Source organism: Bubalus kerabau, chromosome 16, assembly GCF_029407905.1.
Source record: "Bubalus kerabau isolate K-KA32 ecotype Philippines breed swamp buffalo chromosome 16, PCC_UOA_SB_1v2, whole genome shotgun sequence".
Taxonomy (NCBI): Eukaryota; Metazoa; Chordata; class Mammalia; order Artiodactyla; family Bovidae; genus Bubalus; species Bubalus kerabau.
The window spans coordinates 74,785,017-74,855,255 of record NC_073639.1 but is presented as its reverse complement, the minus strand read 5'-3'; the positions used below and the strand labels follow the sequence as shown (position 1 = coordinate 74,855,255).

Sequence of the window (70,239 nt, the reverse complement as noted above, 5' to 3'; positions counted from 1 at the left end):
ACATGTGGAGCATTGTTGCATACCTCCGGGCTTCCTTTAAGACCCTGGTATGTTCAGCATCAGATAAAGTTTGACTAAATATGACCATGATGTCTTTCCACGTCAAGTCAAAGGCCAAGGTAATCTGTTGGAATGTATCTATATATTTCCCTGGGTCATCTGTATAGCTTCCCAGGTCTTGTTTGGTCTGCCTTAGTTCTAAGAGGGAGAAGAGCTTATGGACCCGGGTTGGTCCGAATTCTCCTCCAGTTTCAACTAAGGGACATACTCGAGCTGGCTTTTGTGGAGGAGGTGCTCCTGGATATAGGGGCACGTTTGGGAATGAGGAAGGAGCACCAGGCAACTCGGGATCTGTGGGAGGTGAGCCTTCACGAGGGGGTTCCTTTTCTTGGTTGCCTGTGCCTAACACCATTTTCCTAGTGGGCTCACTTTTAGGGCATACTACAATCCCATACTTAAGACAGAGTTCCTTCATATCTCTTAGTCGGAAGAAAATTTGGACATAGGAGATCTCTGTCCATTTCCCTTGTCTTTTGCAGAATAATTCTAATTGCAGGATGGTATTATAATTTAAAGTTCCATCCTCAGGCCAGTGTTCCTCGTCCCCCAGTGGATACTGTGGCCACGCAGTGGCACAAAAGAGTTTCAAATGACTTCTCCTTAGAGCTAGAGGGTCGAACAGCTTCCACTTATCAAGGATGCATCTCAAGGGCGTCTGCCGGGAAGTGGATGGGTTATTTCCCATCTGAAAGACAGTACCTCTTTCGATTTTTACGGGTGGACTTCCTTAGGGGTGAGTCTTTCTGAAGCTTATCCTACCCAGAACTGTTGCAACCTGAGAGCCAGGCGTCCCCGGGTCAGGGTGAAGATCCCCAGGCAGGCTGAGGCGTGACAGCCTCCTAGAGATCGAATCCCCCGGCAGGTCGAGGCGTGACGGCCTCCTGAGAATTGGGTCCCTGGGCAGGTCGAGGCATGACGACCTCCTGGGACCCCTGGGACTAGAGGATCCCCGAGCAGGTTGAGGCGTGACAAACTTTCAAAGACCGATCCCTAGGCAGGTCAAGGTGTGATGACCTCCTGGAACCCCCCAGTCTGGAGTTTGGGCGCCCCCAAGATCTCCAGTGTGACCAGTGCTGGGTAGGATTAGGGGGTTGGATATTATAGAGTATTTCCCTACCAAGGCCAGCTATGTTCTGGTTGTCTCTCCAGAAGATTGTAGAGGCAACCTTGTGGGTCTGGATGGGGCTCAGGAAAAGAGGATGAAACGGGAGGGAAGCGGGCAGAGCACAACCTTTGAAAGAATGACATAGCACAAGGGTATAATGTAAACCAATTAAAATCAATTGGGTCCAAGATGACAAGTCAAATTCAGATCAGATCAGTCGCTCAGTCGTGTCCGACTCTTTGCGACCCCATGAATCATAGCATGCCAGGCCTCCCTGTCCATCACCAACTCCCAGAGTTCACTGAGACTCACATCCATCCAGTCAGTGATGCCATTCAAGTAAACCTTAATCCCCAATCTACAAGCCAAGACACACCCAGAGGTGGCAGGACAGCTCCAAGGCACAAGGTCACAGGTTCCCCAATGGCTGGGATGATCCTCTCACTTATTAGCATACGAATTCCATCCCTTCACAAAACCTAGCCAGGCCTAATACCTTGGCCCCAGCCCCTTGCCCTCGGCAATGGTTCACACCCTGAAGAGTGGTTTCTCTCTGGATCCTAACAAATCCACCTCTTATCACTTTGTCTTTCAATGAATTTTTGCAATGAGACATCAGAGCCTGAGTTTCATTAGTTTTGGCCGGGCTTGAGTCCTAGGAGAGAGCTGAAGGACAGGAGGAAAAAGCTGTGGGGAAAACGTGCCAAGGAATCCGCTCCATAGCCCGCCGGAAATTTTGCTAAATATCAGACCGGTGCTCACAGTTTCATTGGTCTGATCCTTGGCACAGAGAAGAGAAAGGACAGAAGAACCCCCACCGGCTTGTGTAACAGCTACTGGGGCTCAGCAGATAGAGCCTTTGGGACATGCTGAGGAGTAGCCTCTCCAGAGTCCCTCAATTGTGCCCCCTGCTGCCCGCCTGTTATCGGGAGGTTGAGGAAACAAGAAATGAGAGATTGTAAAGGTCCCTCCAGGCATAGCAGCGAGAACCTCTTACCTTAACTGGAGGTCTTCTGGAACCTGAGACTGGGCCATGTGAGCTTTCTGCTGAGTTCGTTTTTCGCTGTCCCGGTTTCCAACACGATGGGCCTTCCCCTGCGCTGGGTTTCTTCGCCTTCTGCTTCTATCGCGGGAGCTTCCCTGAGTTGGGCTCCTGCTGTGCTTGGCCTCTTCCACGCGAAGGTTGTTTCAACCAGGTTAAACCCGAGTCACGGAACCTTAGATGTCACGCGAGTGTATGTCCCTCGGTTCTTTGTCTCGTCACAACAAAGATTTGGAGCGAAAGACATTAAAGCCCTCAGCACATCACAGCTCTCAGGTCTTGGGCAAATCGTGTTATAGCTCCTAGGCAAATCAGTGTTACACCTCTATTTTATTTAGAAGATAGCAGGAGAGAGAAAGTGAGAGAAAGAGCGTGCGCGCGCACACACGCACGCAGGAGAGAGTCCGTGAGAAAGCGCTTTGGCTCCTCCTTTTATGTTTTTCCTCCACCTGGGCCTGCCCTATGCAAATTGGGCTTAGCCAGGAGTGCTGTTTGTTCTTCCTGGAGTCTTAACTCTGGTCCTTGGACCTTCTTTTGACCTTCCTTGTCTTTTCAGTTCAGTTCAGTCGCTCAGTCTGTCCGACTCTTCGTGACCCCATGAATCACAGCACGCCAGGCCTCCCTGTCCATCACCAACTCCTGGAGTTCACTCAGACTCACGTCCATCGAGTCAGTGATGCCATCCAGCCATCTCATCCTCTGTCATCCCCTTCAGTGCATTAATGAACTTCTCCTTGTCTTTTAGCCACCACCATTTTGGACTCCTTTTCCCTATTCTACCTACCTAACACTTTCATGCAAAGGATCCCGTGCATCACACTGACCCTCCTGGGTGCTGGGCCGGGTCTCTATGCCTGAGGGCGGCCAGAGGGTTGCCAGAGGTGGGTTCTGTAGGTCTCAGGAGTGGGAAGTCACAGCTTGGAGCCCAGAGCAGAGGCAACCAGGCCTTGTCAGGGAGATCTTTCGGGGGGCCCAGCTTTGCCTCCCACTACCCACCTTCGGGAATGGACCCTGAGCACCCCCCGCCCCTTGTCCAGGCCCAGACACACATCCTGTGACCTGGAGAGCAGAGCCCTCAAGGACAGATCTCGCCCCCTGCTCTGTGTGCTGTCCCCTCTTTAGCACCAGGCCAGATGCTCCTTCTGTGTCCCCCTGAGCTCAGGGCCATCATGCTGCTTCTGCTAAGTCGCTTCAGTCATGTCTGACTCTCTGCGACCCCATAGATGGCAGCCCATCAGGCTCCACCGTCCCTGGGATTCTCCAGACAAGAACACCGGAGCAGGTTGCCATTTCCGACTCCAATGCATGAAAGTGAAAAGTGAAAGTGAAGTCTCTCAGTCATGTCCGACTCCCAGCGACCCCATGGACTGCAGCCTACCAGGCTCCTCCATCCATGGGATTTTCCAGGCAAGAGTACTGCAGTGGGTTGTCATTTCCTTCTGCAGGGGATCTTCCCGACCCAGGGATTGAACCCGGGTCTCCCGCATTCCAGGCAGATGCTTTAACCGCTGAACCACCAGGGAAGCCCGAACTGAACTCAAGGTAGTAAGAAAAACTTTATTCAAGGTAAGAGTACTACAGTGGGGTCTTATAATCGGGGAGAGAGATTGAGCTTAAGTCTGACTCCAGCAGGGACACAGCTGGGATTTACAGCTAAGGACAGGGTGGGTTCATGGGGTTGCAAAGAGAGGCTGGGAGACTGAAAAGCAATGAACAGCAACAGGGTTGGTGTCAGTGGGTGGAAACTTACTCAGAGGACCATAAGGGTGAGGGTGGGTTCTGGCTCAGCTGAGAGGATCATTGCTGAGGCTAGGCAAGGCTAAGATAGTGAGGTGAGTGACAAGGAATTTGAGCTGATACTGAGGGTGGTCGGATCAAGGGTGGAGTATTTTTTCTAAACTGACTTAGCAGATTCTGGCTAAAATTGGACCAAATGGACAGGCGCCCCTGGATAAAGACATCACCCAAAGTTGGCAGTGCATTAATGAACTACTGCTGCATAACAAATTACCCTAAACAAACAGCTTAAAATCTCAAAATTTTTGAGATCTTTATGTCATGCAAGTGTATGTCCCTCAGTTCTTTGTCTCGTCACAACAAAGATTTGGAGCGACGGACATTAAAGCCCTCGGCACGTCACAGCTCTCGGGTCTTAGACAAACCGTGTTGTAGCTCTTAGGCAAATCAGTGTTACAGCTGTATTTTATTTAGAAGATAGCAGGAGACTCCATCCTTGAAGTGTGAGGGCATGCCAACCCAAAGACTCCAAGAGAAGAGAGTGGAGGAGCGCGGGGGAGGGAGAAAGAGAGAAAGAGCGCATGCACGTGGGAGACAAAGAGAGAGGGAAAGCGCTTTGGCTCCTGCTTTTATATGTTTTTTCCTCCACCTGGGCCTGCCCTATGCAAATTGAGCTTAGCCAGGAGTGCTATTTCTTCTACCTGAAGTCTTCACTCTGGTTCTAGGACCTTCCTTTATCCTATTTTCACGGGCTTTTCCGTTTCTTGCCTTTTAGCCACCGCCATTTTGGACTCCTTTTCCCTATTCTACGTACCTAACAGTATTAATATAAAGTATCTTAACACACCCAAGACCAGGACTGATAAGAACTAATAACTTTCAAAATTTGCTTTATTATTATTATCTATAATTATTGTCTCTATGTTTAGGACCCCATTGTACTTGACCCAGAGTTGCCTACCTGAACCCCATCTGAGCAGTCCAAGGTTACCAGACATAGACCCTTCTCTCAGACAGGACATCCCTGGGGCTTAGAGAATGCTTCCCAGGACCAAAATGAAAGGTCAGCCTCGTGTCCAGTGATGTGAATGATTCTTCACACTGTGGTTAAGTGTATGCCAATGATTCCCAGGTGCAGAGGGTGTGAGCCTGGGGAGCAGTCTCTCACCTCATGATTCTCAGGGGATCCATGGAGCTGACACAGAGTGGACGTGAGACCAGCATGGAAGCGGCCCTCAGACAGATCCCAGAACGGGATGTGCTGAGACCCCAGCTCCAGACCCTCCAATGGGGGGAGGAAGAAATAACAGAGAACCCAGTCCTCCCACTGCTGTTGGACACACGTCAACCACAAAGAGCCATCAGGCAGTGAGAGTTTTTTGTCGCTCTTCCCCACATCCCTGGGCACCGCGGGAGCACTGAGGCTGTGGGCCCATGATGGACAGTATTAGTTAGCCTCGTCCTCAGCCTGCAGCCCAGAGATGCTCAGCGAGGCGGTGGAGCCAGAACGGGAGCCCGAGAGCCGGGCCCGGAGGCCTGAGGACCGAGAACTTCCCCACATCACGGTTCTGGGGACATCACCTGGGCGGTGTTGAAACCAGCCTGCACCATAGAATCCAACGTTGTTGCTGCTCCCAGTGCAGGTGAGGGTGACCGACTGACCCAGTGACCGTGACACGGAGGCCTCCTGCGTCAGCCCGGATTGTGCCCAGGCCCCTGCAGAAAGGAAAGAAAGACACTGGGATGGTGGCTCTGAGTCCCACAGCACTGCCTGGGCCCCATGGTAAAGAACAGAGCCCTGGGTTCCACTGGGGCTATGTCCCCAAACCCCGAGGATCCAGTGACCTGTGCAGTGGGTGAGGAGGCTGAGGAGGACAGGGGTCCAGGCCATGGTGGGGGCGCTCCCTGAGCCCCTCCTTCTAGTCTCTCAGCAGACACAGCCCCTCTGGGCTCCTTTATCCCTCCCATAGCCTGGGGAGGCAAGGTCGCCATGCAAATCGTTCCCTCCCATAACTGACCCTCCTGCATTGTCCTCTGAGTCTTCCACCTGCTGGGTGTCGGGCTGTTGTGGGTGGGGCTGGTCTGGCCTGGTAAGGGACTCCTCAAGAACCCCAGAGAGCCTGGGGCACAGGGCACCTGCCAGGGGCCCAGAGGGTGTGGTTCTCCAGCTGGAAGCACAGCCTCAGCTCCTCCAGAGAGGGCCTCCAACGGCCTCTGCTCTCCCATGACGGGCTGCTCCACTGGGAGGGGAGATGCCAGGACCCCAGAGGGAGCCAGGCTCCTCCCACCTGGGCTGCAGGCCCCGCCCCCAGGAACCCGGATCAGGCCCCAGCCTCCAGGCTCAGCCTTGGTGCTTAGCGCCCCCGTCAGGGTAAGGAGAAGAGGAGACCACCCTAGGAGGACTAGAAGTGAGGGAACATCACTCAGGGCAGAAGTGAAGGGACATGCCCACACTCTGAGGTAGGCAGTAAGCTAACCCAGGAAGCTCCAGGCAGCATGGACACTGAGTTCCTGTGTTCAGATTCTCAGGAGCAGAACGTCAGTTCAGTTCAGTTCAGTCGCTCAGTCGTGTCTGACTCTTTGTGACCCCATGAATCTCAGCACGCCAGACTTCCCTGTCCATCACCAACTCCCGGAGTTCACTCAAACTCACATCCATCGAGTCGGTGATGCCATCCAGCCATTTCATCCTCTGTCGTCCCCTTCTCCTCCTGCCCCCAATCCCTCCCAGCATCAGGGTCTTTTCCAATGAGTCAACTCTTTGCATGAAGTGGCCAAATTACTGGAGTTTCAGCTTTAGCATCATTCCTTCCAAAGAACACCCAGGACTGATTTCCTTTAGAATGGACTGGTTGGATCTCCTTGCAGTCCTAGGGACTCTCAAGAGTCTTCTTCTACACCACAGTGCAAAAGCATCAATTCTTTGGCACTCAGCTTTCTTCCAGAGAAGGCAATAACACCCTACTCCAGTACTCTTGCCTGGAAAATTCCATGGACGGAGGAGACTGGTAGGCTGCAGTCCAAGGGATCGCTAAGAGTTGGACACGACTGAGCGACTTCACTTTCACTCTTCACTTTCATGCATTGGAGAGGGCAATGGCAACCCACTCCAGTGTTCTTGCCTTGAGAATCCCAGGGACGAGGGAGCCTGATGGGCTGCTGTCTATGGGGTTGCACAGAGTCAGACACGACTGAAGCGACTTAGCAGCAGCAGTAGCAGCAGCTTTCTTCACAGTCTAACTCTCACATCCATACATGACCACTGGAAAAACCATAGCCTTAACTAGACAGACCTTTGTTGGCAAAGTAATGTCTCTGTTTTTGAATATGCTATCTAGGTTGGTCTTTCCTTTCCAAGGAGTAAGCGTCTTTTAATTTTATGGCTGCAATCACCCTCTGCAGTGATTTGGGAGTCCCCCAAAATATAGTCTGACACTGTTTCCACTGTTTTCCCATCTATTGCCCATGAATGATGGGACCAGATGCCATGATCTTCCTTTTGTGAATATTGAGCTTAAAGCCAACTTTTTCACTCTCCTCTTTCACTTTCATCAAGAGGCTTTTGAGTTCCTCTTCACTTTCTGCCATAAGGGTGGTGTCATCTGCATATCTGAGGTTATTGATATTTCTCCCAGCAATCTTGATTCCAGCTTGTGCTTCTTCCAGCCCAGCGTTTCTCATGATGTACTCTGCATATAAGTTCAATAAGCAGGGTGACAATTTACAGCCTTGACGTACTCCTTTTCCTATTTGGAACCAGTCTGTTGTTCCATGTCCAGTTCTAACTGTTGCTTCCTGACCTGCATAGAGGCTCTCAAGGGGGGCGGCGGTGAGGAGATGCCCCTCGTCCAAGGTAAGAGAAACCCAAGTAAGACGGTAAATGTTGCAAGAGGGCATCAGAGGGTAAACGCACTGAAACCATAATCACAGAAAACTAGTCAATCTAATCACATGGACCACAGCCTAGTCTAACTCAATGAAACTAAACCGTGCCCTGTGGGGCCACCCAAGATGGGCGGGTCATGGTGGAGAGGTCTGACAGAATGTGCTCCACTGGAGAAGGGAATGGCAAACCACTTCAGTATTCTTGCCTTGAGAACCCCAGGAACAGTATGAAAAGGCAAAATGATAGGATACTGAAAGAGGAACTCCCCAGGTCGGTAGGTGCCCAATATGCTACTGGAGATCAGTGGAGAAATAACTCCAGAAAGAATGAAGGGATGGAGCCAAAGCAAAAACAAAACCCAGCTGTGAATGTGACTGGTGATAGAAGCAAGGTCCGATGCTGTAAAGAGCAATATTGCATAGGAACCTGGAATGTTAGGTCCAAGAACCAAGGCAAATTGGAAGTGGTCAAACAGGGGATGGCAAGAGTGAACGTCGACATTCTAGGAATCAGCGAACTAAAATGGACTGGAATGGGTGAATTTAACTCAGATGACCATTATATCTACTACTGCAGGCAGGAATCCCTTAGAAGAAATGGAGTAGCCATCATGGTCAACAGGAGTCCTAAATGCAATACTTGGATGTAATCTCAAAAATGACAGAATGATCTCTGTTCATTTCCAAGGCAAACCATTCAATATGACAGTAATCCAAGTCTATGCCCCAACCAGTAACTCTGAAGGACCTGATGTTGAACGGTTCTATGAAGACCTACAAGACCTTTCAGAACTAACACCCAAAAAAGAAGCAGTGGCTGCGTGGGCACAAGAGGCCCGAGAGGAGCCACTCCACGTTCAGGAGCAGAAAACCAGGCCCCATTAAAAAGATGTTCGTGGTCACTGGGCAGAGATGAAGACTCAGGCTGAGAAGCTCTGAGGGCGGGTCCTGGGACCTCGCGGCCCCCCTCCCACCCCATCTTTGTCACCACTTCTGCGGCACCGTTTCCTGGGGGAGAAGGAGAAGAAACTGCTCAATTGAGCCCAGGTCTTTCGCCCTCACCGAGGTTGAAGCCCACCCAGGGCTCCCTCGGGGTGGACCCATGCCCCCGCCCCCACCCTCCCGCGGCTCCCCAGCCTCCTCCACAGGCGGCTCCTCGCAGAGTCTGGTTCCTGGTTGCCTTCCACAGCAGCTGCAAACTCCGCGACTGGGTGTCTGTAACTCATGAGTCTGATGCCAGAACATGAAGTGTGACCTCACACACACAGCAGAGGGGCCTTTACAAAACTCTGTGTCTTGGGTTACACTGCTTTACTTTCTGCATCCTGGTGCCTCCTGGTGAAAATGAGGACGTGGGTGTCAGAGAAGGATGGAGCCTCCAGCCAGTGTTGTCAACACGGCTGGGTTACCCCTGAGGAACTGGTTTCATCTCTCAGGTCACCGTGTCCAGTTCAGGGAAATGGGGGAAATGATAATAATTCAGACGAGGCTGACAGTGAGGGTGGGTGGTAGAGGGTGTGTCCACAGCGAGTGGCCAGCGATGCCCACAGCAAGCCCTCAGGGAGGCCTGCTCAGCTGCCGGAGGATCAGGGAGCAAGAATTTACAACAAATCCAAAGGATATATTTAGGGGTCAACTGTGGGCCAGTTCTTTCTGAGCCTCTGAGGCACTAGGGAAACACAGAGGAAGCCTTGCCTGCGGCCCCCAGATTGTTCCTTCTCCCCAAAGGAAAGGCTGTGATCCTGACACTCCTCCAGCCCTTCCTGCTCCACACCCACCTCCATCACACACACACACACACACACACACTGCGCTATCACACACACACACATCCCGCTATCACACACACACATACACACACACATCCCGCTAACACACACACACACAAACACACCCCTCCCTCACACACACACTCACCCCTCCATCACACACACACACACACACACCCCTCCATTACACACACGCACACATACACACACACTCCGCTATGACACACACACGCACATACACACCGCTATCACACATACACAACACCCCCTGCTATCACACACACACACACCTGCATCACACATACACACACACACACACCTCCATTACACAAACTTACACACACTGCTATCACACACACACACACACGCACACACCTACATCACACACATACACACCGCTATCACACACACACACACACACACCCCTCCATCTCACACACACAGACACATACACACACCCCTCCATCACACACACTCAGGACCAGGCACCAGGGCACTGAGGACGGACACTGGGGGACGCGATGACACTTCCCTCTTTCTCAAGAGGTGGGATCTCGCAAAAAGCTCTTCTCCCCGGAGAGGGGCCCTGGAGACGGTGGGCCCTGGGGAAGTGGCATCACAGGCTGTGCCACCGCCACACTCTGCGCCTCCCTCATTCACTGGGGCGCCCTCAAAGCTCCCCCACTGCATCCAGGGCCTCCCTGCCCTTCCTCATAGGGGCCCCTGTGCCCACAGCCTCCCCTTCACCCACCCTGGCTGAGCTGATCTCAGAGTCAGGATAGCTCACGGCTGGAGTGCTGGCCACTCAGCCCTTCCTGCTGCTGTTCTGAGCCCAGATCTGCACTCAGGGCTCCAGCCTCCCCATCCTGGGTCTCCTCCGCCAGGGCGAGGACACACGTCCTTCCATCCCCCGAGTGGGGCCAAACCCACGTAGAGCAGCTCAGAGCAGGCCCGGGGATGGCCACTCATTCAAGAGCCAAGGTTTCAGTCCTGTTGTGGTGTTGTGGTTGCTGGTTACCCAAATCACAGACACAAAGTCTTTCAAGTCCCCTCTTTGATGGGTGAGTTTAGCGATTCGGGGTGAGGCAGGGAGACTCAGAGTTTCCGTCCCAGGAGGGACCAGGAGGAAGCATCTCCCAGAATCCACAGTGACCTGTGAGCAGGCACCCAGCCCAGGCCAGAGAGGACACCCTGCTGAGTGCCCATCACACACAGAGACCCATTCAGCCAGACCTAGTAGTTGGTGGGGGCGGGGCTGACACAGCAGGGGCTGCCCACAGTGCAGAACCTGGGGAGACCCACAGCGCCCCTTATAATCCCCACAGACTCCATCTTTTGGTGGAAGTGGTGCTGGGCCGGGGCCGATGCCGGCTCACTGTCAGCCCAGGAACATACACAGCCATGCCCTGTACTATGAGCACAGGTAGTGATAGACACCGACTGTCCAGCTTTTCAGGGAGCAACACTTTCCAAAATTAAATATACATACATATGTACATACATATATATATACATGTATATGTACATTTAAAAACCTACCAATATGGTCATCAATAAAATTCATAGACATTTAATATGGCATTTTAAAATATTAAAACTATGTCAGGTTGATTAATTGAAGAAAAAATAAAAAAAGCCTAGAAGTCTGGGAAAAGACTTTCAGAGAGCAGGAGCTGTCTGGGACAGTATCAGACTTGCAGGCTTTCAAAGCTTCTTTTCCATGATTAGCTTCAGTGTGATGACTGGGAGCACGTGGCGTATAAATAGATCAGCACGTGTTCTGTGGATCAGACTATTGTACACATGTACAGAAGTGTTTAGGTATTACTTCATTCTGCATCATCAAGTTAATGAAATTGAGTATGTCTCTTAAAACTCTTAGACCAAGAAGGGTCGTGCTGGCTGTGCTGGGGTCTCTGAGTCTCAATGTTGTTTACAAAATGGGCACCTGAGCCCCCCATTATGGGCTGAGGGGTCCTCTTGGAGACCTGGACACACCCGGGGAGAGACTGCAAGAGGCACGGGGCCGTGTACCACGGGACAGGAGATGGATCTGGAGCCTCCTTCCCCACAGGGGTGCTGACCACTTCCACGGTCTCCTGCATCTCCCGCCTCTAAAGGCTGACCCTCCGAGCACATGGGCAGGTTTTAGTAGCGCTTCCCCATGGGCTCCCCTCACTGTGCAGCTGTAACTACCACTGCCCTGGTACAGCAAGCAGAGATAGTCAGCCTCGTCCTCGGGCTGGGCCCCCGTGATGGTGAGGGTGGCTTTGTTCCCAGAGATGGAGGCAGAGAAGCGATCAGGGACCCCAGAGGCGCGGGTGTTTGTGTTGTAGATAACATTTCTGGGAGCCTGGCCTGGGGTCTGCTGGTACCAGCTGGGTTCGTTGTAAGTAGTGACTGACCCAGAGCTCAGTCCACAGGTGAGGGTGACCGTCCCTCCTGGAGACACCGACAGTGACGGTTCCTGGATCACAGTCTGAGCTTCTACCCCTAAGAGAGACAGAAGAGAGAAAGCGGTTGTTATGGAGATGAAGTGCCCTGAGACTCTGCTTGGAGGTGCCCCAAGGGTGCAGAGTCCCGGCCCCTGACCTGAGCCATAAGCGAGCAGCCCGAGCAGAAGCAGCATCCAGGCCATGGTAGGGACCCTCGCAGGATGCAACCTCCTGAGCCTCCTTGGCCGGAGGTGGGGTTCTGGGCCTTTTGATGCCTCCACCCCGTCAGGAGGAGGAGGCGCCTCATGCAAATCACTTCCTCCTCTCCCTGCCCAAGTCACCAGAGATCTCTGGGGTGGGGGGACTTGAAGGAGGCAGATGCTGGACCTCACACAGAGTGGGGACAGCATGGGGAGGAGCCACTGAGAGATGGGGTGACAACTTTCAGCAAATGTGCCCCCGTGACCTGGTGACCTCGGTCCTCTATCTCCTTCCCGGAGTGTCTGAGGCTGAAGGAGGAGTTTGCAAGTCTGTCTCTCTTGCCGCAATAATCCAGCCTTTCCCGCACCTGAGCCTGTCTTTAGAATGCTCTCTGTCTCCTCAGGGAGCCCTGAGTCCCGTCTGTGTGGTGCTGTCCGTCCTCCTCTCCAGCCCTGAGCCGAGCAGGAAATCCCGGTGCCTGTGTCTGCTGTGAAGGGTGAGCGGTCGCCCTGGAACACAATCTTGTAAAGTGTCTCTAGTCCCGGTGGTGGGGGGACCAGGGCAGGGGTGGTGACATGCAGAGCCCCACGGCCAAGCTTGGGGTGACGGCCTCCTGTGCTGTAAAAAGATATGACAGTGTGGACTACCTTCAGTAGAACTGTAGATTTTAGGGGTAAAAACGTCACCATCTTGTCATGCAATGATGATAGCTGGCAAGTTCAGTTCCAACAAAGTTGGCATACATGTCTCATCATCAGTAATAGAAAAACCCTGTGTGTGAAGAGGTAGGTGTGGTGAGCATCGTGGACCTTGTAAAACTCCCTTCCCTGTGGTTCTGGGTGGAGCCAATGGACCCGGGACGGAGGAGGGGTGTGTGGGCAACGAGGAGGAGAAGAGGCTCAGACACCTCAAGTTAACGTGTGTGGAAGAGACGGGAAAGTCTTGTTCACCTCTTGTTTCTTTGACATAAAAATGTAAATGCTCTCTTCTTACTTTGTATTCATGTTAAATTTGCTGATAAAGTAGCTGTTTAATAAAATCCACATGATTTTTGTCAGAGGTGCTTGAGAACCTCAACTCATAGAGGTGAAAAATATGTGTTCCTACTGAATTCTTTTCTTATTATAGGAACATATTGATGACAGTTTGGCGGAGCTTGTAATTCCATATATTTCATGTCACAAGTGTTAATATAAATATTAATATAACGGGAAGGAACGAGTAAGGGAGCCACAAAAACTGACACAATGTCAGTTTCCATAGTTCAATTCAAAATGTTGAAATTGCCAAATAACACACCAGGGAACGTTTTTAAATGACACAGATGGTGACAGCGGGTCCTTGCCTGCACCCCTCTTCTATTGGGGAACACCCGGGCGTTCTGTGGGCAATGGGGCCGCCTCTGCAGGGGTCTCTCATTCCCTGTCCAGGTATCCCTGAAGGTCGAGGTTCCTGAAGGAAGTTCATTTTTTTTTGTATGACCGTCCCTCTGTCTTTGGTTGGATGTCGGGTCTGGGCACTGACCCCACGACAGAGCAGCAGGAACTGAGAGGCAAGCCTGTGGCTCTGAGCTGAGAGCTGCCGTGTCCCCTGGGGGCCCAGGTGCAGGCCGTCACCCTCCAGTGAGGACCCTGCTGCCCACGTGGGCAAGAGGCAACAGAGGAGGTGCCAGCCGGCCTGGCCAGGACCCTGGGCTCTCAGGACCAGGCCCACAGCGCCCCCTGCTGGACTCAGACCTCCTCCTCCCCCACTTCACACCGCAGCCTCCTGGAAGGGCTTTCTCACACTTGCAGCTGGGTCTTCCTGATGTCACCGCCCAGGGCAGTAGAATGAGTCGCCTTCGTCTAGTCTGGGCCTGGTCATTGATTTTTCCAGGCACCTCATGACCTCAGACCCCTGAATGGTATGCTGATAAATTAATGAATTTCAGGATTCCCTGATGTCTGAGTTTGCTCCGCCTAGCTCGTGGGTTCACTGTCAGAACACAACCACCCAAACTTGATCTTCCAGGGTTCAAACTCCAGCATGCCCGTGGGTGGTGCCTGGTCAGGATTCTGAGTTTCCTTCCCAGCTTGATAGGTAGTCAAGGTTGAATTTGCCGGGCCTCCCAGGATCTTCCCAGCTGAACTGCATGGCTCTGTTCCTATTTCTCTCTTGGTAAAGACAATAGGAGGCTCTCAGGTACAACAAATCTTCTTGATCACTTCCAGGGGTTCTCATTCACCCTTGATCATGGTGCACAGTACTTCTCTTTGACTCATGTATTTAAAGATGTTTTTAGTCTAATTTTGTAATCTTTCCATATTACATGTTTGGTAGAAAAGATTATGCCTATAAATGGGAATCTCATCCTTGTCTGGGCTCCTGTTTCATCTCTGGTTGAGAAACCCTTATGACTGTTACCTGATCTTCATTGGACATGGTGAAGTCTAACCTAACCTTCGATTCTTAGAATCTAGATTTAATGCAGGTGGGTTTATAAGGTCTGTGTCCAAAATAGTGACATTTATCCAATATCATCTCAAACAAGGCAGCACAGAGCGAAAAGAGGGAGAGATCATGAGGCAAAAGATGAGGATATGGGCAAGTGAGGAGTCTGACAGCCGCATCCTAATGGGGAGGGTCTCCCAGCACCTGGAGAAGACAGCTCTTTGGGCAGCAATCCACAGAGAAAGCGAGGACCCAGCTTCCCTAAGTGTCAAGGTTCAGGGCAGAGCACAAAGGCTGGAGCAGGAGAGGGACGTGTGAGGGGTAAGAGAGGCCCCCTGGGGCTCCAGGGCACAGATGCTGGACTTCTGCTTCCTCGACATCCTGCTCAGTACCTGTGAGGGACCATGTGTATATGGGCACATGGGCATTCTTCTTGTATTTGGAGACCAGAGCAAAAAGAAGACAGTGTCGTGGACCCCATAATGATGGACCTGGATGAGGAGGTGAGACTGCCTGGATGTAATAGCACAAGTGACAGCAGAGACCTGAACCAGCACTGGGGACGTCACAGTCAGGGTCAGGGCAGTGATGGGTCGACACGGGAGCAGAGGGCAAGCTTTCATCAGACATCCCCATCACATGGGGATTCCCTGTGGCTGTGGTTAGTGATGAGCTGTGTGACGCTGATGACCAGCCTCCTCACCAGGCTGGGGTCCAGAGTGATCAAGGACTGTGGACTTGATCCTGGGCTTGTGGACCCACCAGGAGCCAGAAAACAGGGCTGAACCCCTGACTATGCCTCACCTCTGTCCTGAATCACAAAGGCAGGGACTTTGCCTGGAATCTCTTGTCATCACTGCCATGGTGATCTCCGCTTCCCCGCTGACCCTTCTACAGGACATGGGGCCCTTGGATCTGGACTCATCACAGGAGTCACAGGCAGAGGGACACGGGCACATCCTGGGGAGCCCCTGCTCCTGACAGTCCAGAGACCAACCCAGCCCTGAAGTAGGAAATGCTCCAATGGGGAGGAGATGAGAGGAGGGGAAGGCAGGACAGAGCCAGCACCTGTGGGTCAGGAGAACCACTCCCGGGCTTCCCTGCCTCCTGCGATGTATCACCGGTGCCCCTCACTCCTCACGCTCTCTGCTCTGCCCCTTCAGGAGCAGGGTTCACACCCTGGGGGATGATCTGCCTGCTGGGATGGTCCACGGACTCTGCTGAAGGTGCATCTGGGAAAGACTCCTGCTCCTGATCTCAAGTGAGGGAGCTCAGCTCCAAGGCTCCCTTGATCACAAAGATGACCAGGGTGCACTTCAGTGGTATCAGAAATTGTTTACATTTTCTAAGACTACAGCAAATCTGACTGTACAACTGGGAGTAGACATACTTTGGACCAGAACATACCTCAGGAATTAATGGATTCTGGGGTATTATTTAACATTTGATGGTGCTCTAAGAACAAGCCCCTGACAGGCTGAGGCTCTCGTCCCAGTTTCCCATCTACCTGTGTCGCTGTGAGGAGCCCTGTTGCACCAGTCTGCACAGTCGGAGTCAGCCTCATCCTCAGGCTGCAGCCCAGAGACGAGCAGGAACCCCGCGTTGGCCAAGGCATCTTTGGATCCAGAAAACCCGTGGGGACCCCGGAGCCTGGCTCTTACTGGAGTCTGAGAGGTAGGACCGGAGGACCGAAGAGGGCTATCAGGCTTCTGCCGGTTCCAGTAACAGCAGAGTGGCCAACATTGATGTCGCTGCTCAGGGTGCAGGGAGCCACAGATCAGCTGTGGTCTGTGAGGGGACAGGGGTCTCCCCACACACAGGCCCTGAAACCATTGCCAGTCATAAGAGTCCAGGGCCTCAGGGCTGCGGTGTGGTCACTCACAGCAGCACCAGCTCTAGGGGCTAAGCTAGCCTCTCCTCAGAGAAACCATTAATAAACTGGGGTGGCCCCATCTACCTGCAACTTTTTAGAAGAAAGTTGTCAATACAACCATTAAATTAAGATTCTCCCAAAACACCAAATGAAAATATTAGAAAAACACGTGAGTTATGATCAGAACTTAAAATGATCACATGTCTGTACAAGTCAGTGGGAACGTTGTGGAGTATTCTGGATTCACTTTCCCCTTATGCTCTTACATGGAGCAGAAGAACAGGAAGAGCAGGTGAGGGGCTTCAGGGGGAAATTTGTGCAGTAAGTTGTGAAGTGTGGCCCCTACCTTCTTCTTCTCACCACGTGAAACGAAATTCGACTTTATGTCCATTTCTGAGCTGCTGCTACAGAATCCGCTTCCCACAATGAGCGGTAATTGTGTTCCTTTCTCAGTAGCTGTGTCTGAGGCCCGATTCCACCAGCCAAAGATCCGCACTGCTTGACTTGGGTCTATTAAGCAAAGTTCCTCTGATACAGTGGAAAATATGTCATTTTGTGTGCATGAAAATTGAGGCTAGGGCAAATTTAAGGTTTAAGGGAAAAGGGAGAATTAGAAGAAATAATCCCACTTATTCCAAAATATATCTCTGTTAACTGTGGCCCCACAGCCCAGGCAGCCAATGTGCAGACCCCGCACGTGAGTGTGAAAGGGCAGTGACAGGGAGCAGGACACAGGCGTGTGACCTGTGCTCCGTGATCCCACGTGTGGGTGAGGCCGGAAGCTCAGGTTTGGGGTCACTTCCCCCTGGGTGAGGCCTCCTGTGAGCAGCAGGGCTGAGTCCCAGCTGAGCAGGAACAATCAGCCTCGTTCTCGGGCCGGGCCCAGAGATGGTCAGGCGGCCCCACCCCACCCGGAGCCCGCCAGCCTCGCTGAGGCCCTGCGGGCGGGTTGTGACTCCTGTGCTCAGAGCTTGGGACTCAGCACGACTGACACGGCAGCCAAGTCGCCCCCTTGGTGCCAACAGTGCTGCTGTTCCCAGGCAGGTGAGTGTGGCTCAGCGTCCATAGAGTGACCGACCCTGGCTGAGTCCCCACTGCCTCAGCCCTGAACACCACGAGGGGACAGAGGAGGCTGAGAGCAGGACCTGCTCCCTGTGCAGGAGAGAGGCCTGAGGGCTTGGGGGCCTCCCAGGGCTGAGATGCGCTGACGGACCCCCACCTCAGGCACCGAGATAGAGAACAAAAGACCCTGTGTCCCCAGGGATAGGAGACTGATTTTCTGTGTCCTTTGAGACCCTCTCCTGGGAATGGGCTGCTGGAGGGACTTTGAGGACAGAGGGGAGAAGAGGAGCCTCCATGCTCGTGCAGACTCCCTGATGATTGCACCCAGGGTGGGGCAACAGCAGCAGAAGGTCCAGCAGAGCCTGAGCAGGAAGCCCCTGGGCTGCCCCACCTCCCCCAGTGAGAAGGAGTCCTGGGCTAGTCCCCGCAGACATGGAGCTCTGGGGGAGCCTGCGAGGTGGTCACAGGAAAGGCAGGAGCAGCAGCCTGGGCCTCAGCTCAGCCCAGGAACTGAAGTGTCCTGAATCAGACACAGGTGGACGCTCTCTCTCTGGTTCTGTCTTGATTGTCATTGAGTCTATCCTCCAGGGCCAGCCTCTGGCATTCAGGGCATCTGCTCAATTTCAGATATTCATATAAAATGTGGTTGCCAAAAACAAAGCCTTAGTGAGGGCGCAGAATGAAGAAGAACTGAAAGGACTTCCTAGACCAAATTCCTGTTGTGGGGCTCAGACGCCCGTTTTAAATCAAACAAACAGAAGTGTCTGCACTGGCAGAAGATGTTTCAGCCCCGGGAGGCCCATGACTTGAGGGAGGGCAGGTTTTTGTCTCACTTCCCCCTGGCCTGGAGCACTGTGCAGTGTTACCACTCTGATAAGATGCACAGAAATAATCTGCCTCGTCCTCAGCCTGGAGCGAGCTGATGGTCAGGGTGGCTGTGTTCCCAGACCTGGAGCCGGAGAATCGGTCGGGGACCCCCGAGGCTCGACTGGTCGCACCATAGATGAGCGTTCTGGGGGCCGATCCTTCGATCTGTTGGTACCAGCTCACATAATTGCCACTCCCAACGTTGCTGCTGCTTCCAGAGCAGGTGATGGAGACCCTCTGGCCCAGGGACCCGGACACAGAGGACGGCTGAGTCAGCACAGCCTGGGCCCAGGATCCTGGAAGGGAGAGAGACAGAGATGGTGACTCGGGGGTCCAGGCACGATAGCGGGGAACACAGCATGTGTGTCTTCCCAAGACCCCTCCCCTGTCCCCGCATCCAGTCACCTGTGCAGAGAGAGACCAGGGTGAGGAGCAGAGGGGACCAGGCCATGGTGGACATGTCACGGCGTCCTGCCTTCTGTGGCCCCACAGCTGAGCAGAGCGTCCCCACACCGCTCCTTCCCCTCTTCATACCCGGAGAGGGGGAGGGGCCTTTCATGCAAATGACCGTCCTCTGCTCCAACCCCCACAAAGCTCTGATCACCTCTGGGACCTGGGTCAGCTTCCTGTGCCTAAGGGAGACCGGTGCGTGATCAGAGGAAGGGTTGTGTGGGGCTTGCGGGTGGGAGGTCATAGCTGGGAACCCTGAGCAGAAAGCACCTGGAAGCACCAAGGTACTCAGCTCAGATCTCATAGCTGCAGACCCACAGGAATGGCTTGGAGCGCCCCCTGGTGTCCTGGCCAGGACATACATCATGTGACCTAGTGATCAGAGCTCTTAGAGTCAACTTTCCCAAAACTGGCTTTGAAGTTACCCAGTTCAGGAAGAGTTGTGTTGGAAAGAAAGATCCAGGTATAATTTACCCTGTAGTGCATGTGAGTGTTACACAGTGGATGTGTGACTTTGAGATTTTAAATGAACCAAAATGTGATCATGGAGTAGTAAAAAATCTAAGGTCATCACTTAAAATAGATGCCTAAACTTAACTGAAGAAAGTGTTGTGGTTCAGTCACTAAGTTGTGTCTGACTCTGGCTCTGTTTTAATTTTGCATTGCCAAGGTACTATTTCTAAAACATAATTTTCCTTGTAGATTCTGTTCTTTAAATAAGATCATTTTAAAGACTTTCTGACATGTATGGCATCTCCTTTGAAGGATTTTCATGTGTTAGCAGGACGCTCTATCTGTGAAACAGGGCAGGCTGAGTTATCAGAGCCATGGGTCGGTCTCAGATCTGAGATGAGGGACAGGACATGACAAGGCAGATCAGCTGTTCTCAGGAATCTCAGACGTGATCATGGGGATCAAACCTGACTTAGGCATGGTCCAGACAGAGCAGCAGTCACGGCCCTGGGGGCAGAGCGCCAGGACAGGGTCTGCTTTCCCAGCCCAGGGGCCCAGCAGCTTCTCCCCAGGCTCACTGTGCATAAAGTCAGTCCCACAGCAGCTGAGCACAGACACTCCTCAGCCAGGAATCATTTCCCAGGTCTCAGGACCAGGGTTTCTCTCCCCTCCTGACTCCTGACTCGATGGGTACACGGGACAGAGTGTGAACATTCACGGGATAAATCAGCTGCTGGAGGGGCATCACTGGATCCCCTGGGAAATGAGGGGGAACCAGGGGTGGAACAGGGAGGGCTCGAGCTGGGGTCACACCTAAGAGCCGGAAACCTGAGGCTTCTCGGGAAGGAAGGGGTTAGAGAGGTTCAAGGAGGGGGATAAGGAAGTGAATGTTTCAGAAAGATCTGGAAATTCGTTCATGACTTTCGAAGAGCATGATCTTGGTCATCACTGTGGAGGTCAACAGTGTATGTTTGTAGAAAGAGCGAGGCCCAGAATTGGGAGGAAAGTCATGAATGAGGGGAGCGGGAGGGCAGGCTCTGAGCAAAGAGATGAGGAGGAGCGGGCGCAGGCTGAGGAGAGCTGGAGGGGTGCACGGGGTGGGCTCTGGGGGCTCCTCCCCTCCTTTGTTTCTGGGAAGAGGGTGGGGACTGATGACCACCTGACCCCTTCACCCTCCAATTCTGGGTGCTCGGCCCCGGGTGCAGCTTCACTCCCAGGACGAGGCCTGGGGGTCGCGGCTCTGAATCTGTCCCCTGAGAGGAACCACCTGCTGTCACATCCAACTCAGTCCGCTGAGCCCGGATGCAGGGTCAACTCAAGGGACCATGGGGGTGTGTTGAGGGGCTGCCCGTTCTGAGCAGGTGCACAGCGCCCCCTGGTGAGGCTCCCGGGAAACGTTCACGGCGGTGAGAGGGAGCAAGGTGCCGCTCAGTCACTTGGTTCTCAATCCTGTCTGACTCTTTGGCGACTCCGTGGACTCTAGCCCACCAGGCTCGTCTGTCCATGGGATTCTCCAGGCAAGAACACTGGAGTGGGTTGCCGTTTCTTGCTCCAGAGGATCTTCCCACCCCAGGGACAGAACCCACATCTCTTATGTCCCTTGCATTGGCAGGCGGGTTCTTTACCTCTAGCAACACCTGGGATGCCTTACGAGAGGAAGCAGGGGCGCTCTTTTTTCCTGTCACCAAACACTCTTTCAATAAACAAATGAATGAATTGAATAGCAATAAGTATGACATGTCTTTGATAGTGTACAGATACTTGTTTTTTATTTCTCCTATTGTATTTTCAGGTGATTCTGACACTTTTTCTCCTTTTCCTACATTTATCTCCTTTTCCTTAGGACCCAAGAGTGTTTGTATTTGCTCATCAAGTAGATTTGATGATTTGTCCCTAAAAACATCTGTCACCTGATTTCATCATCTCAGGCATCTCACCAGTGATGTCTATGCTGTCTCACTTCCCTTCATTATTTAGTTTCCTGGTTCTTGATAGAAGCGACATTTTTTTACTGGATCCTGGACTGTGTGGAAATTGCTTGTAGAAACTCTGGGTTCCATTTCCTTTTCCTTTAACAGGAGATGCTTCTGTGGCGGAAGCTCAGGGATGTGCATTCGCTGCCCAGTGACCCAGAAAGGGCGGCACTGATCCCCCTGTTCTGTGCTGCTGACTCCAACCTGGGAACCGGGGGCAACTGCTGTGAGCAGCTCCTTCATCCAGGGGCGTGTGACCACCCCTTGTGCGCCGCTGGCCTAGGGAGGGGAGTCGAGCTGAGGGGGCAGCTGAGCTGAAGTCAGGGGACACCCAGACAGCTGGGTTCCGTGGTCTCATGGACTCCAGGAAGGGAGGGGCAGACACCTTGCCCTGGGAGCCCCATGGCAGTGCGGGAAGCAGGTTTTTGTCTCCTTCTCTCTGGCCTGAAGCACTGTGCAAACTTTCAAGCCGTCAGCCCATGAGAAAGAGTAATAATCAGTGTCGTCCTCAGCATGAACTGAGGTGGTCAGAGAGGCTGACTTGGAGCCAGAGAATCAACCTGGGAGTCCTGAGGGTCATTTGCTATTTCCATAGATCAGATGTGTGGAGGCCTTTCCTGGGAGCTGTTGGTACCAGCTCACATAAAGACCCCCAGTGTTGCTGCTGCTTCCAGTGCAGGAGAGGGTGACCCTCTGACCCAAAGTCCCGGACACGGAGGGCAGCTGAGTCAGCACAGCCTGGGCCCAGGATCCTGGAAGGGGGAGAGACAGAGATAGTGATTGTGGGCTTCAGGAAGAAGAGGAGGGAGAAGGGATGTGTCTTCCCCGGGCCCTTCCCCTGTCCCCACATCCAGTCACCTGTGCAGAGAGTGACCAGCGTGAGGCGCAGAGGGGACCAAGCCATGGTGGACACGGTCAGGGCATCCTGCCTTCTGTGGCCCCAGAGCTGAGCAGAGCATCCCCACCTCTCCGTCCCCTCTTCATACTGAGAGAGGGAGTGTTCATTCATGCAAATAACCCCACCATTGCACCCATACTCCACCCCACAGCTCTCTGACCCTCCCTGGGCTCTGGATCAGGTCCCTGTGTCTGAGGGTGCCCAGGGGGTGGCAGGGGCACAGCTGTGGGTGGCCCAGGGGTGGGAGGTCACAGCTGGGAACCCTGAGCTGAAGCCACCATACAGTGCCAGGAGACTGGGCCCAGCTCTCACCCACCAACCCTCAAGAACTGCCCCCGAGCCCCCTGGTGTCCAGGCCCAGATATGCATCCTATGACCTGCTGATCAGAGCCCCTCAGGGACAGATCCTGCTCCCTGCTCTGGGAACTGTCCCCTCCTTAGGGCCAAAATCCACTTTTGTGTCCCCCATGACCTCAGGGCTGACCGTGGCTTCCTCTCAAGCCCTTCAGCACGAGTCTGTCCCATGGCGTCCTGGCTGCTTAAGGGGTCAGGACTGAGAGGGCGTCTGGAGGCCATCTCACGTGGAGGGTTGTATAATAAAGAGGAGCCCGGGATTGGGTAGGAAAGTCATGAAGCATAAGAGGAGGAGAGGGGCCCGGAGGAAAGGGCTGAAGAGGAGCCAGAGGAGGCAGGGGGGAGCTGAGGGTTAGGCTCGGCTCTGGGGGCTCCTGATTTCTCTGCTCCTGGGGATGCGGGTAGAGTCTGAAGACCTTGACAGGACGCCCTCTAATTCTGGGTCCTCAGTCCTGTTTGAAGCTTCACTCCCAAAACTTGAGGGGCCAGGGCTCTAAGTCTGTCTCCTGAGAGGAAGCACCTGCTGAGACCTCCAACTCAGTCCACTGAGCCCAGGGACAAGCCCGGGTCAGGGGGCCATCTGGTGTGCTCGGTTCCGCCAGTTCCGAGAGGGTGCACAGCGCCCCCTGGTGACGCGCTCGGGGTATGTCCAGGGTGGGAAAATGTGAGGAAGGAAAGCGCTGCGTTTTCCAACTAAGAGCCCATCAGTGATGGGAGTGTATCCTCTGCCCACTGACCCAGCAACCGAGTGCTCTGACCCCACTGCTCTGTGTCTGACGCTGACCCGGGCACCTGGGGCAACTCCTGTCAGCAGCTCCTTCCACCCAGGGGTTTGAGACCACTCCTTGTTGGGCTGCTGCCCTTGGGGAGGGGAGCCAGGCTGAGGGGGTTGCGGTGCTGCCGAGCGTGAGGCTCAGCTCCCTGGACTCTGAGGACTTGGGACACCAGGGAGGGAGGGGTGATCGCAGGGCCAACCACCGGCCCCCACCTCACATTCAGCACTGATGACCCAGGTGGGGTCAGGCCCAGGTCTTCCTGGCCCCACAGTCACCAGCAGGGGGACGGGGGTGCACACGAGCCTGCTTTCCCCTCGCTCGGTCTCCCCTTGTTGCTGCTCCATCTCCCCACACAAGGCCTGGTCCACGTGCTGAGGAGCCCAGCCATGACCTGGCATCCCGGCCCCCAGGCAGTCGGCCGAGAGTGAGCGGATTTTTGGAGCCAGTTCTGAGTAAGGTTCTTCCAGGAGCATAAGTCCTCCCATAAGCCTCGAGGTGTGTCCGTAGACAGCACAGGTTTGCGGAAATTCCTCCCAACTTCCAGTCTTATGCTTAAATAAAGACACAGTTTTCCCCATGGCCTCGGATGTGAATTGTGTTTCTGGGGTTTTGGATTTATCACAATCCAAAAACTGGGAGTGAATGTGTTATGGGGAATTAACATGCCTGGACTGAATTGTAAGACAATTCTCAGGGGTTATTTCCCAATAACAGACAAAGACATACATCTGGAATTTTGATGTTCCTAAATATTTCGGGAGAGGGGGTAGTTTCTTGTTCACCACAGATTCCTGCCACCAACAAAAGGCTGTGATTCAGGAGCTCCAGTTGGGAAACTGCACTCTAGAAAATTCCACTGGTGGTGCCCCTTCAGGTAAATGGAATATTAATTTGTCTCCAAGATCAAGTTCATGATGCTGTACATCTCTTAGTGTGATTTGAATGACAAGAGTCCTAAGGGCAGTGGCGGGGGTCTGAGTCTCCCTGTGGAGCCAAGCCTCATTGCCAACAACAGGGGCAGAGAGGGGTCCCTTGGAGGGATGGACACACCCGGGGAGAGCTGGGAGGACACATGTGGCCATGAACCACTGGACAGGAGACGGGCCCAGAGTCTGCTTCCCCATGGGGACCCTGACCTGTCCCACCCTCTCCCCGCCTCTCCTGCCACTAAGCGCTGAGCCCTCTGAGCACAAGGGCAGGTTTTGGTAGCACTTCCCCCATGGGCTTACATCACTGCGGCATTGTAACTACCAGTTCCCAGACCACAGTGATAATCGGCTTTGTCCTCAGACTGGGCCCCCGAGAGGGTGAGGGTGGATTTGTTTCCAGAGATGGAGCCAGAGAAGTGAGCAGGGACCCCAGAATATCGGCTGCTTGTGCTGTAGATAAGCAGTCGGGGAGCCTGGCCTGGGGTCTGCTGGTACCAGCTGGGTAGTTACTGGTAGTGACTGACCCAGGGCTCAGTCCACAGGTGAGGGTGACCGTCCCCCCTGGACACACTGACAGTGCTGGCTCCTGGACCACAGTCTGAGCATCCACCCCTAAAAGGAACAAGAGAGAGACAGGGGTTGTTATGTAGACAAGGGCCCTCAGACCCTGCTTGGAGGTGCCCCAAGGATACAGAGTCCTGGCCCCTGACCTGAGCCGGAAGTGAGGAGCCCAAGCAGAAGCAGCGTCCAGGCCATGGTGGGGACCCTCCCAGGATGCGGCCTCCTCAGCCTCCTGGGCTGCAGGTGGAGTCCTGGGCCTTTTCATGCCTCCAGCCTGTCAGGAGGAGGAGGGGCCTCATGCAAATCACTTCCTCGTCTTCCTGCTCAGATCACCTGATGTCCCCTCAGGTGGGGGTTCTAGCAGGAGGCAGATGCTGGACCTCACCCAGAGCGGGACAGCACGGGGAGGAGCCCCTGAGTGATGGGGTGACTTCTTTCAGCAAATGTGCTCCTGTGACCTTGGTGACCTCGATCCTCTATCTCCTCCCTGGAGTGTCTGAGGGTGAAGGAGGAGTTTGCAAGTCTTCCTCTGCTTCTGCTAAGTCGCTTCAGTTGTGCCCGGCTCTGTGTGACCCCATGGACAGGCTCCTCTGTCCATGGGATTCTCTAGGCAAGAATACTGGGGTGGGTTGCCATTTCCTTTTCCTAAGTCTTCCTCGCTTGTCCCAATAATCCAGCCTTTCCCGCACCTGAGCCCGTCTTTAGAATACGCTCTGTCTCCTCAGGGAACCCTGGGTCCCGTCTGTGTGGTGCTGTCCGTCCTCCTCTCCAGCCCTGAGCCGAGCAGGAAATCCCGGAGCCTGTGTCTGCTGTGAAGGGTAAGGGGTGGCCCTTGAAGCACTCTTTTAAACTGTCTCTAGTCCCAGAGGTGGGGAGACCAGGATGGGAGGTGGGGAGTGGCATGCAGAGCCGCATGGGCAGGCTTAGGGTGACAGCGTCCTGTGCTGTAAACAGCCATGACCACGTGGAGTACCTTCAATAGAACTGTGGATTTCATGGGGAAAGGTCACCATCTCATCATGCAATTATGACAGCTGGCAAGTTCAATCACAACAAAGTTGGGACACATGTCTCATCATCAGAAATAGAAAAACACGGTGTGTGAACAGGTAGGTGTGGTGAGCATCGTGGACCTTGTAAGACTCCCTTCCCTGTGGTTCTGGGTGGAATCGATGGACCCGGGACGGAGGAGGTGTGTGGGGGCAACGAGGAGGAGAAGGAGCTCAGACATCTCAAGTTAACATGTGTGGAAGAGACGGGAAAGTCTTGTTCATTCTTGTTTCTTTGACATAAAAATGTAAACACTATTCTTATTTGTATTCATGTTGGGTTTGCTGCTAAAGTAGCTGTTTAATAAAATTCACATGATTTTTGTCAGAGGTGTTTGAGAACCTCAGCTCATAGAGGTGAAAAAAACATCATATTCCTACTGAATTCTTTTCTTATTATACGAACATGTTGATGACAGTGTGGCTGAACTTCTGATTTCATATATTTCATGTTACAAGTGTAAACATAAACTATTAATAAAACGGGAAGGAACGAGTAAGGGAGCCACAAAAACTGACACAATGTCAGTTTCCATAGTTCAATTCAAAATGTTGAAATTGCCAAATAACACACCAGGGAACATTTTTAAATGACAGAGATGGTGACAGAGGGTCCTTGCCTGCATCCCTCTTCCACGGGGAACACCCGGGAGTTCTGTGGGCAATGGGGCCTCCTCTGCAGGGGTCTCTCATCCCCTGTCCAGGTACCCCTGGAGGTCGAGGTTCCTGAAGGAAGTTCATTTTTGTTGTATGACCATCCCTCTGTCCTTGGTTGGATGTCAGGTCTGGGCACTGACCCCACGACAGAGCAGCAGGAATTGAGAGGTACGCGTGTGGCTCTGAGCTGAGAGCTGCCGTGTCCCCTGGGGGCCCAGGTGCAGGACGTCACCCTCCAGTGAGGACCCTGCTGCCCACGTGGGCAAGAGCCAACAGAGGAGGTGCCAGCCGGCCTGGTCAGGACCCTGAGCTCTCAGGACCAGACCCACAGCGCCCCCTGCTGGACTCAGACCTCCTCCTCCCCCACTTCACACCACAGCCTCCTGGAAGGGCTTTCTCACACTTGCAGCTGGGTCTCCCTGATGTCACCGCCCAGGGCAGTAGTATGAATCCCCTTCGCCTAGTTTGGACCTGCCTTTGACTTTTCCAGGTACCTAATGACCTCAGACCCCTGAATGGTATGTTGATACACTAATGAATTTCAGGATTCCCTGATGTCTGAGTTTGCTCCGTCTAGCTCGTGGGTTCCCTGCCAGAACACAACCACCTGAACCTGAGTTTCCAGGGTTCAAACTCCCAGCATGCCCGTGGGTGGTGCCTGGTCATGATTCTGTCTGAGTTTCCTTCCCAGCTTGATAAGTAGCCAAGGTTGAATCTGCTTCGAAGCCCGGACTGCATGGCTCTGTTCTTATTTCTCTCTTTGCAAAGAGGAGGCTCTCAGGAACAACAAATCTCTTCTTGATAAATTCCAGGGGGTCTCATATACCCTTGATCATGGTCCTCACAGTACATCTTTTTGACTCAGATATTTAAAGATGTTTTGAGTCTACTTTTATAATCTTTCTATAGTAAATGTTTGACATAAAAGATTATGACTATAACTGGAAATCTCATCCTTCTCTGGGCTCCTGTTTCATCTCTGGTTGAGAAACCCTTAACCATTACCTGATCTTCACTGGACATGGTGAAGTCTAAGGTTCTAACCTTTGATTGTTAGAATCCATTGATTTAATGGAGGTGGGTTTATAGGGTTTAAAATAGTGACATTTACCCAATATCATCTCAAGCAAGGAACCAGGGAGGGAAAAGGGGGAGAGACCATAGGCAAAAGACGAGGGTATGGGCAAGTGAGGAGTCTGAGAGCCGCATCCTAATGGGGAGGGTCTCCCAGTACCTGGAGAGGAGGGCTCTTCAGGCAGCAATCCCCGGGAAAAGGGAGGACCCAGCTTCCCTAAGTGTTTGGGTTCAGGGCAGAACCCAAAGCCTGGATCAGGAGAGGGACATGCAGGGGGTGGGAGAGGCCCCCTGGGACTCCAGGGCACAGATCCTGGGCTTCTGCTTCCTCGACATCCTGCTCAGTACCCTTGAGGGACTCTGTGTATCTGGGCACATGGTCATTCTGCTTGTATTTGGAGACCAGGCAGAGAAAGAGACAATTTTCTGAGCCTCATAATGATGGACCTGGATGAGGAGGTGAGACGGCCTGGATTTAATAGCACAAGTGACAGCAGAGACGTGAACCAGCACTGGGGACGTCACAGTCAGGGTCAGGGCAGTGATGGGTCCACAAGGGAGTAGAGGGCAAGCTTTCATCAGACATCCCCATCACACGGGGATTCCCTGTGGCTGTGGTTAGTGATGAGCTCTGTGACACTGATGTCCAACCTCCTCATCAGGCTGGGGTCCAGAGGGATCCAGGAGGGGTGTGGACCCACCAGGAGCCAGAGAACAAGGCAGAAGCCCTCAGTGTCCCTCATCTCTGTCCTGGGTCACAAAGGCAGGGACTTTGCCTGGAATCTCTAGTCATCATTGCCGTGGTGATCCCCGCTTCCCAGCTCTGTTCCTTCTACAGGACATGGAGCCCTCGGATCTGGACTCATCGGGGGCATCACAAGCAGAAGGACATGGGCACATCTTGAGGAGCCCCTGTTCCTGACTGTCCACAGACCAACCCAGCCCTGAAGTAGGAAATGCTCCAATGGGGTGGAGACAAGAGGAGGGGAGGGCAGGACAGCGCCAGCACCTGTGGGTCAGGAGAACCACTCCCGGGCTTCCCTGCCTCCTGCGATTTATCACCGGTGCCCCTCACTCCTCACGCTCTCTGCTCTGCCCCTTCGGAAGCAGAGTTCACACCCTGGGGGACGATCTGCCTGCTGGGATGGTCCACGGTCTCTGCTGAAGGCGCATCTTGGGAAGCCTCCTGCTCCTGATCTCAAGTGAGGCAGCTCAGCTCCACAGCTCCCTTGATCACACAGATGACAAGCGTGCAGTTCAGTGGTATCATAAATTGTTTACATTTTCTTTGACTTCAGCAAAATTGACTGTAAAACTGGGAGTAGATATACTGTGAACCAGAACATACCTCAGGAATAAATGGATTCTGGGGTATTCTTTAACATTTGACGGTTCTCTAAGAACAAGCCCCTGACAGGCTGAGCCTCTCTCTCATCCCAGTTTCCCATCTACCTGTATCGCTGTGAGAAGCCCTGTTGCACCAGCCTGCATGGTGAGAGTCAGCCTCTTCCTCAGGCTGCAGCCCAGAGACGAGCAGGAGCCCCACGTTGGCCGAGGCATCTTTGGATCCAGAGAACCCACAGGGACCCCGGAGCCTGGTTCTTACTGGAGTCTGAGAGGTAGGACCAGAGGACCGAAGAGGGGCTCCCTGGCTGCTGCTGGTTCCAGTAACAGCAGAGCAGCTGACACTGATGTCACTGCTCAGGGTGCAGGGAGCCACAGAGTCAGCTGTGGTCTGTGAAGGGACATGGGTCTGCCCACACACAGGCCCTGATTGCAGGTCACAAGAGTACAAGGTTCAGGGCTGCTGATCCAATGCTGACACCCACAGCAGCACCAGGGGATCAGCTGTTTGTGGTGAGAGAAACCATCAATACACGGGGGTGGACTCAATATACTTACAACTTAGGTTACCAATAGTGAAAGTCATTCAGTCGTGTCCGAGTCTTCTGACCCCATTGACTGTAGCCCGCAAGTTTCCTCTGTCCATGGGATTCTCCACACAAGAATACTGGAGTGGGTAGCCATTAATACAACTATGAAATTAAGATTCTCCAAAATACCAAATGAAAATGACAGAAAGACTCATGACTCTTGAGCGGATCTGAAAGTGAGCACGTGTCTGACAAGATGGTGTGATTGTCATGGAGGTATTCTAAACTCCCTTCTCCTAAATGACCTCACGAGGAGCGGAAGGACTGAGAAGAGCAGCTGAGGAGGTTTGGGGTGAAAACCTCTGCAGTAAGTTGTGAAGTGTGGCCACACCATTCTTATTCTCACTGTGTGAAACGAAGCACGACTTTATGTCCATTTCTGAGCTGCTGCCACAGTGTCCGCTTCCCACAACGTGCGGTAATTGTGTTCCTTGCTCAGTAGCTGTGTCTGAAGCCTGATTCCACCAGCCAAAGATCCGCACGTCATGAGGAAGGAGGTTCGGCATACGCAAAGGCGGGATCGAGCCTCAGGAGTCCCCCTGGAAATTCTCGAGCATCTACCCCCAAAACCAGAGTCTGCCTACTTTCTGCTTTGTGCTCTCACCTACACCTCTGACTTGACGGGGGTTGGGGGGGCTGTCCCCCACTACCTCTCTCTGAAAAAAGAGTGAACTTATAGCTCCAGTTAATAAAGTTCCTGGGTGTGATAGTGTTTCAACCTACAAACTCCTTTGGAAGTCCTCTAGCCTGCCTGAATAGGTTTTTCTGGCCACATGTGATTGCTCAGAGCCTCCCAACTGTGAGAGGCATGAGATGTTCTAAACTGTCTAAATACAGAGTCCTTTGAGCAGTTAAAAGATTGATTAGAAATTGTATTGGTGAAGGGTTTTTCACTTGTTGGGCCAATGTTTGCTGCTAAGTCTCCATATCCCTTACCTGCTGTGTCCCTGGCAGTGTATTGATTAATATAATTGGTGTAAGTAGTAGCTTTAGTGTTTGTAACCTTGGACCCTTGAGTTAATTCTTTTTTGTTGTAGCCCACCACACCTTTGCCCTATAGGAATACAACTTTAATGCTTTTGGAGGGTGGCGCCTGCCTAATCACCTTTAGAGAAAAATAAGTTTTCTGAAGAAAGGGTCTTAAAATGTTAACAGGCCTCTGGGCCAGAAGATGATGCAAATCACCTAGACTTTTGCATATGATAAGTTTTCAGGAAGAAAGCCTGGCTTACTGCATGGCTCTACCCCTTCCCCCATTATCCTCTATGCATAACTTAAGGTACAAAAACTACTTTGGAAAATAAAGTGCGGGTCTTGTTCACCGAAACTTTTTCTCCCCATGTTCTTTCTCTCACCTTCTGGCTGAATTATTTCAGCCTCTTTTCTCCACTGAATTTCTTCACTGAGCTATCCTCATTCTATTACTCTTTATATCTTTGATGAATATTTAAATAAATAGGTCGCCGATGCCGTCTCTCCTTCGAATACCCTGGATCAGCTGGGGCTGGGCCCCGGCAGGAGGAGAAGGGGACGACAGAGGATGAGATGGCTGGATGGCATCACTGACTCGACGGACGTGAGTCTGAGTGAACTCCGGGAGTTGGTGATGGACAGGGAGGCCTGGCGTGCTGCGATTCACGGGGTCGCAAAGAGTCGGACACAACTGAGTGACTGAACTCAACTGAACTGAACTGAACCCCACATCTCCCAAAATACATCACTGTTAACAGTGGCCCCACAGCCCAGGCAGCCAATGTGCAGACCCCACACGTGAGTGTGAAAGGGCAGTGACAGGGAGCAGGACACAGGCGTGTGACCTGTGCTCCGTGACCCCACGTGCGGGTGAGGCCGGGAGCTCAGGGTTGGGGTCACTTCCTCCTGGGTGAGGCCTCCTATGAGCAGCAGGGTTGAGTCCCAGCTGAGCAGGAACAATCAGCCTCGTCCTCGGGCAGGGCCCAGAGATTGTCAGGGGGCCCCACCTGACCTGGAGCCCGCCAGCCTCGCTGAGACCTGCGGGCGGGTTGTGACTCCTGTGCTCAGAGCTTGGGACTCAGCACGACTGAGACGGCAGCCAAGTCGCCCCCTTGGTGCCAACAGTGCTGCTGTTCCCAGCCAGGTGAGTGTGGCTGAGCGTCCATGGAGTCAGCGACCCTGGCTGAGTCCACCCTGCCTGAGCCCTGAACACCATGAGAGGACAGAGGAGGCTGAGAGCAGAACCTGCTCCCTGTGCAGGAGAGACGCCTGAGGGCTTGGGGGCCTCCCAGGGCTGAGATGCGCTGACGGACCCCCACCTCGGACACTAAGATAGAGAACTAACAGATCCTGTGTCCACAGTGATGGGAGACTGATTTTCTGTGTCCTTGGAGACCCTCTCCTGGGAATGTGCTGCTGGGGGGACTTTGAGGACAGAGGGGAGAGGAGGACCCTCCATGCTCGGGCAGACCCGCCCCGCCCGATGACCTGGAATCAGGGTGGGGCAGCAGCAGCAGAAGGCCCAGCAGAGCCTGAGCAGGAAGCCCCTGGGCTGCCCCACCTCCCCCAGTGAGACGGAGTCCTCGTCTAGTCCCCGCAGGCCTGGAGCTCTGGGGGAGCCTGAGAGGCGGTCACAGGAAAGGCAGGAGCAGCAGCATGGGCCTAAGCTCAGCCCAGGGATGACCAAGGAGCTGAAGTGTCCTGAAGCAGACACAGCTGGACACTGTCTGGTTCTGACCTGACTGTCATGGACTTTGTCCGCCAGGACCTGCCTCTGGCATTCAGGGCCTTCTGCTCAACTTCAGATATTCATATAGTATGTGGTTGCCAAAGAAAAGCATTGGTGAGGGGGCAGAATGAAGAAGATGTGAAAATATTTCCTGGACCAAATCCCTCGTGTCGGGCTCAGACCGCAGTTTTAAATAAATCAGACAACAGAAGTGGCTATGGCAGAGGCCCATATCTGAGGAGAGCAGGTTTTTGTCTCACTTCCCCCTGGTCTGGAGCACTGTGCTATGCCACCACTCTGATAAGATGAAGAGAAATAATCCGCCTCGTCCTCAGCCTGGAGCGAGCTGATGGTCAGAGTCGCTGTATTCCCAGACCTGGAGCTGGAGAATCGGTCGGGGACCCCCGAGGCTCGACTGGTCGCACCATAGATGAGCATTCTGGGGGCCGATCCTGGGATCTGTTGGTACCAGCCCACATAACCACGTCCAACGTTGCTGCTGCTTCCAGTGCAGGTGATGGTGACCCTCTGGCCCAGGGACCCGGACACGGAGCATGGCTGAGTCAGCACAGCCTGGGCCCAGGATCCTGGAAGGCAGAGACAGAGACGGTGACTCGGGGGTCCAGACACGATAAAGGGGAGCAAGGCCTGTGAGTCTTCCCAGGGCCCTTCCCCTGTCCTCCCTTCCAGTCACCTGTGCAGAGAGTGACCAGGGTGAGAAGCAGAGGGGACCAGGCCATGGTGGACATGTCAGGGCGTCCTGCTTTCTGTCGCCCCACAGCTGAGCAGAGCGTCCCCACAACGCTCCTTCCCCTCTTCATACCCTGAGAGGGGGCGGGGCCTTTCATGCAAATGACCCCCCCAACCCCACAATGCCCTGATCACCTCTGGGACCTGGCTCAGCTTCCTGTTCCCTAGGGAGGCCAGTGTATGATCAGGGACGGGGTTTCCTGGGGCTTCAGTGTGGGATGTAAAAGTTGGAAATCCAGATCTTAAGGCACCAGAAAGTACCAGGGGGCTGGTCTCTGCTCTCACCGCCACCCCCACCCCCACCCCTCAGGAAAGGCCTGAGAGCGCCCCCTGGTGTCCTGGCCCAAGCACACATCCTGACCTGGTGCTAGAGCTCTTGAGTCAACTTTCCCCAAAGTGGTTTTGTAATTATACCTTCAGGATGTGTTTGGATAGAAAACAGCAGCCAACTGTAGCTTACCCTGTGGTACATGTGAGTGTTACACAGGGGATGTGTGATTTTGACATTTTCAATGAACCAAAATGTGTTCATAGATCAGTAAAAATCTAAGGTCATCACTTAAAATAGATGCCTAAATCTAACTGAAGAAAATATTGTGGTTCAGTCACTAAGTTGTGTCCGACTCTGGCTCTAATTTTGCATTGACATTGTAGTATTTCTAAAACATAATTTTCCTTGTCGCCTCTGTTTTTTAAATAAGATAATATTAAAGACTTTCTGGCACGTATGGCATCTCCACTGGGGGATTTACTGTCGCAGCAGGACGTTCTCTCTGTGAAACAGGGCAGGCTGAGTTATCAGAGCCATGGGTCAGCCTCAGATCTGAGATGAGACACAGGACATGACAAGGCAGATCAGCTGTTCTCAGGAATCTCAGACGGGACCATAGACATGGTCAGACAGAGCAGCAGTCATGGCTCCGGGGGCACAGCCCCGGGACAGGTTCTGCTTTCCCAGCCCAGGGCCCCAGCGCCTTCTCCTGTGCTCACCGTGCATAAAATCAGTCCCACAGCAGCTGAGCACAGACACTCCTCAGCCAGGAATCATTGCCCAGGTCTCAGGACCAGGGTTTCTCTCCTCTCCTGACTCCTCACTCGATGGGCACATGGGACGGAATGTGAGTGTTCAGGGGATAAATCAGCTGCTGGAGGGCTTCCCTGGATCCTCTGGGAAATGAGGGAGAATCAGGGGTGGAACAGGGAGGGGACGACCTGGGGTCACACCTGAGAGCCGAAAACCTGAGTCTTCTCCGGAAGGAAAGGTTAGAGGGGTTCATGGAGGGGCACGAAGTGAGTGTCCAGTTCAGGAAGTTCTGGAAACATGTCCATGACTTTCTGTCACAGTGACCCTGGTCATGACGGAGGAGGTCAGGGGTGGAGTGTTGTAGAAACAGGGAGCCCAGGATAGGGAAGAAGTCATGAATCAGAGGGGGCTGGAGGAGGGGAGAGGCTCTTAGGAAAGAGCTGAGGAGGAGCAGGAGGTGGCTGAGGGAGTTGGAGGGGTGCAGGGTGTGGACTCTTGGGTCTTCTCCCCTCCTCTGCTCTGGGGAAGAGGGTGGGGCCCTGGTGACTATGAACAGGACATCCTTGGCCCATTTGCAGCTTCACTCCCAGAAAGAACTTGAGGACTCGGGCTCTATGTCTTTCTCCTGTGAGAAACCTCCTGCTGAGACCTCCAACTCAGTCCAGGGAGCCCAGGGACAGGGCCAGGTCAGGGGAACAATTAGGGTGTGTTCAGGTTCTGCCATGTGAGCAGGTGCACAGCACCTCCTGGTGTCGTGTATGGGGAATGTTCGTGGTGGGGAAAATGAGGAAGGAAGGGCTGCCCTGTATCTTCCACCTGAAAGTCCATCAATCATGAGTGTGTGTTCACTGCCCACCGACCCCACTGCTCTCTGTCTGACTCCGCCCAGGGCCCCTGGGCAACTCCTGTCAGCTGCTCCTTCCACCCAGGGGGTGAGAGCAGGCCCTGCTGAGCTGCGGCCCTCAGGGAGGGGAGCCGGGCTGAGGGGCCTGCTGTGCTACAGAGATCATGGATGCTCAGCTCCCCGGGCTCTGACGTCTCGGGAACACCAGGGAGGGAGGGGGTGACCACAGTGCCAGCCACCTGCACCCACCTCACATTCAGCACTGATGGCCCAGCTGGGGTCAAGGCTCAGGTCTTCTGGCCCCACAGTCAACAGCAGAGGGGACGGGGTGCACACGAGCCTGCTTTTCCCCTCGCTCCGTCTCCCCTTGTTTCTGCTCCATCTCCCAGCCCATTGCTGCATCCAGGGGCGGGACCCTAGGGGCTATCCACGAGTTGAGGAGCCGGCCATGACCTGGCATCCAGGCACCCGGGAGTCAGTGGGGAGTGTGGGGATTTGGGGAGCCAGTTCTGAATAAGGTTCTTCCAGGAACATAAATCGTCCCATGAGCTTGAGGTCTGTGCTTAGACAACAAAGATTTGTGGAAATTCCACCCAATTTCTGTCTTATTTTGAAATTAAGTTGTTAATAGTATTTGGGGGGTTTTGTATTTTTATTGTGAATTGGGAGTCAATGTGTCATGGGATCGCAAAGATTCAGACACGACCGAGCGACTGAACTGAACTGTGTCATGGGAAGTTAATGTGACTAGGCCCAATTTAAGACAATTCTCAGGGGTTATTTCACAATAATACACAAAGCATATTTCTGGAATTTTGATGTTCTTATATATTTTGGGGAGGTTCTTGTTAACCACAGATTTTTGCCACCAACAAATGGCTGTGATTCAGGAGCTCTAGATGGGAAATTGCATTTCTAGAAAATTCCACTACTTGTGTCCCTCCCATCAAGTGAAATATTAATTTGTCTGCAAGATCAAGTTCATGATACATCTCTTAGTGTGATTTGAATGACAAGAGTCCTAATGGCAGTGGTGGGGGTCTGAGTCTCCCTGAGGAGCCAAGCCTCCTTCCCAACAACATGGGCAGAGAGGGGTCCCCTTAGAGAGATGGACACACCGGGGAGAGCTGGGAGGAGACACGTGGCCATGAACCACGGGACAGGAGACGGGCCCAGAGCCTCCCTCCCCATGGGGACCTTGACCTGTCCCACCCCCTCCCTACCTCTCCTGCCACTAAGCGCTGAGCCCTCTGAGCACAAGGGCAGGTTTTGGTAGCACTTCCCCAAGGGCTTACATCACTGTGGCGTTGTAACTACCAGTTCCCAGACCACAGTGATAATCGGCTTCGTCCTTGGGCTGGGCCCCCGTGATGGTGAGGGCGGCTTTGTTCCAGAGATGGAACAAGAGAAGCAATTACAGACCCCAGACAGGCGACTGTTTGTGCTATAGAAAAGCAGTCCGGGAGCCTGGCCTGGGGTCTGCTGGAACCAGCTAGGGTAGTTACTGGTAGTGACTGACCCAGAGCTCAGTCCACAGGTGAGAGTGACCATCCCTTCCGGAGACACTGGCAGTGATGGCTTCTGGACCACAGTCTAAGCATCTACCACTAAAAGCAACAGGAGACAGACAGGGATTGTTATGGAGACAAGGACCCTGAGACTCTGCTTGGAGATGCCCCAGAGGATGCAGAGTCCCAGGCCCTGACCTGGATCGTAAGTGAGGAGCCAGAGCAGAAGCACCATCCAGGCCATGGTGAGGACCCTCCCAGGACATGGCCTCCTTGTCTTCCTGGGCTGGAGGTGGGGTCCTGGACCTTTGCATGCCTCACGCCCCATGAGGAGGAGGAGGGGCCTCATGCAAATTGCTTCCTTCTCTCCCTGCCCAGGTCATCTGAGGTCCCTGGGGGGTCTTGAAGGAGGCAGACTCTAGACCACACAGACCCAGGACAGGACAGGGTGGAGATCTGAGTGATGGGAAACTATCTTTTACCAAGTGTTCCCCATGACCCTGGCAACCTGGGTCCTCCAGCTCCTCCCTGGAGAGTCTGAGGCTGAAGGAGGAGATGGGGTGTCCTCACCTCCTGCTCGCAGTCTAGTCCATCCCAAATCTCCCCCCATCCCTGGGACATTTCTTCTTTCCTCAGTGAAACCCCTGCTTGTGTTCTCGGCAGGGCCTTAGCAGAAACTCTTCCTGAAGCAGAGAGTCCCCAGGGACATCACAGCCCATGTGGGGTGTGAGGGGACAGGCGTCTCCCCTGACTCAGCTCTGGTCCCTGTCCCAGGAGCAGCAGTCGGGGGAGCAGGCCTGAGGGAATCTCACATGTCGAGTTGCAGGGCCAGGCTTGGGGCGACAGACTCCTTTGTTTTAAGAGGCATCTATCATAAGGAATTAATTTTACTTCAGGTTTTGAGGGGACAGTTCACAGTGTCACTATGAAATTGTGACATCCTGGGCAATATCAGATCTAACAGTTCAGGAAAACATGTGTCTCATGATGGAAAATAAAAGTAACAGTGTGTGAACACTTCAGTGCGAACGTGAAACATTTAAAATTTCCTTTCAATTGACTTTCTGCTGTGGAGGGTGTAAGAAGATTAAGCAGGAGCATAGACTCTCCGAAATAATTGGGGAAGAGGAGGAACAAAATTTGTGCTTCTCTCAGTGTGAGATAAAGCTTTTATTTGGTATTCATGTTTTCAGTTCAGTTTAGTCGCTCAGTTGTGTCCAACTCTTTGTGACCCCATGAATCGCAGCACGCCAGGCCTCCCTGTCCATCACCAGCTCCCGGAGTTCACTCAAACTCATGTCCATCGGGTCGGTGATGTCATCCAGCCATCTCATCCTCTGTCGTCCCCTTCTCCTCCTGCCCTCAATCCCTCCCAGCATCAGAGTCTTTTCCAGTGAGTCAACTCTTCACATGAAGTGGCCAAAGTACTGGAGTTTCAGCTTCAGCATCATTCCCTCCAAAGAAATCTCAGGGCTGATCTCCTTCAGAATGGACTGGTTGGATCTCCTTGCAGTCCAAGGGATTCTCAAGAGTCTTCTCCAACACAATGCAAAAGCATCAATTCTTCGCTGCTCAACTTTCTTCACAGTCCAACTCTCACATCCATACATGACCACTGGAAAAACCGTAGCCTTGACTAGACGGACTTTTGTTGGCAAAGTAATGTCTCTGCTTTTGAATATGCTATCTAGGTTGGTCATAACTTTTCTTCCAAGGAGTAAGCGTCTTTTTATTCATGTTTTATTCCCTGGTAAATGAGCTATTTATTAAAATTCACATGATTATTTTATTTTCTCTATACATGCTGGAGAGAGTCAACTCATATCAGAGAAATATTTGTCTTGAATCTGTTTCCTATTATGAAAATATTTGCTGATACAGTTGGATTAAAGGGGGATTTTATATCTATTAAACTCTTTAATTGAAGAGAAATATTTAAAAACATGGAAAAGAAGTTAATAGGGAGGTAAAAACAAAATATCAGTTTCCATATATGTCACTAGACAACATTGAAAAATGAGAAACTGCAGCAAAATAAGAAAGAAATAATTGAAACAATGCAAAGTTTATTGAAGCAAGTTCATTTCTGTTGTGTGATGGTCACTGCTCTTCGCTTAGACATCAGATCACCTCCAGGACGAGACAGAGGAGCAGGAACTGAGAGGCAAGCATGTACTCTGAGCTGAGAGCTGTCATGTCCCCTGGGGGCCCAGGTGCAGGACGTCACCCTCCAATGAGGACCCTGCTGCCCACATGGACAAAGCCAACTGAGGAGGTGCCAGCCTGCCTGGCCAGGACCCTGCGCTCTCAGGACCAGGCCCACAGCGCCCCCTGCTGGACTCAGGCCTCCTCCTCCCCCACTTCACACCACAGCCTCCTGCAAGGGCTTTCTCACACTTGCAGCTGGGTCTCCCTGATGTCACCGCCCAGGGCAGAAGAATGAGTCCCCTCCGTGTAGTTTGTGGTTGGTCAGCGATCTCTCCAGGTCACTAATGACCTGCAGACTCAGGGAATGCTGATGTAATTTCGGATTCTCTGTTGTCTCAGTTTGCACTGCCTGGCTCCTGCGGTCACTACCAGAGCACAACAACCACGAAACAAGTTCAAGGCTTCAAAGTCCCAGAGTGTCCATGGGTTATACCTGATCGTGACTCTGTCGTGATTCTCCCAGGTTGAAACGTGGTTGATGTGTCTGCAGGGTCTCCCGGAGTTGTCCCAGCCCTAATTGCACAGCTCTCTTCTTATTTCTGTCTTTGCAGAGAGAATATGACATTCTGGGGGGAAACATGTCGTTTTCCTGATTACTTCCAAGATCCTGACAGCATTTATTTCTGACTCCAATGTATATATATAAGGTGTTTTCAGTTTGGTTTCATAGCCTTTCTGTATAAAAGGCTTGATGTAAGAGACTGTGGCTATAAATGGGAATCTCATCCTTTCTAGGGTTTCCTCCTCCATTGCTGGACTTAGAAACCCTTATGACCTGTTACCTGGCCCTCAGTGGATACAGTGCAAGTTCACGTGTAAGACTCCGTAGATTTAATAGTAGTGGTTTTACATTGTCTGTGTTGAAAAGAGTGATATTTATCCAATATCATCTCAAATAAAGAACCAGGGAGCAAAAGTGGTAGAGGCCATGAAGGAAAAGAGGAGAAAATGAGCAAGTGATGAATCTGAGAGCCACGTGTTAATGGGGAGGGTCTTCTAGTACCTGGAGATGAGGGGCTTCTCAGGGAACACTCCCCAGAGAAAGGGAGGCACCCAGCTTCCCTAAGTGTCCGGGTCCAGGGCAGAGTACAAAGCCTGGAGCAGGAGCAGGACATGCAGGGGGCGGGAGAGGCCTCCCCCCTTCAGGTCTCCAGGCACAGATGTTGGGCTTCTGCTTCTTCATCATCCTGCCAAGTACCTGTGATGGGCCCTGTGTATCTGGGTGCAGCAGGATTCTGTTTGTATTTGGAGACCAGAGAGAAAAGGAGTTATAATCAATGACCCCATAAAGATGGACCAGGATGAGTCTCAAGTTAGGTTCTGGTTGATCACACACGGATGATCAGGAAGCATTTCAGCAGTATCAGGAACTATTTTTGTTTAGTTTTGCTTTCCCCTGAGATTTCATATAAACTGAATGGATAGTTGGAAGTAGATTCATCATGAAACAGAAGGTTTTCAAGTGTAGTAGGTACCTATGCAAGGTGTGTTGCCGGGGTCCAGCCCCAGCAGGATGCAAGGGTTCCCTCAGGATGACGGCGTCAGCGAATAGGGAAAGTAAAGAGGGGAGAGAAAGAGGCTTGATCTTCCTTGGTTTACACAGAAAGCCAATAAAGTTCCTGACACGGAACTTGCTCTGTTCACGGAGGCGGCAGGTGCCCTCTCGGTGGGGTGAGGACGCAGGACGCCCTCTCCCCAGCAAAGACGCAGGGCACCTTCCCAATCGGATCTTAGAAGCCCAGGCAAAAAAGTGAACAGAGAGCCCCTGTGCTTCAAGTAGTCATCCTGAAAGAAGAACAGAGAGAAAAAAGAAGAGAAAAGGAAAAAAAGAATGACACGGGGAGACCAAGCTCTGATGAAGCCGGGTCTGCAGCTTTATTTTCAAAAGGAGCTTTTATACCCTGAGTTACCCATTTCCAGAAGTGAAAGATATAGAGTCATGCAGAGTCAGCTCAACACTACATCAGTTTGACCTTCATCGGGACCAGGATGTTTTTTGCATAACTTTTCATTTACAAGGGTCTTTGTGTTATGCACATTATCTTCTGGCCCGCAGGCCTATTGACATTTTATGACCTTTTTCTGATAAAGGTTGGTCAACCAGAAAACTTGCTTTCCCTTAAACTGTTTCTTCTTTATTTTTCCAATCTGTGTCTCCCTCAGAAAGTATTAAATAAAGTTGCATTCTTATGGAGCAAAGGTGCAGTGGGTTCCAACAAAGAAAGAACTTATTAACTCAAGGGTCCTATGTTGCTAAGGCCAAGGCTACTGCTTGTTTTTCTTGTATACCAACTATTTTTGCTAATGCACTCCCAGGCACACTTTGCGTAAAGGACAAGGAAACTCGGTAGCAAACACTGGCTCAACAATGCAGTATTATTCTAATACAGCTTTTTTTTTTATCACTTGAAGGTTATGCTTGGGGTGTTGTGAACAATCATGTGCGTTAGTTGCAAGAGTGTGGATAAACCTGCCAAGCAAGCTAAAATATTAACAGAGGGGTTAAAGTAAAAATGCTCCTTTCAAGCCCAGGAGGTTTATTAACTAGAGCCCTAACTTGATTTTCTTCAGAGAAAGGTGGTCGGGGATAGCCCCCTGTAAATGTCAGAAGAGTTGGTGAAAGGCATAATGTAATAAACAGTAGACAGACAGATTTTAGTTTCGGGGTAGATGCTCGAGCAGGTCCAGGGAATCCCTCGAGTCCTGTTCTGCCTTTGCCTGTCAGGTCCTCTCCACATGACCTTTGTCATGGGTGGGATCTCCCGTGGTGGCTCCTGGCAGTGTGTGAAACTTGAAAATTCTCCAAGAAGAAGACGGACAGGCTAAGTTTCTTGTCCCACTTTCCCAGCTGCCTGTTCCCTGACCTCCCTTCAGGACCAGGAAGGACGGAGCCCAGTGCCACGGGTGCAGGTCTGCAGGCCCAGGAGGCCCAGGGCACGGAGGCCACAGACCCATCTTCCTGCACCCCCACCACAGTGAGGCCTCGGGCCCTGATGGTCCAGGCCTCTGCAACAGGAGGACCATGAGTGACTGTCCAATTTGATTTCAGAAAAGATAAAGAAATGAGACGTGGGACCTGAAAAAAATGTTTCTGCCGTTGATGTGCCGTCAGATAATTCATAGACAGAACCTGCGGCAGAAGGCCTATCTTGAGAGGCAGCCATGTCATCCTCTGCTGACCCCTCAGGACTCACCTTGTGTGAGGGCTCAGATCATTCTGAAGGAAGGAAAATTCCCATATCTTCTCCATCCAGTTACTAGGAGCCTGGAGGACCATGAGTTGTAGAAAATGCTGACCTGTTAGCAGCACTGTGGAAATGAGGAGGGAGCAGGGAGCAGGAGCCAGGGCTCCTGTCAGCGTCTGAGCTGTGGACCGGTCCCTGCAGCCCGGGACCCACACTCTGTGGGGCGAGAGGATGGAGATGAGGAGGAGCAGGGCTGCGCTGGGGTGTTTGTGCTGAAGACACAGTGCCGGAGTCCAGTGCCAGCAGCCAGGGGATTAAACTGAAGAGATGAGCAGTGTCGGCAAGAAACGAAGCAGCCTCTCAATTTTCTTGGACTGCGTATTTATTTCAAGCTTAAGATTCTCTTTTAAACTTTTACAAAAGCATTAGGTCAGAGGTTTGACATTTTCAGTTCCCACTGACCCAGATTTGTTGTCTCCATAAATCATTCTTGCTCCGCAAAAGGAGTTCTTGCCTCAGCGATTCTCTTATCTACTTCTTCTCATGTGTCCTTGTGAATACACTGTAACTCATGCTAATGTCTGGGCTGCATACCACATTCCTCAGTTGATTTCTTATCTTTCTAAGTCCTGTTTGCCCCTAGTATCCCAGGCTCACTATTTCTTAAAAAGGGCTTCTAGCTATTAATATCTCTAAAGTTCCTAATCTCTGTAAGCTATAGTAGAATATGCTAACATCACAACATTCCTTAAATCTTTAGCTTCTAACTATTTTAATTATTCCTAAGCCCTAAATTCAGCAAACTCCTTTGCCATAAACACCTTCCTCACAAATAGGCTTCAGATAGAAATCCCTCCCATGGCCTCAAGCTGCGGCCTACATGCTCACCCTGGAACACTCTTTTGTAAAAGTCCTTGAACAAATGTCAGTGATTAACTTTATGAATTATTCTCTGAGCACAGCTGCAGAAGGCTTTGTGCCTTCTCATGCTCCTCTCAAGAACTATAAACACCTTAATATTCCTTTCAGTCAACTCAGCCGAGGAGAGGAAAAAATAAGTCAGAATCACAAGGCCTAACTCCTTCATCCCGGGCCCGTGCCTGTGGGACAAGGAGAGGGAGTTGGGGCCATGCCTCCATTTTGTCAGTAATGCCTGATGCGGCTCCCGACACCACAGCACCTGCTCTGGGGAATTTACTCCAGGTGTTGAGGGAGGGGCAAGTGGGCTCTGTGGTCAGATATGTGGTTTCCTGGGATGCTTGCACTGTCTCGGGTCTCAGCACGATCCTGTGTGTCTCCTCCCTCCCTTCACAGAGATCTCTGTGCAGAGAAGCCTTCCTTGGAAATTGCTCTATGGAAACTTCTCGCTGAAACCAGGCTCAGAGCCAAAGTCCGAGGCCCAGGGGTTTTTGTCTCACTTCCTCGTCATCTGAGCCACTGTGGGAACCTACAGCACAGTAATCGTCAGCCTCGTCCTCCGGCTGCAGCCCAGAGATGAGAGGAGCCCTGCGCTGGATCCAAGGCATCTTTGGATCCAGAGAAGCGGCTGGGAACCCTGGAGCCCTGGGGCTTTTGGGAGTCTGAGTTGTAGGACTGGAGGTACCGGGGAAGACTCCCTGGCCTCTGCTGGTACCAGGTTATAGGCAAGCTGCCAATGTTGTAGCCACTGCTCATGGTGCAAGAGAGTCTGGCTGATGCTCCCAGAGACGCAGACAGGGAGGCTGACTGAGTCAGCACAGGCTGGGAGAGGGAACCTGCAGACACAGACACAGGGGAGATGGGGCAGGACCTGAAGGAAAGGGTCCCAAGTCTGTGCCCCAAGGGCTGATGCAGGCTGGGGACTGAGCCCTGGTGCCTGGGGCCCATCCCTACCTGTGCAGAGAGAGAGGAACGCCAGTAGGAGAGGAGTCCAGGCCATGGTGCTCACAGAACCCTGGTCCCCACAGTGGGCTGTGCTGCCCCAGGTCTCCTTTTCTCCCCAGACTCTGCCAGAGGAGGGGCGGCCATGCAAATGAGGGTCCACTCAGGGCCCGCCCAGCCCCACCCTTAACCCTGGTGCTGGAGCTCTGCTCACAGCCCAGACGGCAGGGGAAGGAGGGGCTTCCCCCTTGGGAGCCCAGGGCGGGAGCCCATGGAGGAAGCCCCTGCCGAGACTGATCCCTGCTCAGGGGACTCAGCAGCCAGAGAGGACACACTGCTGAGTCCCCGCAGAAGCACAGACCCCAACCCCAGCCCAGCTCCTGCAGTGAGTGGTGCTCCTTGAGCAGCTGTGCAAGGACCCCAAGGCAGTCCCACAGCGCTCCCTGCTGGTAACATGTGAAAAAGTTTTGCTGAAAAAAGGAGTGAAATTCAAAGTTCTCTAAGAAGGTACATTTGCTCTAGTAGAGAAAATAAGTAAACAGATGAAGATGCTTAGAAGAAACATAATATTTTGTCGTGGAATTATTCCACAAAAAGACATAATGGATCCTTATTTAGCGTAAATATCTAACAAACTTCTGTAGTTATATGCTTCCCATACATTAGATTTGTATTTCTTTAAGCATTGAAAAAGATGTAAAATTTGTGGTTCTCTGAGAAAGCAGTTAAAGTGTTTTACATACAACCCATAAATAAAGCACATAAGAGGGGAATTTATAGGACTTCCCTTGTTTTCCTGTGTTTAAGGATCTGCCTGTCGATGGAGGGGACATGGTTGCAGTGCCAGATGCAGGAAGCTCCCGCATTCTGCAGAGCAACTCACAGGAAAGCCGAACTGCTGAAGCTCCATCCCCCGGAGCTGGTGGCCTGCAGCAAGAGAATCCGCCCCAAAGAGAACCCAGTGCACTGCAGTGAAGAGCGGCCGTGCCACCCCGCAACCAGAGCCCAGGAGCAGTGAAGACCCCGCACAGCCATCAATCAACCAATAAAGTGTAAAAAACAACCAGACAACCAAACCAGTAGAAGGGGACATTGCAGACTACGGTCGTTAAACATTGACCCATGTCCTCTCAAAGAAATGGAAGATTAGAAAAGTAGAAAAATCCTAATATCTGGTTAAGACATTGACAGTGTTACCAAATGTTGTTTCTTTGAATATATAAGTTATATTTTATATTAAGACTCTCAAACATAAATTTACAGAGCAATCCCGTTCACATGCTCCCAGCCGCCCCCACCCCTTTCAGGCTCTTCTCGTGTCTCTGGGGCCTGGGTGTTTGCCAAGACCAACCTGGGGGCATACTCCTTGTCCAAGGTGACTGAGGCCACCCCAGGGAGCAGCCTGGGGGGAACCTGGAGACCCTGGTGCTTGGCGGGCAGTGGGACCACGAAGCCAAGAGGAAGGTGCTGGATCTGCTGGTGAGGACACCAACACTCTGTGCCACCGCCAGGGAGGAAGTAATGCTGCCTGAACAGCTGCAGATTCTGTGGAGGGTGACTTTTGTCTTTTACCCAGTGGAATCATTATCCAGTGGAACAACTCAGGCTCCCAGTGGAGCCTGAATGTTACTGCATTCATTGGAATTGATGTGGTAATTCATCTAGCTGGATTGTGTGAGGAAGCAGAAAAATATGTTCAAAAAGGGTTAGGGTTAGGGAAAGGTCTGGAAGGCTGGATAAGGCTTCCCATGCCTGACAGAGCTCATATTGCACTTGATTGTCATCAAACAGCTGATGGTATCCAGGAACAACAGAGAGGAGAACAAGCAGGAAAAAATTTGGGTACCACAAAAAGGGCATTCTCCCTGTTTGTTCTTCCCAAAAGTCCCAGGATATGCCATCTTATTTCTGACTTTGATGGCTTTTCTGAGAGGTTCCAAGCTCTGGCTAACCACTACAAATCTATATACCCCACATCGGAAATAGACATTGAAGATGAATTCCAAAAACTCAAGGGTTAAATGGAAAGGGTGAAACCAACTGCTAGATATATGGAGTTTATTTCCTATATTGAGCTTTCAAAGAAAGACCATCAAAGAAAATCTTGGTAGAGGGTGCAAATGTAGCACTGCTAGATACTGATTTTGAAAGTTATCCTTTCATAACCTCTTTGAACTGTACAGTTGGAGGTGTTTGTACTGGCTTGGGTATGCCCCCTTAAAATGTGGAGAAGTGTATGGAGTTGTGAAAGTTTATACAACTAGAGTTGGGATTGGTCCCTTTCCTACAAAGCAAGACAATGCAATTGGAGAATTATTACAAACAAGGGATAGAGAGTTTGGTGTAACGACAGGAAGGGAGAGAAGATGTGTCTGGTTGGACCTTGTTTTGATTAAATATGCTCATATGATTAATGGATTTACAGCACTGGTAGTCAAAAATTTTGATATTTTGGACATATTTATGGAAATCAGAGTTGAAGTTGCATACAAGTTAGATGGTGAGCTTATAACTCATTTCCCAGTAAACCAAAAACTCTTAAATAAATGGGCTTAAATGTAAGACAAGGACATTTAAGGAACATTTAAGGACTTTTAAGGAACTACCTATTAATGCCCAGAATTGTTCGATTTATTGAAGATGAAGTTCAACTTCCAGTTAAATAGATTTGCTTAGATAAATCCAGAGTCTATGATTCAACTCTTTTAAGGATTTCCAGTGATACAAAAAGCATTCCTGGAGAGGTAGGGAAAGGACTTTCTTAAATATTTCATTTATAATCTACGAATTCTGAGAATAAAGACACAGAAATGAGGTTTAGGCCCAACAGTCGCTTCCAGTCTTTCAAGTTGAATGGCTGGTGTGGAGATACATTTTGGCAAGATGCAGTGTCAGCTGCCTTAGCTGGCATGATTGCCAAATCATTTGTTGTTCCTCCTGCTATGGTGCCATATTTTCTTTTCATTTTAGTAATAATATAATCAATGTTGTTTGAAATCAGATAGAATGATCTCTGTTCATTTCCAAGGCACCATTCAATATCACAGTAATCCAAGTCTACACCTTAACCAGTAATGCTGAAGAAACTGAAGTTGAATGGTTCTATGAAGACCTAGAAGATCTTCTAGAGCTAACACCCAGAAAAGGTGTCCTTTTCAATATAGGGGACTGGAATGCAAAAGTAGGAAGTCAAGAAATACCTGAAGTAACAGGCAAATTTGGTCTTGGAGTACAGGATGAAGCAGGGAAAAGCCTAATAGAATTTTGCCAAGAGAACACACTGGTCATAGCAAACACCCTCTTCCAGCAACACAAGAGAAACCTTTACACATGGCCATCACCAGATGGCCAACACCAATATTCTTTGCAGCTAAAGATGGAGAAGCTCTATATAGTCAGCAAAAACAAGACCGGAAGCTGACTGTGGCTCAAATCATGAACTCCTTATTGCCAAATTCAGACTGAAATGGAAGAAAGTAGGGAAAACCACTAGACCATTCACTTATGACCTAAATCAAATCCCTTATGATTATACAGTGGAAGTGAGAAATAGAGTCAAGGGATTAGATCTGATAGAGTGCCTGAAGAACTATGGATGGATGTTTGTGACATTGTACAGGAGGCAGGGCTCAAGATCATCCCCAAGAAAAAGTAATGCAAAACGGCAAATGGTTGTCTGAGGAGGCCTTACAAATAGCTGTGAAAAGAAAGAAGCAAGAGGCAAATCAGAAAAGGAAAGATATATGCATTTGAATGCAGAGTTCCAAAGAATAGCAAGGAGAGATAAGAAAGCCTTCCTTGGGGATCAATGTAAAGAAATAGAGGAAAACAATAGAATGGGAAAGACTAGAGATCTCTTCAAGAAAATTAGAGATGCCAAGGGAACATTTCATCCAAACACGGGCACAATAAAGGACAGAAATGGTATGGACCTAACGGAAGCAGAAGATATTAACAAAGAGCTGTCAAGAATACACAGAAGAACTGTACAAAAAAGATCTTCACGATCCAGATAATCACAATGGTATGATGATTCACCTTGAGCCAGATCCTGGAATGTGAAGTCAAGTGGGCCTTAGGAAACTAGGGATTACTGAGGTGAAATGTGACCAAAACTAGGGTGTTCAGAGGTAAAATCCGACAGAAACTAAGGGTTCTGAATTAAAATCTGACAGAAAGTCGAGGGGGGCGGTGGTCTGAGGAAAATCAGACAGAAATTAGGTATCACTGAGATCAAATCTGGCAGAAACTAGAGGGTTCCAAGGTAGAACCTGAGAGAAACGAGGGTTTCCTGCGGTGATAACTGACAGAAACTATGAGCTTCTGAGGTAAAATCTGACAGAAATTAGGGGGTTGTGTGGTAAAAATCTGACAGGAAAAAAAAGGGTTCTGTGGTAAAATGTGACAGAAACTAGGCAGTTCTGAAGTGAAATTTGACAGAAACTAAGGGATACTGACATAAAATTTAACTATAGTCTTCTGAGGTAAAATCTGGTAGAAACTAGGGGATTCTGTGGTAAAATCTGACAGGAATTAGGTGCTTCTGGGGTAAAATCTGACATAAACTAGGGGCTTCTGGGGTAAAATCTGACAGAAACAAGGGGTTTCTGAGGGAAAATCTCACAGAAACTAGGGGGTTCTGAGGTAAAAACCTGACAGAAACTAGGGGGTTCTGAGGTAAAATTTGACAGAAATGAAGGGGTTCTGAGGTAATATCTAACAGAAACTTGGAATTTTGAGGTGAAATGTGGCAGAAAATAGGGGCTGCAGAGGTAAAATCTGTCAGAAACTAGGGGGTTTTGAGGTAAAACCTGACAGAAGATACCAGCTCCTGAGGTAAAATCTGTGAGAAAGTAGGGGGGTTGTGAGGTAAGACTTGACAGAGACTAAGGGGTTCTGTGGTAAAATCTGAGAGAAACTAGGTTCTCCTTAGGTAAACCTGACAGAATATAACAGGTGTTGTGGTAAATCTGACATAAACTAGGGGCTTCTGACATAAAATCTGACAAAAACTCGGGGGTTCTGAGGTAAAATCTGACAGAATTACATGCTCCAGAGGTAAAATCTGATAGAAACTAGATGATACTGAGGTATAGTGTGAGAGAAACTAGGGACTGTTTTGGTAAAATGTGACAGAAACTAGGGGGTTCTTAGGTAAAATCTAACAGAAATCAGAGGCTATGGAGGTAACATGTTACAGAAACTGGAGGCTTCTGAGGTAAAAACTGACAGAAACCAGGGGGTACTAAGGTAAAATGTGACAGAATTTAGAGGCTTCTGATGGAAAATCTGAACAGAAGCTAGGGGCTTCTAGGGTAAAATCTGACAGAAACTAGTTGGTTCTGTGGTAAAATTTGATAGAAACTAGGGGCTCCTGAGGTAAAATCTGTGAGAAACTAGGGTGATTCTGGGGTAAACGCTGACAGAAACTGAGGGGTTCTGTGGTAAAATCTGAAAGAAACTAGGTTTTCCTTAGGTAAATCTGACATAGTATGGGGCTTCTGAGGAGGAGAAGGGGACGACAGAGGATCAGGTGGTTGGATGGTATTATCGACTCACTGGGCATGACTTTGAGCAAGCTTCAGGAGTTGGTGATGGACAGGGAAGCCTGGCATGATGCAGTCCATGGGGTCGCAAAATGTCAGACAGGACTGAGTGGCTGAACTGAACTGAGGTTAAAATCTGACAGAAACTAAGGGGTTGTGTGGTAAACTCTGACAGAAATTAGATGGCTCTGTGGTAAAATCAGACAGAAACTAGGGGATTCTGAGCTAAAATCTGACAGAAACTAGGTGGTTCTGAAGTAAAATTTGACAGAATTATACAGGGTTAATTCTGATGCACGCTCTAGCTGTTTCTATGATTTTAACCCTTGTTTCTGTCATGTTTGTTATCATCATCATACATAGTAGCCTGCTTCAGAGAACCCTACTCCCTCTGCCTGAGCCTTAAACCAAGTACCTTTGGGTAGCTCACAGGGAGATGGTCTGACCCTGCCCACCTGTGAATGACTGTAAGAAAGAAGGAAATAACGTATCCCCCTGCCTGAGGTTGCCATTCTAGGGAATCATTGCAAGAGTTCAATGGTCTTTTTCACTTTGTGTCCTCAATTCCCCCATCTCTCATCCCTAAAAGCAGCTAGCATCCAGGCCCCATAGAGCATGGTCATTTTGAAACATTAGTCTGCCAACTTCTTTGCAGCTGACCTTCCGAATAAAGTCATATTCCTTTCCTCTGGGATTCATTGGCCTGTCGTGAGGTGAGCAGAGTGAGCTTGGACTTGGTAACAGCCATGAACATGTAGATCAATCTGGCAGGACTGAGGTCACCTTCACATATGAGGTTGTCCCACCCGTGATCTCAGGGCTCCTTTCATTTATTTACAACTGTGTGAATTTCTCAACAATGTTTTCTTGTTTTCAGTTTATAAGCCTCTCACCTACTGGGTTATTCATATTCCTAAGCATTTTATTTTTTTGATACTATCTTGAATTGAATTTTAAAAGTTTCCTTCTTGCTTTTTCGCTTTTAGTAACTGGAAAACAACAGGTTTTCTAGCATTACTTCTCGTAACCCTGTGGGAGAGCCTAGACAGAACCGATCCTGTTATGATGGGTACTGGTTTTACTGTTTGTGGGGCAGGTGACGAGCAACGGGCAGGTGGGAATGTGAGGTGGTGTCTGCAGCCCATGGGCCGGAAGATGACCACACAAAGGGTGACCTAGGACATGTGACCATCTACGGAACCAGAATGGCCCCAGACTGCATCCACTACTTATGGGGGAAGGAAAGGCATGGAACACGTCTTGGTTTTGGTTTTGTTTTTGTTTTTTTTTTTTTCATTTTTAGAAAAAAGTCATCAATGTATCAAGACCTTGGTATGTGATATTGTAAAAGCACCAACTATTCTCATATTGGTGTCTGGTGACAATAATTTGTGGAAACTCCACAAATCAGGAGCAAAGTGAATTTAATCTCCACAATAATTCAACATCATGTGGCAAGTGTTAGACAAAGATATTGAACAGGAAGAATCAGTGGTGGATCTTAGCAGTGAGGGCCATGGAGAGGCAGTATTTCCAAAAGACCCAAATGTAAGGTGTACCTCAGATGCTCCCCTGTTGGCGCAGCAGTAACCGAAGAAATCTCCCCTGTGAAGAAAAAGCACAGGCGTTCATGTTGAGGGCCAATGAGAGGGGTCAGCGCTCTAGAAACTCCTGGGAAAGGGCAGATGCCCCAGTGACGGAGATTAAAGACTCCCCAGTCAGAGTTCAGGTCTGAGATGACCTCAGCCAGACCCCAACCTCAGCCCCTGAGCTTCAGGGCAAAGAGGTGCTGTGTCCTAGTGATGGGGAGATGAACTTTCTGTTTCCTTTGAGACCTTCTCCTGGGAATGGCCTGCTGGAGGGACTTTAAGGATGGAGGGGACAGGAGAAGGCTCCATGTCCAGGCAGAACCCCCGATGACCTGGAGTCAGGGTAATAGCAGCAGCAGGTCCAGCCAGATGCTGAGCAGGAAGCCGCTGGGTGGCCCCATCTCACCAGAGGGAGAGGAGTCCATACCATAACTGGTCTAGTTCCGCAAGCCTGGAGCTCTAGGTGAGCCTGAAAGGCTGTCACAGGAAGGAGGGAGCAGCAGCCTGAGCATCAGCTCAGCCCAGTGATGGCCAAGGAGCCCGAACTCCAGATTTGAGACCTGGAAAATGAGCAGAGACCCCGAGATCTGAAATGGAGCAGGGATCCCCAAGGGTCCACTACTAGTATCAGAGAGAATGAGAGCTGTTGGGACCAGGACACCTACTGGATGCTTGATGAGTCCAGAATCAGACAGAACTCTACTGTGTTTCTCTGGTTCTGACCTGACCCACCATGGACTCTGACCCCAGGGCACCTGCCCTTGGCACCGGGGATTTCTGCTAAAGTGGAGAAAATCAGACAATGTGTTGCTGCCAAGGAAAGCTGGAGAAGGGGTGAATGAAGAAAGATGTGAACAGATTTTTCTGGACCAAGTTCCCTGGTGTGATTCTGGACCCAGTCTGAGGCCAAACAGACAAATGAAACAGCTGCCTTTGCAGAGGATGTTTCTGCCCCCAGAGCCCCGACTCTGAGAGAAGAGCAGGTTTTTGTCTCACTTCCCCCCCCGGCCTGGAGCACTGTGCCATTACTGCTACTGCTGTCACCAGCTGCACAGAAATAATCTGCCTCGTCCTCAGCCTGGAGCAAGCTGATGGCCAGAGTCGCTGTGTTGCCAGACCTGGAGCCGGAGAATCGGTCGGGGACCCCCAAGAGTCGACTGGTAGCACGGTAGATGAGGGTTCTGGGGGCCGATCCTGGGATCATTTGGTACCAGCCAACATAATTGCCAGTTCCAACGTTGCTGCTGCTTCCAGAGCAGGTGATGGTGACCCTCTGGCCCAGGGACCCAGACATGGAGGGCGGCTGAGTCAGCACAGCCTGGGCCCAGGATCTTGGAAGGAGGAGAGACAGAGATGGTGACTCAGGAGTCCAGACATGAGAGCAGGGAGCAGAGCCTGTGTGTCTTCCCAGGGCCCTTCCCCTGTCCCCCCATCCAGTCACCTGTGCAGAGAGCGACCAGCGTGAGGAGCAGAGGGGACCAGGCCATGGTGGACATGTCAGGGCATCCTGCCTTCTGTGGCCCCACAACTTAGCAGAGTGTCCCCACACTGCTTCTTCCCCTCTTCATACCCTGAGAGGGGGACGGTCCTTTCATGCAAATGACCGTGCTCCCCGCCCCACCCCCACAATGCTCTGATCTCCTCTGGGACCTGGGTCAGCTTCCTGTGCCTGAGGGAGACCAGTGTGTGATCTGCGGCAGGGATGCCTGGGGCTTGGGAGTGGGATGTCACAGCTGGGAACCCTGAGCAGAAAGCATCAGGATGTACCAGGGGGCTGGTGTCTGCTCTCACCCCTCCAGACACTCAGGAAAAGCCTTGGAACGCCCCCTGCTGACCTGGCCAAATATACACCTTGACCTGGTGATAGAGCTCTTAGAGTCAACATTCCCAAAACTCGTCTTGAAATGATACCTTCAGGATGTGTTTGGTTGGAAAACAGCAGCCAACTGTAGCTTACCCTGTAGTGCATGTGAGTGTTACCCAGTGGATGTGTGATTTTGACATTTTCAATGAACCAAAATGTGTTCATGGAGTAGTATAAATCTAAGGTCCTCACTTAAAATAGATGCCTAAAATTTAACTGAAGAAAATGTTGTTGTTAAGTCACTAAGCTGTGTCCAACTCTGGCATTCCCATGGTACTATTTCTAAATAATTTTCCTTGTAGCCTCTGTTCTTTAAATAAGATAAATTTTAAAGACTTTCTGACATGTATGGCATCTCCACTGGGGGATTTTATGTTGTAGCAGGACGTTCTCGCTGTGAAACAGGGCAGGCTGAGTTATCAGAGCCATCGGTCGGTCTCAAATCTGAGATGAGGGACAGGACATGACAAGGCAGATCAGCTGTTTTCAGGAATCTCAGACGGGACCATAGACATGGTCAGACAGAGCAGCAGTCATGGCCCCAGGGGTAGAGCCCCAGGACAGGGTTTGCCTTCCCAGCCCAGGGCCCCAGCAGCTTCTCCTGGGCTCACTGTGCATAAAATCAGTCCCAAAGCAGCTGGGCACAGACACTCCTCATCCAGGAATCATCTCCAGATCTCAGGACCAGGGCTCTTTCCCCTCCTGATTCCTCACCCTAGGGGCACACAGGATGGAGTGTGAGGTTTCAGGGAATAAATCGGCTACTAGAGGGGTTCATGGATCCCCTGGGAAACAAGGGGAATCTGGGGAGGAACAGGAAGGGGACGAATAGGGGTCACACCTAAGAGCCAGAGATCTGAGGCTTCTTGAACAGAAAGGGTTAGAGAGGTTCAAGGAGGGGCCGAGGAAGTGAGTGTTTCAGGAAGATCTGGAAACACGTCCATGATCTTCTGACAGAGTGAGCTGGGTCATGACCATGGAGATCAACAGTGTAGGTCTGTAGAAAGAGAGGGGCCCAGGATTGGGAAGAAAGTCATGAATGAGGGGAGCAGGAGGGGTGCACGGGGTGGGCTTTGGGGGCTCCTCCCCTCCTGTTTCTGGGAAGAGGGTGGGGACTGATGACCACCTGACCCCTTCATCCTCCAGTTCTGGGTGCTCGGCCCCGGGTGCAGCTTCTCTCCCAGGAGGAGGCCTGGGGGCTGCGGCTCTGAGTCTGTCCCCTGAGAGGAAGCACCTGCTGTCAGTCCACCTCAGGCTGCTGAGCCCAGGAGCAGGGCCAGCTCAGGGGACCATGTCGGTCTGTTGCTATTGCTGCTGCTGCCAGGTTGCTTCAGTCATGTCCGACTCTGTACAACCCCACAGATGGCAGCCCCCAGGCTCCTCCATCCCTGGGACTCTCCAGGCAAGAACGCTGGAGTGGGTTGCCATTTCCTTCTCCAGTGCATGCACGCACGCATGCTAAGTCGCTTCAGGTGTGCCGGACTCTGTGCGACCCCATGGACAGGCTCCTCTGTCTACGGGATTCTTTAGGCAAGAATACTGGGGTGGGTTGCCATTTCGTTCTCCTAGGTCTTCCTCTGGATTATTGCCGCAATAATCCAGCCTTTCCCACACCTGAGCCCGTCTTTAGAATGCACTCTGTCTTCTCAGGGAACCCTGTGTATCATCTGTGTGGTGCTGTCAGTCCTCCTCCTCCAGCCCGGAGCTGAGCAGGAAATCCCGGACCTGTGTCTGCTGTGAAGGGTAAGGGGTGGCCCTTGAAGCACTGTTTTAAACTGTCTCTAGTCCCAGCAGTGGGGAGACCAGGATGGGAGGTGGGGAATGGCATGCAGAGCCGCATGGGCAGGCTTAGGGTGACAGCGTCCTGTGCTGTAAACAGCCATGACCATGTGGAGTACCTTCAATAGAACTGCGGATTTCACGGGTAAAGGTCACCATCTCGCCATGCAATTATGACAGCTGGCAAGTTCAGTCACAACAAAGTTGGGACACATGTCTCATCATCAGAAATAGAAAAACATGGTGTGTGAACAGGTAGGTGTGGTGAGCATCGTGGACCTTGTAAAACTCCCTTCCCTGTGGTTCTGGGTGGAGCCGATGGACCCGGGACGGAGGAGGGATGTGTGGGGAACGAGGAGGAGAAGGAGGTCAGACATTTCAAGTTAACGTGCGTGGAAGAGATGGGAAAGTCTTGTTCATTCTTGTTTCTTTGACATAAAAATGTAAATGCTCTTCTTACTTGTATTCATATTAGAATTGCTGCTAAAGTAGCTGTTTAATAAAATTCACATGATTTTTGTCAGAGTTGTTTGAGAACCTCAGCTCATAGAGGTGAAAAATTTATATTCCTACTGAATTCTTTTCTTATTAAATGAACATACTGATGACAGTTTGGCTGAACTTTTGATTTCATATATTTCATGTTACAAGTGTTAACATAAAGTATTAATATAACGGGAAGGAACGAGTAAGGGAGCCACAAAAACTGACACAATATCACTTTCTGTTCTTCAATTCAAAATGCTGAAACTGCCAAATAACACACCAGGGAACGTTTTTGAATGACACAGATGTTGACAGCGGGTCCTTGCCTGCACCCTTCTTCCACGGGGAACACCCGGGCGTTCTGTGGGCAATGGGGCCGCCTCTGCAGGGGTCTCTCATTCCCTGTCCAGGTATCCCTGGAGGTCGAGGTTCCTGAAGGAAGTTCATTTTTGTTGTATGACCGTCCCTCTGTCCTTGGTTGGATGTCGGGTCTGGGCACTGACCCCACGACAGAGCAGCAGGAACTGAAAGGCAAGCCTGTGGCTCTGAGCTGAGAGCTGCCGTGTCCCCTGGGGCCCAGGTGCAGGATGTCACCCTCCAGTGAGGACCCTGCTGCCCACGTGGGCAAGAGCCAAGGGAGGAGGTGCCAGCCTGCCTGGCCAGGACCCTGAGCTCTCAGGACAGACCCACAGCGCCCCCTGCTGGACTCAGACCTCCTCCTTCCCCACTTCACACCACAGCCTCCTGGAAGGGCTTTCTCACACCTGCAGGTGGGTCTTCCTGATGTCACCGCCCAGGGCAGTAGAATGAGTCGCCTTCATCTAGTTTGGGCCTGGTCATTGATTTTTCCGGTACCTAATGAGAGATCCAACCAGTCCATCATAAAGGAGACCAGTCCTGGGTGTTCATTGGAAGCAATGATGCTGAAGCTGAAACTATAATTCTTTGGCCACCTCAGGCGAAGCGTTGATTCATTGGAAAAGACCCTGATTCTGGGAGGGATTGGGGGCAGGAAGAGAAGGGGATGACAGAGGATGAGATGGCTGGATGGCATCACCTCCTAGATGCACATGTGTTTGGGTGGACTCCAGGAGTTGGTGATGGACAGGGAGGCCTGGTGTGATGTGATCATGGGGTCGCAAAGAGTCGGGCATGACTGAGCTACTGAACTGAACTGAACTGAACTGAATGACCTCAGACCCCTGAATGGTATGCTGATACACTAATGAATTTCAGGATTCCCTGATGTCTGAGTTTGCTCTGCTGAGCTCGTGGGTTCACTGCCATAACACACCCACCCGAACCTGAATTTCCAGGGTTCAAACACCCAGCATTCCCGGTGCGTTGTGCCTGGTCATGATTCTGTCTGAGTTTCCTTCCCAGCTTGATAGGTAATCAAGGTTGAATTTGCAAGGCCTCCCAGAGCCTTCCCTGCTGACTACATGGCTCTGTTCTTATTTTTCTCTTTGCAAAGAGTATAGGGAGGCTCTCAGGTACAACAAATCTCTTCTTGGTCACTTCCAGGGGTTCTCATTTACCCTTCATCATGGTTCTCATACTACTTCTTTTTTACTCAGATATTTAAAGATGTTTTTAGTCTAATTTTACAATCTTTCTATATTAAATGTTTGATATAAAAGATTATACTTATAAATGGGAATCTCAACCAGGTCTGGGCTTCTGTTTCATCTCTGGTTAGGAAACCCTTATGACCGTTACCTGATCTTCATTGGACATGGTGAGAGGCGGTCACAGGAAAGGCAGGAGCAGCAGCCTGGGCCTCACCTCAGCCCAGGGCCGGCCAAGGAGCTGAAATGTCCTGAATCAGACACAGCTGGACGCTGTATCTCTGGTTCTGACCTGACCATCATGGACTCTGTCCACCAGGAGCTGCCTCGGGCATTCAGGTCCTTCTGCTCAATTTCAGATATTCATATAAAATGTGGTTGCCGAGAGCAAAGCCTTGGTGAGGGGGCAGAATGAAGAAGAACTGAAAGGGTTTCCCAGACCAATTTCCTGGTGTGGGGCTCAGACGCCCATTTTAAATCAAACAAACGACAGAAGTGTCTGCACTGGCAGCAGATGCTTCAGCCCGGGAGGCCCGTGACTTGAGGGAGGGCAGGTTTTTGTCTCACTTCCCCCCGGCCTGGAGCACGGTGCCATTGTCGCTATTACTGTCAGCAGCTGCACAGAAATAATCCGCCTCGTCCTCAGCCTGGAGCGAGCTGATGGTCAGGGTGGCTGTGTTCCCAGACCTGGAGCCGGAGAATCGGTCGGGGACCCCCGAGGCTCGACTGGTCGCACCATAGATGAGGGTTTTGGGGGCCAATCCTTCGATCTGTTGGTACCAGCCCACATAATTACCATATCCAATGTTGCTGCTGCTTCCAGAGCAGGTGATGGAGACGCTCTGGCCCAGGGACCCGGACACGGAGGACGGCTGAGTCAGCACAGCCTGGGCCCAGGATCCTGGAAGGGAGAGAGACAGAGATGGTGACTCGGGGGTCCAGGCACGATAGCGGGGAACACAGCATGTGTGTCTTCCCAAGACCCCTCCCCTGTCTCCGCATCCAGTCACCTGTGCAGAGAGAGATCAGGGTGAGGAGCAGAGGGGACCAGGCCATGGTGGACATGTCACGGTGTCCTGCCTTCTGTGGCCCCACAGCTGAGCAGAGCGTCCCCACACCGCTCCTTCCCCTCTTCATAGGCTTAGAGGGGGAGGGTCCTTTCATGCAAATGACTGGCCTCCCCTCCATCCCCCACAATGCTCTGATCACCTCTGGGACCTGGGTCAGCTTCCTGTGCCTGAGGGAGACCAGTGTGTGATCTGGGGAAGGGATGCGTGGGGCTTGGGGGTGGGATGTCACAGCTGGGAGCCCTGAGCAGAAGGCATCAGGAAGTACCAGGGGGCTCTTCTCTGCTGTCATCCCCTCCAGACACTCAGGAAAGGGCTTGGAACGCCCCCTGGTGTCCTGGCCAAACACACATCCTGACCTGGTGATCAGAGGTCTTAGACTCAACATTCCCAAATCTGGTCTTGAAATGATACCTTCAGGATGTGTTTGGTTGGAAAACAGCAGCCAACTGTAGCTTACCCTGTAGTGCACGTGAGTGTTACACAGTGGATGTGTGATTTTGAGATTTTCAATGAACCAAAATGTGATCATGGAGTAGTAAAAATCTAAGGGCCTCACTTAAAATAGATGCCTAAATTTAACTGAAGAAAACGTTGTGGTTCAGTCCAACAAATTGTGTCTGACTCTGGCTCTATTTTAATTTTTATTGCCATGGTACTATTTCTAAAACATAATTTTCCTTTTAGATTCTGTTCTTTAAATAAGATCATTTTAAAGACTTTGTGACATGTATGGCATCTCCACTGAAGGATTTTCATGTCGTAGCAGGACGTTCTTTCTGTGAAACAGGGCAGGCTGAGTTATCAGAGCCATGGGTCAGTCTCAGATCTGAGATGAGGGACAGGACATGACAAGGCAGATCAGTTGTTCTCAGGAATCTCAGACGTGATCGTGGGGATCAAACCTGACTTAGGTGTGGTCCAGACAGAGCAGCAGTCACGGCCCTGGGGGCAGAGCCCCAGGACAGGGTCTGCTTTCCCAGCCCAGGGCCCCAGCAGCTTCTCCCGGGCTCACTGTGCATAAAGTCAGTCCCACAGCAGCTGAGCACAGACACTCCTCAGCCAGGAATCATTTCCCTGGTCTCAGGACCAGGGTTTCTCTTCCCTCCTGACTCCTGACTCAGTGGGCACACGGGATGGAGTGTGAATGTTCACGGGATAAATCAGCTGCTGGGGGTGGGGGCGGGTGAGGCACATCATAGGATCCCCTGGGAAATGAGGGGGAACCAGGGGTGGAACAGGGAGGGGTCGAGCTGGGGTCACACCTGAGAGCCGGAAACCTGAGGCTTCTCGGGAGGAAGGGTTAGAGAGGTTCAAGGAGGGGGATGAGGAAGTGAGCGTTGCAGGAAGATCTGGAAACTCGTTCATGACCTTCTAAGAGCATGAGCTTGGTCATCACTGTGGAGGTCAACAGTGTGTGTTTGTAGAAAGAGCGAGGCCCAGAATTGGGAGGAAAGTCATGAATGAGGGTAGTGGGAGGGCAGGCTCTGAGCAAAGAGATGAGGAGGAGCGGGCGCAGGCTGAGGAGAGCTGGAGGGGTGCACGGGGTGGGCTCTGGGGCTCCTCCCCTCCTCTGTTTCTGGGAAGAGAGTGGGGAGTGATGACCACCTGATCCCTTCACCCTCCAATTCTGGGTGCTCAGCCCGGGGTGCAGCTTCACTCCCAGGAGGAGGCCTGGGGGTCGCGGCTCTGAGTCTGTCCCCTGAGAGGAAGCACCTGCTGTCACATCCAACTCAGTCCGCTGAGCCCGGGTGCAGGGCCAGCTCAGGGGACCATGGGGGTGTGTTGAGGGGCTGCCAGTTCTGAGCAGGTGCACAGCGCCCCCTGGTGACGCACCCGGGGAACGTTCACGGCAGTGAGAGTGGGAGCAAGATGCTGCTCAGTTACTTGGTTCTCAATCCTGTCTGACTCTTTGGCGACTCCGTGGACTCTAGCCCACCAGGCTCATCTGTCCATGGGATTCTCTAGACAAGAACACTGGAGAGGGTTGCCGTTTCTTGCTCCAGAGGGTCTTCCCACCCCAGGGACAGAACCCACATCTCTTATGTCCCTTGCATTGGCAGGCGGGTTCTTTACCTCTAGCGACACCTGGGATGTTTTATGAGAGGAAGCAGGGGCGCTCTTTTTTCCTGTCACCAAACACTCTTTCAATAAACAAATGAATGAATTGAATAGCAATAAGTATTACATGTCTTTGATAGTGTACAGATACTTCTTTTTGATTTCTTCTATTGTATTTTCAGGTGATTCTGAGTACTTTTTCTCCTTTTCCTACATTTGTCTCCTTTTCCTTAGGACCCAGGAGTGTTTGTATTTGCTCATCAAATAGATGTGATGATTTGTCCCTAAAATCATCTGTCACCTGATTTCATCATCTCAGGCATCTCAGTGATGTCTATGCCGTCTCATTTCCCTTCATTATTTAGTTTCCTGGTTCTTGATAGAAGTGACGATTTTTACTGGATCCTGGACTGTGTGGAAATTGCTTGTAGAAACTCTGGGTTCCATTTCCTTTTCCTTTAACAGGAGATGCTTCTGTGGTGGAAGCTCAGGGATGTGCGTTCGCTGCCCAGTGACCCAGCAAGGGCGGCACTGATCCCCCTGCTCTGTGCTGCTGACTCCAACCTGGGAACCGGGGGCAACTGCTGTGAGCAGCTCCTTCATCCAGGGGCGTGTGACCACCCCTTGTGTGCCGCTGGCCTAGGGAGGGGAGTCGAACTGAGGGGGCAGCTGTGCTGCAGTCAGGGCACACTCAGTCTGCTGGGTTCCGTGGTCTCAGGGACTCCAGGAAAGGAGGGGCAAACACCTTGCCCCGGGAGCCCCATGGCTGTGGGGGAAGCAGGTTTTTGTCTCCTCCTCTCTGGCCTGAAGCACTGTGCAAACTTTCAAGCCGTCAGCCCATGAGAAACAGTAATAATCAGTGTCGTCCTCAGCATGAACTGAGGTGGTCAGAGAGGCTGAGTTGCCAGACTTGGAGCCAGAGAATCGATCTGGGACCCCTGGGGTCGTTTGCTATTTTCATATGTCAGGAGTCTAGGGGCCTTTCCTGGGAGCTGTTGGTACCAGCTCACATAAAGACCCCCAGTGTTGCTGCTCCTTCCAGTGAAGGAGAGGGTAACCCTCTGACCCAAAGTCCTGAACACGGAGGGCGGCTGAGTCAGCATAGCCTGGGCCCAGGATCCTGGAAGGGGGAGAGACAGACATGGTGACTCTGGAGTCCTGACAGGAGAGCAGGGAGTAGGGCCTGTGAGTCTTCCCAGGGCCCTTCCCCTGTCCCCACATCCAGTCACCTGTGCAGAGAGCGACCAGGGTGAGGAGCAGAGGGGACCAGGGCATGGTGGACACAGTCAGTGTGTCCTGCCTTCTGTAGCCTCACAGCTGAGCAGAGTGTCCCCACACCGTTCCTTCCCCTCTTCATACCCTGAGAGGGGGAGGGTCCTTTCATGCAAAGGATCCCGTGCATCACACTGACCCTCCCAGGCCCCGGGCCAGGTCTCTATGCCTGACAGTGGCCAGAGAGTTGTCAGGGGTAGGGCTCTGTGGGTCTCAGGAGTGGGAGTCACAGCTGGGAGCCCTGAGCAGAGGCCACCAGGCCTTGTTAGGGAGCTCTGTCGGGGGGCCCAGCTCTGCCTCCCACCACCCAGCTTCAGAAATGGACCCCGAGCACCCCCTGCCCCTTGTCCAGGCCCAGACACACATCCTGTGACCTGGAGAGCAGAGCCCTCAAGGACAGATCCTGCCTCCTGCTCTGTGCGCTGTCCCCTCTTTAGCACCAGGCCAGGTGCCCCTTCTGTGTCCCCCAAGCTCAGGGCCATCATGGGCTCCCCTCAAATCCTCAGGATGAATCTGTCCATGGATTCCATGACTGCTCAGGGGTCAGGACCGAGGGGCATCTGAGATACAAATTCCTCTCAGATCAGGAACAGGTCAGGGCAGTGCCGGCCCTGGAGCAGGAAGGTGGGTCTCCTTCTGTGCAGGACAGCAGGGTCCCTCCTCTGTGGGCCTCCTCCCTGGCGGGTAGAGCCCTCCTTCCTCTGTGTGTCCCCTCAGCCCTGAGGAAGCGGGGGCAGTTCTCTGAGGAGGGGGTGAAGGTGTGGAGAGAGGCCTGAGGGGGGACTCAGCATTCCTAAATGCCTGCATCTTTACTGTGTATTTGAACTAAAGAGCTTCTGGATGAAAGCGAAAGAGGAGAGTGAAAAAGTTGGATTAAAACCCAACATTTAGAAAACTAAGATCATGGCATCAGGTCCCATCACTTCATGGCAAATAGATGGGGAAACAGTGGAAACTGGCAGACTTCACTTCTGGGCTCCAAATCACTGCAGATGGGGACTGCAGCCATGAAATTAAAAGACGCTTGCTCCTTGGAAGAAAAGCTATGACCAACCTAGACAGCATATTACAAAGCAGATACATTACTTTGCCAACACAGGTCTGTCTAGTCAAAGCTATGGTTTTTCCAGTAGTCATGGAAAAGTTGAGAGTTGGACTATAAAGACAGCTGAGCACCAAAGAAATGATGCTTTTGAACTCTGGTGTTGGAGGAGACTTTTGAGAGTCCATTGGGACTGCAAGGAGATCCAACCAGTCCATCCTAAAGGAAATCAGTCCTGAATATTCATTGGACAGACTGATACTGAAGCTGAATCTCCAATACTTTGGCCACCTGATGCGAAGAACTGACTCATTTGAAAAGACCCTGATGCTGGGGAAGATTGAGGAAAGGAGTAAAAGCAGATGACAGAGGATGAGATGGTTGGATGGCATCTCCAACTCAATGGACATGAGTTTGAGTAAACTCCAGGAGTTGGTGATGGACAGGGAAGCCTGGCATGCTGCAGTTCATGGGGTCGCAAAGAGTCGGACATGACTGAGCTACTGAACTGAACACAACTTACTGTGTGTGAAGCCTTCCACACTCTGGACCCTGTCCCATGGCCTGTCTTATGAAGTGGCCCCTCCTCGGCGTCTGTCCTGCAGGCACAGGGCACCGGCTGCAGGGAGCAGGCCTGGTGATGCTCCTAGCAGTTTGTATTGAGACTCTGAAGGGCTCTGAGCAGCGTGTGTTCCCAGGGATCCTGATACATAATAGCTGTTAGGACCAACCATCCCAAATAGCAGGTTAGAGAAGGAAGAGGTCGAAGTGATTGGTTGGAAGAGAACGGTTGACTGTAGCCTGCCCTGCACTGGTGAGGTGTTACACTCCGCGTGTGTGAGATTTTAAACAAACCAAATGTGGTAATGGATTAGTGAAAATCTACAGTCATTCCTTAAAATCTGTGCATGAATTAAACTGATGGAAAATGTATGTTCTCTCTTAATTTTTCATTCACAAGGGTACAGTTTTGGAAAACTAATTATGATTGTAAGTTCTTTTTTATTAAAAAGTTCTTTTTAATTGACTTCATAGGTATCCTAGGAAATTTTAATTATCCAGTAAAAATATTTCTACAAAGATATTTGTATTCCTAACTTGTTTGGACTTTGAGTGAGGCAGGGCCAGAACCAGCTCTTTCTGCCACATATTGCCTCTCCACCGGGGAGTGCTTATCTCTGAGCAGCCTGTGAAAACAGGGCAGGCTGAGGTATGGGAGCCATAGGTCAGTTCAGAGCTGAGTTGAGGGAACGTGCGTGACAGGTCAGGTCTGCTGACCTCGGACACTCAGAAGTGACCATAGGAAGATAAGCTGAGTGAAAGGAGGTCCAGGTAAGGCAGCAGTGACAGCCCTGGCCGGGAGGGGATGAGCTGGGGTCACACCTGAAGTCTGGAGACCTGAGGCTTCTCTGGTAGGAGGGCTAGAGAGGTTGCAAGGGAGGACAAGGAAGTGAGCGTCTGGTCAAGGAAGCCTGGAAACCGACCCATGACCTGATAGAGTGACGTTGATCTGGAGGAGGAGGTCACTGGTGAAGGGTTGTAGAGAGGAGCCCAGGATTGGGGAGGAAAGTCATGGATTAGAGGGGTGCTCTTAGGAAAGAGCAAGAGAGGAACAGAAGAGGCTGCAGGGAGAGGGAGGGGTGCAAGGGGTTATTATGTATTCCTACTGAATTCTTTTCTTATTATATGAACATATTGATGACAGTTTGGCTGAACTTCTGATTTCATATATTTCATGTTACAAGTGTTAACAAAGTATTAATATAATGGGAAGGAACGAGTAAGGAAGCCACAAAAACTGACACAATGTCAGTTTCCATAGTTCACTTCAAAATGTTGAAATTGCCAAGTAACCCAACAGGGAACGTTTTTAAATGACACAGATGGTGACAGAGGGTCCTTGCCCGCATCCCTCCTCCACGGGGAACACCCGGGCGTTCTGTGGGCAATGGGGCAGCCTCTGCAGGAGTCTCTCATCCCCTGTCCAGGTATCCCTGGAGGTCGAGTTTCCTGAAGGAAGTTCATTCTTGTTGTATGACCGTCCCTCTGTCCTCAGTTGGATTTCAGGTCTGGGCCCTGACCCCACAACAGAGCAGCAGGAACTGAGAGGCAAGCCTGTGTCTCTGAGCTGAGAGCTGCCATGTCACCTGGGGGCCCAGGTGTAGGACATCACCCTCCAGTGAGGACCCTGCTGCCCACATGGGCAAGAGCCAAGGGAGGAGGTGCCAGCCTGCCTGGCCAGGACCCTGGGCTCTAAGGACCAGAGAGTTAAGAAAGAATTAAGAGAGTCCAGCCCCCTGCTGGACTCAGACCTCCTCCTCCCCGACTTCACACCACAGCCTCCTGGAAGGGCTTTCTCACACTTGCAGCTGGGTCTTCCTGATGTCACTGCCCAGGGCAGTAGAATGAGTTCCTTCGTCTAGTTTGGGCCTGGTCATTGATTTTTCCAGGTACCTAATGAGAGATCCAACCAGTCCATCCTAAAGGAGACCAGTCCTGGGTGTTCACTGGAAGGACTAATGCTGAAGCTGAAACTCCAATACTTTGGCCACCTCATGTGAAGAGTTGACTCATTGGAAAAGACCCTGATGCTGGGAGGGATTGGGGAAGGAGGAGAAGGGGACGACAGAGGATGAGATGGCTGGATGGCATCACAGACTCAATGCATGAGTTTGGGTGAACTCCGGGAGTTGGTGATGGACAGGGAGCCCTGGCGTGATGCGATACATGGGGTCACAAAGAGTTGGACACGACTGAGCGACTGAACTGAACTGAACTGTATGACCTCAGACCCCTCAATGGTATGCTAATACACTAACGAATTTCAGGATTCCCTGATGTCTGAGTTTGCTCCGCCTAGCTCGTGGGTTCACTGCCAGAACACAACCACCCGAACCTGAGTTTCCAGGGTTCAAACTCCCAGCATGCCCGTGGGTGGTGCCTGGTCAGGATTCTGTCTGAGCTTCCTTCCCAGGTTGATAAATAGTCAAGGCTGAATTTGCAGGGCCTCCCGCGACCTTCCCAGCCCACACTGCATGGCTCTGCTCTTATTTCTCTCTTTGCAAAGAGAATAGGAGGCTCTCAGGAACAACAAAGCTCTTCTTGGTCACTTCCAGAGGTTCTCATTTACCCTTGATCATGGTCCTCACAGTACGTTTTTTTGACTCAGATATTTAAAGATGTTTTTAGTCTAAATTTATAATCTTTCAATATTAAACATTTGATATAAAAGATTATGCCTATAAATGGGAATCTCATCCTTGCCTGGGCTGAGAAACCCATCCCAGACAAGGGTTTCATCTTGGTGAGAAACCCTTATGACCATTACCTGATCTTCATTGGACATGGTGAAGTCTAACGTTCTAACCTTCAATTGTTAGAATCCATAGATTTAATGGAGGTGGGTTTATAAGGTCTGTGTCCAAAATAGTGACATTTATCCAATATCATCTCAAACAAGGAAGCAGGGAGGGAAAAAGGGGAGAGATCATGAGGCAAAAGAGGAGGAAATGAGCAAGTGAGGAGTCTGAGAGCCACATCCCAATGGGGAGGGTCTCCCAGTACCTGGAGAGGAGGGCTCTTCAGGCAGCAATCCCCGTGGAAAGGGAGGCACCCAGCTTCCCTAAGGGTCAGGGTTCAGGGCAGAGCACAAAGCCTGGAGCAGGAGAGGGACATGCAGGGGGTGGGAGAGGCCCCCTGGGGCTCCAGGGCACAGATGCTGGGCTTCTGCTTCCTCGACATCCTGCCCACTACCTGTGAGGGACCATGTGTATCTGGGCACCTGGGCATTCTGCTTGTATTTGGAGACCAGACAGAAAAAGAGACAGTTTCGTGGACCCCATAATGATGGACCTGGATGAGGAGGTGAGACTGCCTGGATGTAATAGCACAAGTGACAGCAGAGACCTGAACCAGCACTGGGGACGTCACAGTCAGGGTCAGGGCAGTGATACGACCGACATGGGAGCACAGGGCCAGCTTTCATCAGACATCCCCATCGCACGGGGATTCCCTGTGGCTGTGGTTAGTGATGAGCCGTGTGACAGTGATGACCAGCCTCCTCACCAGGCTGGGGTCCAGAGGGATCCAGGAGGGCGTGAGGACCCACCAGGGGGCAGAGAACAGGGCGAACCCCTGAGTGTCTCACCTCTGTCATCAGTCACAAAGGCAGGGACTTTGCCTGGAATCCCTTGTCATCATTGCCATGGTGATCCCCGTTTCACTGCTGTTCCTTCTACAGGCCGTGGGGCCCTTGGATCTGAGCTCATTGGGGGCGTCACAAGCAGAGGGACACGGACACATCTTGGGGAGCCCCTGCTCCTGACAGTCCACAGACCACCACAGCCCTGAAGTAGGAAATGCTCCAATGGTGTGGAGAGGAGTGGAGCAGAGGGCAGGACAGAGCCAGCACCTGTGGGTCAGGAGAACCACCCAGGGTTTCCTGCCTTCTGTGATGTATCACCGGTGCCCCTCACTCCTCACGCTCTCTGCTCTGCCCCTTCAGGAGCAGGGTTCAAACCCTGGGGGACGATCTGCCTGCTGGGATGGTGCAAGGACTCTGCTGAAGGTGCATCTGGGCAAGCCTCCTGCTCCTGATCTTAAGTAAGGGAGCTCAGCTCCACGGCTTCCTTGATCACACGGATGATCACGGTGCACTTCAGTGGTATCAGAAATTGTTTTCATTTTCTGAAACTTCAGCAAAACTGACTGTACAACTGGGAGTAGACTTATTATGAACCAGAACATACCTTAGGAATTAATTGATTCTGGGGTATTATTTAAGAATTGACAGTTCTCTAAGAACAAGCCCCTGACAGGCTGAGGCTCTTGTCCCAGTTTCCCGTCTACCTGTGTCACTGTGAGAAGCCCTGTTGCACCAGCCTGCACGGTCAGAGTCAGCCTCATCCTCAGGCTGCAGCCAGAGACGAGCAGGAGCCCCACGTTGGCCAAGGCATCTTTGTATCCAGAAAACCTGTGGGGACCCTGGAGCCTGGTTCTTACTGGAGTCTGAATGGTAGGACCAGAGGATCGAGGAGGGCTCTCTGGCTTCTGCTGGTTCCAGTAACAGCAGAGTGGCCAACACTGATGTCACTGCTCAGGGTGCAGGGAGCCACAGAGTCACCTGCGGTCTGTGAAGGGACAGGGATCTCTCCACACACAGGCCCTGATTGCCGGTCACAGGAATCCTCGGTTCAGGGCTGCTGATCCAATGTTGACACCCACAGCAGCACCAGGGCATCAGCTATTCTGTGGTGAGAGAAACCATCAATACACGGGGGTGGACTCAATATACTTACAACTTAGGTTAACAATAGTGAAAGTCACTCAGTCATGTCCGACTCTTTCGACCCCATGGACTGTAGCCCACGAGGTTCTTCTGTCCATGGGATTCTCCAGGCAAGAATACTGGAGTCGGTTGCCATTAATACAACTATGAAATTAAGATTCTCCAAAATACCAAATGAAAATAACAGAGACTCATGACTCCTGAGCGGATCTGAAAATGAGCACGTGTCTGACAAGATGGTGTGATTGTCATGGAGTATTCTAAACTCCCTTCCCCTAAATGACCTCAGAAGGAACGGAAGGACTAAGAAAAGCAGCTGAGGAGGTTTGGGGTGAAAACCTCTGCAGTAAGTGGTGAAGTACGGCCACATGTTCTTATTCTCACCGTGTGAAATGAAGTACGACTTTATGTCCATTTCTGAGCTGCTGCTACAGTGTCCGCTTCCCACAACGTGCGATAATTCTGTTCCTTGCTCAGTAGCTGTGTCTGAGGCCCGATTCCACCAGCCAGAGATCCTCACTGCTTGATATGGAGGCTATTAGCAAGTGTCCTCTGATACAGTGGAAAATATCTCATTTGGAGTGTATGAATATTGAGGCTAGGGCAAATTTAAGGCTTAAGGGAAAAGGGAGAATTAGAAGGAATAATGCCACTTATTACAAAATACATCACTGTTAACTGTGGCCCCACAGCCCAGGCAGCCAATGTGCAGACCCCGCATGTGTGTGTGAAAGGGCAGTGACAGGGAGCAGGACAGAGGCATGTGACCTGTGCTCCGTGACCCCACGTGCGGGTGAGGCCGGGAGCTCAGGGTTGGGTCACTTCCCCCTGAGTGAGGCCTCCTGTGAGCACCAGGGCTGAATCCCAGCTGAGCAAGAACAATCAGCCTCGTCCTCGGACTGGGCCCAGAGATGGTCAGGCGGCCCCACCCGACCTGGAGCCCGCCAGCCTCGCTGAGACCCTGCGGGCGGGTTGTGACTCCTGTGCTCAGAGCTTGGGACTCAGCACGACTGACACGGCAGCCAAGTTGCCCCCTTAGTGCGAACAGTGTTGCTGTTCCCAGGCAGGTGAGTGTGGCTGAGAGTCCATGGAGTCACCAACCCTGGCTGAGTCCCCACTGCCTGAGCCCCAAACACCACGAGGGGACAGAGGAGGCTCAGAGCAGGATCTGCTCCCTGTGCAGGAGAGAGGGCCGAGGGCTTGGGGGCCTCCCAGGGCTGAGATGTGCTGACAGACCCCCACCTCGAACACTGAGATAGAGAACTAACAAACCCTGTGTCCCAAGTAATGGGGAGACAGATTTTCTGTGTCCTTTGAGACCCTCTCCTGGGAATGGGCTGCTGGAGGGACTTTGAAGACAGAGGGGAGAGGAGAAGCCACCATGCTAGGGCAGACCCCCCGATGGCCTGGACCCAGGGTGGAGCAGGAGCAGAAGTTCCAGCAGAGCCTGAGCAGGAAGCCCCTGGGCTGCCCCACCTCCCCCGGTGAGACAGGAGTCCTGGTCTATTCCCCACAGGCTTGGAGCTCTGAGGAAGCCTGAGAGGTGGTCACAGGAAAGGCAGGAGCAGCATCCTGGACCTCAGCTCAGCCCAGGGACGGCCAAGGAGCTGAAGTGTCCTGAATCAGCCACAGCTGTATGCTGTCTCTCTGGTTCTGACCTGACCGTCATGGAGTCTGTCTGCCAAGACCTGGCTCTGGCATTCAGGGCCTTCTGCTCAACTTCAGATAATCATATAAAATGTGGTTGCTGAAAGCAAAGCCTTGGTGAGGGCACAGAATGAAGCAGAACTGAAAGGATTTCCCGACCAATTTCCTGGTGTGGGGCTCAGACGTCCATTTAAAATCAAACAAACAACAGAAGTGTCTGCACTGGCAGAAGATGCTTCAGCCCGGGAGGCCCGTGACTTGAGGGAGGGCAGGTTTTTGTCTCACTTCCCCCCCGGCCTGGAGCACGGTGCCATTACTGCTACTACTGTCAGCAGCTGCACAGAAATAATCCGCCTCGTCCTCAGCCTGGAGCGAGCTGATGGTCAGGGTGGCTGTGTTCCCAGACCTGGAGCCGGAGAATCGGTCGGGGACCCCCGAGGCTCGACTGGTCGCACCATAGATGAGGGTTCTGGGGGCCGATCCTTCGATCTGTTGGTACCAGCCCACATAATTGCCACGCCCAACGTTGCTGCTGCTTCCAGAGCAGGTGATGGAGACCCTCTGGCCCAGGGACCCGGACACGGAGGACGGCTGAGTCAGCACAGCCTGGGCCCAGGATCCTGGAAGGGAGAGAGACAGAGATGGTGACTCGGGGGTCCAGGCACGATAGCGGGGAACACAGCATGTGTGTCTTCCCAAGACCCCTCCCCTGTCCCCGCATCCAGTCACCTGTGCAGAGAGAGATCAGGGTGAGGAGCAGAGGGGACCAGGCCATGGTGGACATGTCACGGCGTCCTGCCTTCTGTGGCCCCACAGCTGAGCAGAGCGTCCCCACACCGCTCCTTCCCCTTTTCATACCCGGAGTGGGGGAGGGGCCTTTCATGCAAATGACCGTCTTCCGCTCCACCCCCCACAATGCTCTGATCACCTCTGGGACCTGGGTCAGCTTCCTGTGCCTGAGGGAGACTGGTGCGTGATCAGAGGAAGGGTTGTGTGGGGCTTGCGGGTGGGAAGTCATAGCTGGGAACCCTGAGCAGAAAGCACCTGGAAGTGCCAAGGCACTCAGATCTCATAGCTGCAGACTCACAGAAATGGCTTGGAGCGCCCCCTGGTGTACTGGCCAGGACATACATCAAGTGACATAGTGATCAGAGCTCTTAGAGTCAACTTTCCCAAAACTGGCTTTGAAGTTACACAGTTCAGGAAGAGTTGTGTGGAAAAAAAAGATCCAGGTATAATTTACCCTGTAGTGCATGTGAGTGTTACACAGTGGATATGTGACTTTGAGATTTTAAATGAACCAAAATGTGATCATGGAGTAGTAAAAATTCAAGGTCATCAATTAAAATAGATGCCTAAACTTAACTGAAGAAAATG

At 51.7% G+C, this 70,239-nt stretch overlaps 3 pseudogenes and 6 gene segments (V, D, J or C); 1 reads left to right on the top strand and 8 right to left on the bottom strand.

The window, feature by feature from the left end:
- LOC129629580 (immunoglobulin lambda variable 1-40-like) overlaps positions 1 to 6,111 on the bottom strand; it is a 10,490-nt pseudogene extending 4,379 nt beyond the window's left edge.
- A 2,702-nt stretch (positions 6,112 to 8,813) lies between these two features.
- Positions 8,814 to 12,239, bottom strand: LOC129629777 (immunoglobulin lambda variable 8-61-like). The segment is given in 3 exon segments: positions 8,814 to 8,837; positions 11,778 to 12,091; positions 12,191 to 12,239. Coding segments are annotated over 3 exon segments (384 nt in total).
- A 3,994-nt stretch (positions 12,240 to 16,233) lies between these two features.
- LOC129629579 (immunoglobulin lambda variable 2-8-like) lies at positions 16,234 to 25,055 on the bottom strand. The segment is given in 3 exon segments: positions 16,234 to 16,398; positions 18,460 to 18,762; positions 25,010 to 25,055. Coding segments are annotated over 3 exon segments (426 nt in total).
- A 1,633-nt stretch (positions 25,056 to 26,688) lies between these two features.
- LOC129629776 (immunoglobulin lambda variable 1-40-like) lies at positions 26,689 to 33,015 on the bottom strand. The segment is given in 5 exon segments: positions 26,689 to 26,772; positions 28,088 to 28,152; positions 29,093 to 29,218; positions 32,668 to 32,862; positions 32,970 to 33,015. Coding segments are annotated over 5 exon segments (516 nt in total).
- Positions 33,016 to 38,522: 5,507 nt separating this feature from the next.
- On the bottom strand, positions 38,523 to 43,712 carry LOC129629775 (immunoglobulin lambda variable 5-39-like; annotated as a pseudogene).
- A 789-nt stretch (positions 43,713 to 44,501) lies between these two features.
- On the top strand, positions 44,502 to 46,210 carry LOC129629774 (adenylosuccinate synthetase isozyme 2-like; annotated as a pseudogene).
- A 4,550-nt stretch (positions 46,211 to 50,760) lies between these two features.
- Positions 50,761 to 52,276, bottom strand: LOC129629773 (immunoglobulin lambda variable 1-40-like). The segment is given in 4 exon segments: positions 50,761 to 50,805; positions 50,912 to 50,931; positions 51,825 to 52,121; positions 52,231 to 52,276. Coding segments are annotated over 4 exon segments (408 nt in total).
- A 4,773-nt stretch (positions 52,277 to 57,049) lies between these two features.
- Positions 57,050 to 57,581, bottom strand: LOC129629772 (immunoglobulin lambda variable 1-40-like). The segment is given in 2 exon segments: positions 57,050 to 57,387; positions 57,497 to 57,581. Coding segments are annotated over 2 exon segments (393 nt in total).
- Positions 57,582 to 68,022: 10,441 nt separating this feature from the next.
- Positions 68,023 to 69,637, bottom strand: LOC129629771 (immunoglobulin lambda variable 1-40-like). The segment is given in 3 exon segments: positions 68,023 to 68,072; positions 69,180 to 69,482; positions 69,592 to 69,637. Coding segments are annotated over 3 exon segments (399 nt in total).
- Positions 69,638 to 70,239: the final 602 nt, after the last annotated feature.